The 72,089-nt window shown below is 39.6% G+C and overlaps 1 long non-coding RNA gene across 1 annotated transcript; it reads right to left on the bottom strand.

Annotated features, from left to right (window-relative positions):
• Positions 1-23,911: 23,911 nt before the first annotated feature.
• On the bottom strand, positions 23,912-64,633 carry LOC129735485 (uncharacterized). Its single transcript, XR_008731177.1, has 3 exons — positions 64,068-64,633; positions 33,052-38,314; positions 23,912-25,782 (listed from the first exon to the last, which is right to left on the bottom strand). It is a non-coding gene; the product is annotated as an uncharacterized LOC129735485 (long non-coding RNA).
• Between the last annotated feature and the right edge of the window lie 7,456 nt (positions 64,634-72,089).

Below are 72,089 nucleotides of genomic sequence, written 5' to 3'. Positions count from 1 at the left end.
GGTGCACATTTGATTGAATTACAACTTTGTTTCACCTACTAAACAAAAGTTCAAAGGCTTTGTATGATGTTCCTGCTGAAGGTGAGGTGAAATCTTCCTACAAGCCCTACCAGTCTGCTGTTGGGAGCATCATCAGGTTTGCTGCAGGTTGTTTAGCAAAATGCTAAACATAACTGCTGTTCAGCTGGCCAGTAGTTTTAGATTAACACTTGGTAAAGTTTGACATTCAATCTCACTTGAGAATTAAAAAAAATCTTGCTGGGCTCAATACGTGGACAGAACAGAGCTGTTCTCATTAGCAGGTGGAAAAGTAACAGAATTCAGTTTTTTACTTGGTTCATTCAGTTCCATCCAGTTCAGAAAACCAGTGTGAAATAGGAACCTGTCCCTAGATGGTCTTTTCACTTTGGGAATGAGGGAAGCTCACAGCAGCCAGACTGTAATTCATACTAACCAAAAAAAGGTCTTTAAAACTTAAGAGTTAGTACTTTAAACCTTAAACCCGAAGAGTAGGTGTTTTCTTCACAGGCTACACAGCCCCCCCTGAGGAGCTGGGCTACTACAGATACCCAGCGTGGCAGGAAGTCAGCTGCTGGGCTTCTGTTCTGCCTATTCCAGTGGCTCCCATTTTTAGCACTCCTTTCCCCCTTTTTATTGGCTTTCTACCAGTTTTAGGTTTATTATGTGTTAATGAGAATAGTGTGCTGTAATGACATACCATACCGATGCTCCATTTATACAATTTTTCTGGGATTTAATTTTTTTTTTTTAGAGTTCTGGCATTACTTGCAGGATTCTGGACTGGGTCCGTAAAAACTTATATGTTTACCAAGTAGAATATGATATGAAATAATCTGGTGGAAAGGAGAAGCTGAAAAAATAATTATATCATTGGAAAGTGGTGCAAGCCTGAAAGAGCAAACCCTTTATTCTGCAACAGTCTGGGATTCTGAAATGGCTCACTGTAAGCTAAAAGACCCTATGGAGATTTCAAAAGATATCACATGTCAGTATGCTGAATACATTGTTAGTTTAAGCTCTGCTGCTCTGCCCAATTATCTGAACTTTGTCAGCTGCACTTCATTTTTTTATTTTTAAATAAAAGAGAGCATTCCCAAGCAGGAGTTTTGTTTCAAAAGGCGAACAACAGCAGCTCATAATGAGTACGTTGCAAAGGAAAATTTCAGTCCCATTAAACCTTGAATAACCTCTCCAAGTAGAAGAAACTAACACTACTTAGGAATCTCTTCCAACATTTTATTTAAAAGAAGTTTCCTGATAGCCAGTTTTTCAAGGTCATATTCATAAAAGCATACTTTTATAGCATAACCATTGATGATAAGCTAAATGGACAATCTAATGGAATCTGGCCACACATCACAGGCTAAGGAGAGAAAAAGTGGAACATGGGAAGTGAGTTCATCAGCTAGCAAAATTATTGATTCGCGTCCACTGAACTGTATGAAAAATGTTTCATTTGCAGTTATTCCATATAGATCTGAAAAAAATTGTTAGCAATAAAATGTCACATTATGGTAGGTAGCATTGAATGATTGGATATGAGAGAATTAAGCTGTTAACCTTACTGGTAAGCTAATAACAGACAGATTTGGATTTGAGTTGTAGTAGTGTGTGAATGCTAATTAGGAATGTAAATTCTGAAATAGTAAATTTAAATTATTTATTCGAGAATTTAGCTTGGTTTTATGAATGTTTCACAGTGTTTCTGTGAGACAACAGAGACAACATAAGGATCAGCATATTTCTACATATGCATGTAAAAATTAGAGAAGAAAAAATAATGATAGCAGGGAGGAGTGGTATATACTTTCTAATAGTTGTTAAATTTAAACTGGTGCATCACGCTGCACTTAAATTTGGGCCTGAATTTTGCCTTGCACCATATTTTGGTGTTCTAGCTTAGCTGTATCACACAGATATTGGACCAGACTTTTGGATGAGATTTGAACGGCAGCTTTTTTTTTTCACTGCACTGCCACTATTTTTGTAGCCGTAACTGATCTAATTTTAAACCAGTTTTTCTAGTTTAATCTGCCAGGACCAACATGGCTACATTAGTGGGGATCTGAATAGATGATGACCCAAACTCTCAGACAGGCCTTTACCATCCAGGCTGAGCTCTGTTCTACCATGTTGCACCTGAGCTCGTTACCTCTGGCTTTCATGTGCTCATGAAAAACTGTCAGTGGGTCTTAATCTGCATGGGGTGCCCCACATCTCACTGAGCCCCACTCCTCTCTGTGCTCAAAACATAAAGGCAGCTTATACATTCTAGCATGTTGACCTGGAGAATGTTGCTCTGGGTCTCAGCCGAAAAGCTGAAAACTTGAAAAAAGTCATATAGCTCCTTGGTCAAGATAAGCAGAGAATGGAAAAGAAGAGTTTGAATGTATGATTGTCATTACTCTAATCAGACCTGTCATTATCTCAACGCTTTGTGCCTGACGTTGGGCACCAAAAAGGGCTGTTGTGGTGTAACCCCAGGGGCAACTAAGCACCACACATCCACTTGTGCACACCCCCTGCCCCCAGCAGGGTGGGAGAGAGAATCGGGAAAAAGGTGAAACTTGTGGGCTGAGATTAGAAAAATTTAATAATTGAAGTAAACTATAATAACAATTACAACAACAACAACAGTTGTAATGAAAAGGGGAGAGAGAGGAATAAGATTCAAAAGAAAAGAAACAAGTGATGCACAATACAATTGCTCACCATCTGCTGACAGATGCCCAGCCAGTCCGTCAGCAGTGATCGGCAGGCCCTGGCCAGCTCCCCCAGTTTATATACCGAGCGTGATGTTCTGTGGTATGGAATATCCCTTTGGCTGGTTTGGCTCAGCTGTCCTGGCTCTGCTCCCTCCCAGCTTCTTGTGCCCCTCCTCACTGGCAGAGCTTGGGAAATCTGGAAAGTCCTCGATTTAGAGTGAGCAAGAACTAAAACACCAGTGTGTTACCAAGCAGCATTGTCCTCATACAAAACCAAGACACAGAACTGGATCAACTACTAAGAAGAAAATTAACTCTATCCCAGCTGAAACCAGGACAATGATCGTTAACATAAAAGTGATATTTAACTTCATGGTAGAATTAAGCTGATGAAGACAGGCTGCATCCTGAGAAGAGTAGCACCTTGCAAATCAGATCACATACAATATTGTAGATGAAGCTGAGCATGAAAATACTCATGAGTATGAAAGCAGCTGCCATGATAGCAAATACTTCTTTTAGGCAAAAGCAAAACTTACAATGATTAGAGGAACATCTGGTTTGGCAGAAAGACATCTCCACTGTTGCAGTAATTTTCAGAGAAGGGATCATGTTTGAAACCTATTTAAAGAGATTTTTTTGTCTGATGCTTGTGTTTCTGATAATTTAGATTACAAATACAAAAAAATACATTTTGGTATACTTGATGAAACTTCGCAACAGCATAAGAAAACCTTTCTACAGCAGGATGTAGGAATTTAAAAAGAAATGAACTGTGGTGTCAGTGAAATGCACGTTCCTAGCTAGCACCCTGGATACATGTAATGTTTCTAACAAAAGTTAGAGGATGGGATGGGAACTAGGGGCACAGTTCTGCACAGCAATCAGCTCATTTTCAGTGAATAAAAAGCACTGGTTTAGTGATGGTATCACGAGATACTGTCAGATCCAATGATACTATCACTCAGATCCAGCTGCACCCAATTTAGTCATAGAATGCTTCAGCATTACATACAACTTTTTTGAAGGAGCAACTTTTTATGTCAATGGCTGTTTCCATCAGTTTTATAACTTTGCTGTCCAGCTTGAAAATCTCAGAATTTGTTTGATAGCATTGAAAGTAATTAATCTGTCTGTTGCAAGTCAGTAACAGGGCAGGTGTAGATAAAGACTGAAAAGGCATTACAAGGTCAGAGAAGCACTTGGGAAGCAGTCAGTCACAGGGTGAATGTCAGGACTGCAGCCAGTGTGCAAGGCCAGGGTAATGATTTTCAGAGCACCACTTTGAATGGGCGTGGAGACAAGACACAAGCGGAGAGTCTTGAACCAGATACAATGGGTTGCAGACTAGTGACGTTACGCAAAAAGAAAGTACAGGTTTTGCCTGCATGTGAAGGCACAAAGTCAGGCCCAGATGTCCTTTTCCCTTTCATTCCAGCTCTCCCACACTGATCTTTACATCCTCCTGCAGGTTTAAACTTTCCCTCAAGGATCTCTTTCTTGTCGCCAAGATACGCTTTAGTCAACAGGCTAGACTTTCCCAAAGTGGCCATAGCGCCCATTTAAAAGGAATGTGACACACACCACATGACTTCCAGAGAGCTCCTGTGCTTCTGGAGGGGCTTCATGTACAGCCCTGCCTTTCAAAGCATCTTGTATGAAACAAAACCGTAGCAGCTCACCTGGTATCTGAAACCATCATGTGCCTTGCCCTGTTACCACATAGATTTTCTCCACTGTTTTATCACTATGCAGATACAAGCAGGTGTGTAGTGTTTTAGTACTTGCCTGAAACAACAATGGTCCTGTTAACCCAGAGAGATCATTTTATGAGCACGTTCTCCAGCTGCCTTGTGGGCTGACCATGAGGGTGAGGAGAGCCGCTCACCTTTAGCTCACCGGGGCTGTCTGCGCTGGGCTGCGGGTGAGCTGCCTCTCCCTGCTTGCCACCTGCTCCCCCTTCCACCTGGGCTGTATCTGCACTAGTCTCCTGCTGAGGAGACTTGGCTTGGAGGTCATTAAAACACCTGGGGAGGCTGTGTAACTATGTTGGGGGAGCTTAAGGGTGAGGAGGAAAGCTATTTTTCAGGAATTACATGGATATGGTTGCATCTCCCTTAAGGCAGGGGAATGGGAGGCCTTAAAAGACTTTGAAAGTCAAAGTCTTTAAAGTTTTCTGTTGTTCTGTGATAACCAAAGATTGTCCCAATGAGAACTGTTTTTCTTCACCTGAATAAGAGCTAGATTGTATATGCTTTCATGGAATAATAATTCACTCTACATTGCCTTCAGTCATTGCACTACTAAGGACAGTACAAGATACTGTTCAGTCTTAAATAACATCCATGGTACTGTACCTCAATAGCTGCAGACTGTTACTCTGGGATACTGAGTATCCCCGTTTTAAATGGATTTTTGAAGTGTTGTCTGAGTGCCCAGAATGAAGCATTTCTCCATTTTACTTTACTTTTTTTCCACCCCTCTTAGATGATTTCATTCTAACCATTCTTTTGTCTAGCAGGCCATCAGTGGGCAAAACTATTTACTTTTTCCTGTGTACATCAATCAAACCACAAATGAGAAACAGTAGCATGTGTTTTGGTCACAGCATTCCCTTGGTTATATTTTTGCAGCACTTCAATTCATGTCCCAGCCTGCTATAGGCAAGGACCATATTGCTATTTCAATTGGGCAAAATCATCAGTAGTTATAAATTGACTTGGGGATATGCAGATATCCAGCAGTGGTAAGAATTTTCTCATCTTTGTGTGCTTTATTTGAAAGTGCAATTCGCAATGGATCTCTGATGAAAAGTGCTAGTAACCCTGCAAACTCTTAGAGTGCTGCCTGTGCAAAACTGGGTGAGGCTTTCTTTTAAGAAGTACTTCTGCTGATTTGGCAGAATTGGACCAGCGAATTGTAGTGATGAACTGGATAAAAATGACCTGGAAAATCCCTGCCTCATGTACAGTGCTGACTGCTGAGCAATCATTGCTGTTCTGTGCTTTTTCCTTTGTGCTGGCCTGTGCGTAGATATACTAGGACTGAGTTAATTCAGAGCTGGGATAGGCACAGGGGAAACCACAAAATTTTAAACTCCCTTTTTTTTTATCCTGAAGAGAAAATTATTTTCTAAGCCTTTCATTTTTGTTGTGGGGAGGGAGCAACAAGATTAGAAACTGAAGCTAGGTCAGACTTTCTCAAGTCCTTGTGCATCTCCACACAGCCACGTTTGGGCTCCGAAGTGACTCAGCCATGTGCATAAGAGTAATTAGATCCATTTGAAACTCAGGAACTAACAATTTTGAGGATTCTTTCAAACACTTTCCAGTTGAAAATTCCATGGGTTTGTCTCCCTCTGTGCTCTGTCTTGACTCCTGGCATCTCTTAACACCTAAACCTCAGAGCAAATATCTGTAAAAACTGCTGGGTTTTATATCAAGTCTTGGAAACCACCACAGTTTCCAAGTTTCTCCAGCCCGTCCCATCTTAGTTTGGCCAAATTCATCCAAATTTCAATGAACTTAAGGACCAGACTGCACATACAGCTTCCCATGATTTTAGCCAGGACTGTGGTGTTGTTAAAATAATCATTGAAGCTATGAAAATGATGGAAAGAAGAAAAGGAATGTTTGTTCAACTGGAGCAACTGCATGTAGGCAAGATGCTTGAGCTTCTTTTCCATAATAAAAACTGGAACTGCTGAGTAATCAGCCATGCCCTTCCACAAAATCTGGGCTATTTACTCATGGGTGGTTCCCAAGGTTTCAGCTCACCTGGTATCTGAAAGCAGTGGGTGTCTTACCCTGTTACCGTGTAGATTTTCTCCACTGCTTTATCACCCTGCAGATACAGGTGGGTGTGTAGTGTTTTAGTACTTGCCTGTCTCTATTTATAATACTCCCACACAGCTGCTAATCTTTATTGAAGAAGTTTTATCTTTTTCAAATAAGAAACCTGAGTTTCTTACAGAATGTACAACCAGACCCGTCTTAAGAAGTTACTGAATAACTAAGGGGAGAGCTGTGTTCCTTGAACCATTGTATCAAACCTAAACACAGTAATAAAAAGAAGAGAGCTCCTTTTCTTTTCTTGATGCAGTTAACAAAGACGTAAGAGAGTTGAAATAGCAGTGTCATTTAATTTTCTTGTCCTCTGGAAACTTACAGTATTTCAGTTCTCATAATTTTTCTTCTAGGGAAATATTCCAGATTTCTTCTACGTGTAAATTATTCGGCATTGCAATGATTGCAACTGCTATTAATACTCATTATCTACACTCATTTTGCAGTAGTGATGCTATTTTAAATCATTAGATGAATGGAACTATATAATACATACTTCGGCAACTTTCACTCATGGACTACAAGGTATATTTGGTTAGCTGATTTCACTATGGAAGATAAATGGCAGTAGATATACTCCCATTACCTATAGCTGTTACAGTGGACCCCATCATTTTTTTTATATTGTGTGCAACTGGAATCCAGTGGTGCCACATGGTAAGAGATACCATTCCTGCTATGGCTGATAGTCCAGACAATCACAGATATCACTGTTCTGTCATAAGTTTATGCTTAATGAGATAATTTTCCATCTTGGGAAAGAGGCAAAATATTTTTTTTAAACTTGCTACCCTGGATTTGCTTAGTTTTAAAGCAATTGCCTAAGAGGATAATCAGAACAGCTCCCAAAAGATGCTGGAGGCTTGAGGGCAGAGAGTGGATATTTAGGAATAAAAAATATTTTTATTTTTTATTAATTTCTTATTATTCAACATTTTGCAGTTTCTTTACTAACATGTATTTTTTTTAGGAAATCACTTTTAAGTTTTTAGGGCCTGACGCTTCCTGTAGATGTTCTTAAATACATGACCTGCTCTTAGGGAAGGGAAAAATAACACAGAAGGTTAAAAAAATGCCCTCAGTCTAAAACAAAGCTTCAAATTAGTCTGAAACGGTCACATCTATTTCAGGCTTCAAGTGCATAAGCAGTAATGCAATAGGTAGAGAAGCAGTGTGCATTACAGAGTGACAGCCTAATTCACCTTGGTTTTGGAAAGCCAGACTGAAAACACCACAGCCTTATCCTGGAGAAGATATCTGTGCTCTTCCTTATTAACATCTCTTTAGAAATCAGGTATGTGATAGGTAGTTACCCATGTAGCCCACTCTTCTCCCCACCTTCCCTGTCTGTGAGAGTTTGGGGGAGTTCTTGGTTTGCAGCCAAGTATCGTAGTCTGGCCAGGCAGTGTTATTGGAAGGAGAAAAAATGTGACACGGTTGCTCTGGTGTAACCATTAGTATAGCTGCTGATAAAACAGGGAGAGAAATAATGCTGGTGGGATGTAAAGCTTAAAAGCTTATGTTTTCATGTATTTGTAATAATACCAACTCTATTAAATTATCTGAAAGTATAAGGATTTATTAGACCTCTGTGTACAGTGCTGTTCCAGCTGGGTATTTTGGTAAGCTGCCTTTATGTAGATATCCGTACAACATAAGTTAATGCTCCACTAAGAAATAAAATGTTTGGGATTATCTTGGAACAACAAAGAGGCATCATGTGAATTACACTATGAATTACTGTCTATTGGTTTAATTAGTCTGGGCGGGTGGGGGGTGGGGAGTGCTAGGTTGCCGGAGAAGTATCAGGGAAACAGCCAGCGAGAGGATTTAAAAGCACTAGCTAAACTTAAGAGATGAGGGAAGCACAAAGGGTGGAGGCTTTCTCTGCTTTCTCCTATTCATTTTCTCTCTCCACTTGTAGACTCAGCAGGTTTTGGCACTTCTCCCTTAGTTATATTTCTACGATTCTCTGCTGATGGAGATCACTGACGTATTGTAAGAATAAAGTCTTTGCTGAGCACCTTCTCTTCACTCTGTAGCAATCCTTACCGGCAATTCTTTTGAAGAATCTATCAAGTGTAGTCTAAAAAAATTTTTCCTCCTACTTACCAGCTTCCCACTTTCTCCCCTTCTCTCGCTACTGCAGTAGTGACCTGACAGAGAGATGTCTCTGGGTTTTTATTTGCTTTTAATGCTTCCTTCTTGTTTTTGGTTTATTTTTCCCTTCAAAATCTTGATGGAAAGAACATGACCGCTTCCCCTTTGGGGAACAAAGATCACAATAAATCTGTTATTTTTCTCATGGAGTAAAAGAAGTCACTGAACTTACATGCTCCAATAACCTCTCTACTTTGTGTTTATCCTAGCAAGTACTGCTTCACATGGTAAAAAAAAAAAAAAAAAAAAAAAAAAGAAGGAAAATTAAAAAAGAATAAATATCCTAATCCTGTTCTGAATGAAACGGGGGGAAGTTGGGAAGTTTTGCTTTGGCTGGATGATTGAAGAACCAGGTCCTTACAAAAGCAGGACAAGGATCAGGTTGTGCAACACACTGTAGGAATTCATTACATCATCACTGATTTTAGTGTGGGAGAGGACAAGTTCAAAGTAGTATTAACAGGTGATTTTTCAAATTACCATTTTCTCTGATTTTCTCTTTGACTCAGCAGAGCCACTGCTGTGAACAAACAGGCAGGCAGAGAAGATGAAGGAGGAAAAAGTGCTTGAAGTAGATGACTGACAATGATTTTCATTTTTCTCTTCACAGGAAACACACACTTCGGATCCCTTTTCTGGTGAAAGGCCAATCTAAAGTTGGTACAGTGACTGCCCAAGCACAGAAATAAAGACTTCAGTTCTCATGAAGAAAGTTCAGTCCCCTCATCTTTCACACAGAGATCCCTGTATAAATACAGCCTTCCCCTTTATTGCTACCATTTTCTTTCTGCCACTAGCCTTTATGTAATGTTCCAAGTAAGTGTGGTAAAAATTTCGTAACTCAGCTGTCGCTCAGAATAAATACTGTCCTTCAAATCTGCATTTGTAAACATGTGGGGAGGGCTTCTCATACAAATAACTGATAAGAAATACTTGAGTCCTTACCTTTTGAAGGTGGTGGAGTAAGAACAGGGTGCATTCCGGGGAGCCAAGGTGTTTCGGGGAAGCTGTGTTTGGATGCCAAGCTCCATACCAAACTAGGCTTGCCCTAGCAGCTAATACTGGCTGCCGTAGGCACAGATCCAGCAAGGGCAATGCCTTTGTCCCCAGGCACTTGGCATTTGGTGTAGCCTTGGGAAAAGCAAGGCTGAGGCAGCTATGGACAGCAGCTTTAGAGTGGTGCTTTGCTTCACTCTCAATGGCTGCTGGAGATGGTGCAAAATGCCCCTTAGTCCCTATGGTCAATCTGTGCCTGGATCTGAAAGACATGGCAGACCCTGTGTGCTCTGATGGCCTAGTAACTAGTGAAATCTCCAAGTGATAATTTTTAATTGTGATTAAATTTTGTCCTGATCCCTCTAGCGCATGTATCCTATGACTCAAACTGTTTGAGAAGCTCAGACTTCCTCCTGCACCTTCTCGGGTGCCAGGTCCCCATCTCCATCATCTAAACATCAAGCAGCCTCCTAACAGCTTCAATGAGAAGACATCAAGAAAGTAAAGAGGCTTTTGGAAAATTCAGGGACCACAAAAAAACCCCCCTAATATATTATCTTAATAAAACAAAGTATTTTTATTAAATTTCTATTATTCAATTTCATATTCAACTATATGCATATCCAGCTGCATTGAACCAGTACAGCTCATTAGACTTCAGAGCTTTGGTGGTCTTAAAACTTCTTAATATTTGACTCTCAATTTTTATATGTAATGAAGTTGCCACAAAGTTAACAAAATGCCCATAAACCAGAGGTCCCTTCTGCAGAAATTAGCTTAGTTTATCACATTGTATACTAAATCCATTTATTTGATTTTAAGATTATTTAAGAGGGATTTATTAGTGTTTCTAAGTTGCTTCAAACAGGCAAGACAAGCTGAAAGTGCCATGTGTACTTGTACCAACTAATCAGCAGAACAGTCATAGTATAAGTCATCAAGTCTGAGATAAACTATGATTACCTGTGAGCTCCCATTTAAAATTAATATCTGATGCACTGTAACTTGGAGGATTAATTTATGCAAGTTGAGTACTGTGTCCTGATATTGGTTGTATACATAATGTGAAAGTATTTGTAATAAAGGAGGATGTTGAAAAATGCATTTCCATGTTTCTTAGTAAAAAGCTGGAGGGAGAAGTATGAAAAGCTATATCTTCTGAAGTATTCTAGAAGATGCTAACAGAAAAATGGAATTTTTCTTTTATAGAAAATTGAACCTTTAGAAATCTGGTTCTAATCTGAACTGAAATTGGTTTTATTTTAAAATTCCCCTCTGAACCCAAACTTGTGAAAGTTTTAATTATGAAAAAATAGAACATTTCGTTAACTATTTAAACCATTAGAAGATTCTAAATACGTACAACAGTGTGTGTTTGCATTTTGTGTTTATAAATATATATAATTTGTAATGAATATCCTGAATATTTGTGTAAAAATACTAACATAACCTCAACATTATAAATGTGCAATGACATTTATCAGCCCTAGAGTTATATATTAGACCTGAAACTATTTGTTTTTATGTTTCTTATAGGAGGAAATGGATGTTTTCGAAATGCTTCAACTTTGACAAGAGTGCATTTAAAGCAGTGATGAAAAACTCCTCTGGCCTTTCAGGGAGGCCTTAAAAATTTTATATTTCTCTTTTGAGAGGAGACAGGGTAAAAAACCTAAAGAACACATGTCAGAGCAAGAACCAAAGTTTGGCAGGAGAAGTGCTGAACTTGACACACTCAGTACCTCCCAGGAAACGGTTGGGAGCCCACTGAAGTCAATGGGAATTTTTGACTGGCTTCAATGGCATTGGATCAGACCCAAAAGGGCTCTATTCAGCAAAATATGTGGATTTTACTTGAGGCACGAGCTTAATGAGACTTTAGCAGGTACTTTATAAAGCCATACACACTTGCATTTTTTTTGAATGCACACTCATATTTTTTTTTAATTATTAAGATCCCTACCATGTGAATTGTTGCAATGTGGTAATAAAAATCTTGAAGCAGTCGGCTTTAGTTGTCTAAATACACAAAGAAATGAAAGTTTGAGAGGAGATGCTGGGCCACACTTCTCAAAGGAACCACAAAAAAGGCAACTATTTCAGAATGGGAAGTGAGAAAAAGCAGATGTTATAACCAGGGGATTTTCCAAGTTTTAAATATGAGGCAAAATTTACACTGTGGTAGGACTGAAAGATCAAAGTCAAAGGTGGTATAAAGCGGCATATCAGTGACTCAGATTAAAGGTTTGGTTCACAGGGTCCCTGCCCCAGAAGGGAAAAGTGGAAGAGCATTTACTAAAATCTTTGTTTCTTGATTCTAGTCACTCCTGTGCCAGCGCTCACTTTGCCTACAGTAAAGCTATTTGTAAGCAAGAAACAGATTATGTTTTTTTTTTTTAATTTTAACTACAGGATTAGAAGAACTGCTTAAGAAATTAAAATGCAGCCCTACAGATTTCAGCAGCTAGGAGCTATTGAAATAAGATGGAACTTTTCAACGAGAACATCTCCTTTTTTACATTAAAGAAAAGATAATCTTGGGGTGGGGGAAAGAAAAGTAGATGCAAAGGTGGTAATAAATCAAGATGGATTAGAATCTAAGTCTCATATCTGGATCTAGACTTCAGAATTCAATCCTTCATTGTATAGGTTGAAATCAGGTCTGAAGACACAGCATTTGATAAAGTTTGGATTTATTCTTAGCACTAGAATTGATATTATTCTGAAAGGGTATTTTTCATTAGCTCTTAGTAAGGGTGATCCTTTCAAGACTTTCAATAAATTGGGACCCTTAAATTGGTGTATTGTACTTCTGTTTTTATTTTAGCCATTTTACAGTGACTCAGTTATGTGGACCTGAGTTGCTGTCCTGATGCAGACATGTTTGATATGCAGTGAAAACATAATCACAAATATATACTAGGTTCCCTTAACACCACATGAGAGAGTCCTGTGAGTGTAGTCACCATGCTAGCATCCTGCTTATCTAGTAACCAAAACATTTGTGCAATTTTATCACAGCACTCACAATGAATCACTGGCCACCCCCAGGGATGTTTCCATCAGACGCATTGTCTTTTTCTGGACTGAGAGTCCAGCAGTGTGAAACCTGAGAAACAGCAAACCCTTAATAAGGGTAATCAGCAACCCCCTAATAAGGGTAATCAACAACCCCCTAATAAGGGTAATCAGCAAGCCCAGCCCTTGCAGGCCCAAGTTCTGAGGTCAGGTGACTCATGTAAAAGCTATCCAGGCCAGTCATGAGACAAAGTTTTTGTAGCCACATCAGCTTTCCAGCATTTACTGCAGCTCCCAAGTCTGGCTTGTGCTCATTGTGTTTGTTATTCATCAGATTTATTAATGCATTGTCCTGAGTTTTAAATTACAGCCCTTAGTGATGGTGTTCGTGCAGATGTCCCAGCGGCAGGCATCAGGGAAGTCTGAGGAGCAGCAATGAGCGTATACAGCCTCTGCTCTCTGCAGGGTACTGCTCGCTTAAAACAACTTTATTTTAAGATTAAAAACTTTCTATGAAGTTAGCTAGTTTCTCCCTTTTGTTTTCCATTTCACAAGCCCATACTGCCATTTTGGCACGGTCTTTTACCCTCAAGAAACAACCTGCCAGGCCGCTGTGGGGGCCGGGCCATTCTTCCAGGCTGGGTTTCTGCCTTGCTTTCTTTTACCTCAAACCATTTCCTAAACTTGAATGTTCTTGTTGAAAGGGTTGCTTTAAAGCATCTGCCAAGCTATTTACCTCAGGGATTCCAGATCAGGAATTTTAATCATGTTGATCATATCAGATTTCATTTAGGAAGAGCACTGGATGTTACTTCTTACTTCTGGATTGAACCATGCCTAAAGCATGACTGGCTTCATCTCTCTGTGTTTTCTCTCTGCTCTGTCTTTTGTCCTCTTCTCCTGCTTGTAGCTGCAAGGGAAGCATGACTGGTTGTGTGTTAGATGGTGACTTTACCACTCTCGGTCACAGTCCTCAGTGTTTACATTGTTGAGGAAACTGTGTGTACAGTACGAGGCTGGGAAAGCTCAGGCTTTCCCCTGCTGTAATCCCCCTGCTGTTCCTTTTCTGGGGGACCACAGTGACTTACACTGTTGCAGATGAATCACCACTGCCTGACCTTCAGAACCCTTTGAGTTATGTTTGTTTAGAGAGGCTGAATAAAACTAAGGATATCAATAGTTGCCCCGGGAAAAAATACTATAAGCAATAATAAATAACCGTTATCTGTTCCTCTCCTTAGGTCATACATATAAATCCGCACACTGTCAGTGGAAGTTCTGCACCAGATAAGGGTGAGTGGCATGTGGACTTTTGTGTTGAAAATAAATTAATTTGCAGATGTCTATTGGTGACACAAGGCAGTCTGGGCCTAATTAGGGCAGCTGCTTCTCTGTCCTTCACATACAAGAGAGCATGGCAGCCACGGTCTCAGGGCACAGTGACAGGCCACTGAACTAACCTCTCAGCTGTAGCTGGGCTTTCCAGAGCAACACTGAAGCACCAGGAGAGGGACACCAGGAGGTTTCCTATCCTGTGTGAGAGGAGAATGAGGATTTTCATCTCTGGGACCATGCAGTGGCAAATTTTGAAAGCACAGCAGTTACTAGTACTAGTTACTAGTGCTTTCTTTAATGAATCAGTGAATAATGGTCAAAGAAAAGCAGGAGATGAAGCAACAGATGTGTGGTGTCTTTCAGATAGTCATTATGTTGGATTTCCTGATCCCACAGAAATGTGACTTGGAAATTTTACCAAATCTCCTAATTGGTGCACTTTGGGGAAATAATGCTTCAGTTGAGCACAGCACAGAAAGAAGGAATGAGGAAGCTCTCAATGAGAACTCTTCTGAAGAAAGCTTTTACTGGGTTTTACCAATTTCATTGGCTCTGAGACGTGAGGTACAGGGAAATTTTCATCTACTGGAAGCAGACTTTTTGTGATCAAGACATTTTCTTGTCACATACTAAGTTTAAGGTATAAAAGATGCCACTGTTACAGACAATTGTATATTTACAAGGACTACCTGAGATTTGTTTTTAATTCACAGACTAAACCTGGGTCTGTTCTTCCTTGGTCCATCTGTACATTAAAACACTTCTATATCTGTGAGTGGTATCTTTTAGGGCTTAGGCTTTGTAAATGAAAATGATATTTGGACCTGGAATAGAGGACTGACGTCTGGATTTAGCTTAGATAACACTAAACCAGTCACAAAAATCACAGTCCCAAATAGTTAAAGTGTCCAAGACATTCATTATTTTAGCTGCAGTATTGGCTCTGAGTACACTGTTAGCCCTTACTGTTCTTGCCCAGCCTACCCCAGGGCTTTCCCCATGCTGACAATGGACCAGGACCTCATTTCAGGTTCTTCCTGAGATATGTCACAGATCACCATTTCAAATTGATTGGATTTCACAGAGTGATCCCTGGCCTGACTCGACTCATCCCCCTGATTTCAGTAGATGATCACTAGACCATTGATGGGACCTGTCTCTGTCACTACCCAGCCTTGCTTAGGTGCCACTGGCTGGTTCCTCCTTAGCAAGGACATAGCCAACATTGGGATCTTCTGAAGCTCCTGGCTTTTCCCCCTCTTCCTGCTCCCAGAAGGTCTCACTTTTTACTGACCCAAAGCCAGATGGTTTTGCGGAGTTTTCTGTGCTCACTGATATTTTCTGTCAGTCTCCAGAAAACTGAGTGGGCCTCACATTGAGATTTTGGTAAGAGCATCTTTATGATTATGAGCAGAAAGGCATAGATTTTGTTTAAATCTGCATGGCTCACTTAAATTTGTATCTTTTTAGCTAAAGAAAGCGTTGTGGCTTAACCCCACCGGTAACTGAGCACCACACAGCTGCTTGCTTACTCCTCTCTCACCCAGGGGGGTGGGGAAGAGAATCAGAAAGGAATGCAGAACTTGAAGTTGAGACAAGAACAGTTTAACAATTGAGATAAAACAAAACCAAAATAATAATAATAACAGTTATAATGAAAAGGAGGGAGAAGGGGAGAGGAATGAAATCTGAAGGGAGGGGAGAAAAGAAAACCAGCGACACATAATACAGCTGCTCACCACCTGTTGACCGATGCCCAGCCAGTCCCCGAGCAATGATCCACAGCCCTGGCCAACCCCCCCCCAGTTTCTGTACTGAGCATGACGTCCCATGGTATGGAATATCCCTTTGGCTAGTTCAGGTCAGGTGTTCCGGCTGTGTCCACTCCCAATTTCCCGTGCCCCTCCAGCCCTCCCACCGGCAAGGCCTGAGAAACCAAGAAGTCCCTGACCACAGTGTTCCCACACCAAAGCCAAAAGGCAGACCTGCACTAGCCACCAAGAAGAAAATTAACTCTGTCCCAGCCGAAGCCAGGACAAGAAGAAAACAGAAACTAATGCAGAGTGATCTCAGAAGCTGAAATGACATTTAAACATGTTTTCCAGCCACAAGATTATCCTTCCTCATTACGTTCATACTACGGTACCATTTCAAAATCTGAAGCCAGCTTCAAAATGTCTTGGTTTTAGGAGTTTTGCACACGCTTGGTGTGCAGCTTTGAAGGGCACTTCCCTGCTCTCAGCTAAGGTTATAATGCAACCAAGAAACAGCGCATGTTCAAGCACAGAGACCAAAGAACAATTGTACTTCAAAGGAAGTCTGAAAAACAATCACCCTGCAAGCTCTGTAGCAACACTTACATGAAAACTGAGAAAAGCCCTTTCAGATTTTTCTTTCAGCACACTTAACAACATGGTTAAATATGGGACTGCCAAAACTAAATTAAGGAGTCTTGATGGTACTTATCTCACAAGGAACAGCTTGAAATTCACAGCACCTGGAGGCTGTTGTTTTCATGCTGTTTTGTAAATGACACCATGGGAAAGTGCTAAGTTATCTTCTAGAAATGGAGCTGTGGCAAGGAACTATTTGTAATTAGCTTGAAAAAATGTTATCAGCAGTAGGTGACTGGGTTTTTTTGCAGAGTAGGGTAACTTGGAATATACCTGCACTGCAGTCACAACGCAAACTGCTATCCAACAGTTAAATACCCTAGCTAGTGCTGGGATCAGTCTAACTGTAACCCAACTGTAGGCTAACTGTAGTTGCTTTTTTGGATGGTCAGTTACCCAGCCCACTGTTGACATGGTCTGCTTATTACCTGCTCATAAACCCCTGAATTTAAATGCTACTTCTCTGTCACAATAATTTTGTGACTGCAGTCCTTACTGTCCTTGGCCCACATTTGGTTCCCAAATGTACAAGTGCAATTCTACAATACATTAGCTGAAATCAATTAAGTCTTTCTCAGTTTATAGCAACTAAAAGCCAAATTTGACCAATATACTCTGCTGACTCTCTAAATGGCTGTATCTTTACTGATCAAATGTAGTGCTGCTCTGCTAGTTTAAGCCAACAGAGAATTTAGCTATGCATTGGAAAATCAATTGAGTGAAGCCTTCAAACAATCTGAGCTAACCTCTCATCTTGACAAGCACATGGAAACATGTATCAGCACTATTATAACAATCATGAAAAAGTATGAAAGTGGATCTGAAGCTACGTCTGTTGTATATGTACACTATTACTTTGGGAACAGAGAAGAATCTTTGTATAAGAACACATTCTTCTATGCAAATTCATTCCAGGGACTATCATATGAAAAGGATCTATCACACTATGATGTGTCTCTCTGATGTGACAGCTTTGAGATTCTGGATTAATCAGACCTCTTTGACTCCTTTTTGCTGAACGATTAACACACAACAGAGGAATATTTAGAAGTCTGAGAACAGACATATAGGAATAGGAATATGTAGGCCTACTTGGGAAGGAGGAGTATGGATACTCCCATTTTAAAGATGGCAAATGTCTTGCCAGAGGCAGATGTCTTAGATTAAAGGGAAAGTTAGGGAGTCTGCTCAGATTTAAATTAAGAGTAGCTATAGTGAATTGCAAAGTCATTGAGTGCAATATCAGGCTCAGAATCTCCAATTACCTCGCACCATCACTCAAAGACTGGTGTCTTATTCAGTAAAGCCCATCACCATCCTTGTATTTTCAGCTAGCTGCTTCCATCCTTAACTCATATGCTAATTTTTAGTGTTCTTGTAATGAAGCTCACATCTTTTCTTCTTACTGAGAGTAAAAGAAGAAATATTTTTACTTTGGAGAGTGTATGACAACAATGCTTTGGTTGATTGTATTTCAGGAAGGGGTTGAGAAAGCCTTGAGAGGCTTTTGCTATAGTGCTCTCTGAGATTAGATTTACTGTATTCTCCTGACTACAGTGGTATAATTAGATAGATATTTATTATACAGAGACACAAGCAAAACCCAAATTCAACAGAATAAAGACTTCTGCTAGTCATTGCCTAGCTCATCATCTGTTTCTTAGCTACCTCCCTGGAGTTCTGCTTCTCCAAATAACTGTGTGCAACTAAACTGACTCTTAGGGTGCAGAGAATGAGGATGGTATAGGACAAAGATGGCTCGCTTGGGTGGCTTAGGTTCTGGGCAAAGGTCCTATAGTGGTAACTAGAGGTCCTTGTGTAATTTCTGTAGCCAAAGGCTGCCAACTACAACATGGGCATCCAGTGGTTTGTTCTTTCCTTCTTTCCTCCTGCCAGGGTTACAGTGTCAGCTGATGAAGTGGTAATTATGTACATAACTAGGTCTTCATATTCACCCTTCTATGGCCTATTTCTGTATCTGATTAAGTCAAAGAGAAAGTTTCCACTGTATTCAATGATGCAGAATAAAGATTTAGGTGGGGGTTTTGGCGTGTATTTTTTGCTGTATTTTTAAAAAAATATACATAACAGAGAGGTCAGTCTTCAGATGTGCCATGTCAGAGCAAGGTTCCCCTCTTTTTTCCTTTCTTGAAGTGTTACAATAAAGCTGACAAGTCAAGGATGAGTATTTCCTTCCAGCCTATCCAGCCATATCCAGTCACATCAGATTGTAAAGTATGTGAAACAGAAAATGGTTATAGAGATGAGTAAACTGATAACGTGATTAGAGCATACATTTCTCAAAGAACAGCTGGTGACTTTCATACAGAGTCCCCTCCATGCTGTGAAACAGCAAAACAACACATTCCAACAGTTAAGATAAAGCTAAGGACTTCCAGAATGGCAGCCTATATAATGTATTCAAAGGCTCTTGCTGCTTCAGAAAATCCTGTGTGATCAAAACCTTCCTCTCTCCCTTCTCTCCCTTCTGGTTGTAGTTTAACACTTTCTAAAAGCAAATTACATGGTAACAAGATTTGTGGAAAAGATTGAGAAGAATATACAAGTAAAGTCTGGGCCATTTGACAGATGGACCTGAGGGTCACTTATTTTTTAGAAAGAAAAAAACCCAGCAAAAAAAGGTTATTTAGATTCTCAGTTCCAAATAAAATCAATTTTGTGGAAGTTAGGCACTTAAATTCCAGTAAAACTGCAGGTCACAGAAAATATCTAGGGCAGATGGCGAATCTTGCTTTTCTCTCCCAGCTCTGCAACTCCTTGTTGCTCACTTATTTTCTTATTGCAGCATCCCACACCTCCAGCATCTGTACTGGTTTTGCATCTCAATTTATGCTTTTCTTACTTGATTCTATGAAGCCTGCTTCTCTTTCCATCTCTCTGGTGCCTGAGTTGCTCTGTCACTGCAGCAGGTACTACATCATGCCAGACACAATTCCAGGGAAAGTCCCATTCATCCCTCAGGGCTCTATGGTGATCTGAGCAGAGAAGACCTGAGCAGAGAAGTGTTTTGCTAATAACCCACTGAGTGGATACAGACTGAAGTATTCAGAGGCTTATAAACTAGTTTGAGTGGATGTTCATCAGAATAAAAAACCAGTACCGGGAAGATCCATCTGCCAAACCTGAAGCTCCTGCTCAAAAGCACAGAGGAGCCCTAGGAAATACTCTTACAGTGCTCTAACATGGGTTTTCCTCGATATTGACTTATTTCTGAGGAAACTGGTCATTTACTTCTGAAAAACAAGAACGTGAAATACTTCAGTCTAAACAGGTAATGTTTGGAAGACATGTAAAGAATTGTAGGAGAGCCTTACAGTAGAAAGGATAGAAAAAATGCTTCAGTCCTTGCTTTGCAGAGAGGAAAATCTTGATACTATGATGTTTTATGATTTCCGTAAGTTCTTCGTGTGTTTTTTTTGTGTTTTTTTTTTTCTTTGTTTGTTTGTTTTTTCTCTTTTTTTCTTTTAGTATTTGTTACACATTAAGAAAACAGAATGTGGGGACTACCTGCCACCCAGTTCACAGACACATGTGTGAACACGCACATTTTGTATAAAAGTAAATACATCTGTGGAGATCTACATATGTACACATATATATGTATATTCAAAGTAGTTTCTGTAGCAAGGTATAATTGTTTGGGATAGTGTTCTGTCTTACCAGAAGGAAACTCATTTGTCTTAGCTGTGTCTGCAGACAGCAGTCTTTTTAACGAAGTAAATGCATCTCTCACAACAGATTAAAGTCAAATATGATACTCAAGAGCCTCATTCTCTGCTAACAGTTGAGCTTTCCAACGTGAAGCAATTTCCGTAACACTGGCATGTACAGTAAACTCCTTCTTTGAAGTTAGCTCTAGTTGAACATTAGAGCAATAGGAATATTTTGTGTTTTAAATGTTCTTATCAATATGTTCACTGTCTGACAGGAAAATAATACTGGTAAAATCAGAATACTATGTCAGCCTGAAAAATGCTTACATCCTTGCTTTGAACGAATAGAAGAGAAACACGTGAAATACCCATTTCATTATGTTATTTTTTTCCAGCTTTCTTAGCTAGTTCCTACAGTTCTGTTGTTGCTGTTGCTTTCTTACAGAATATTAACAAACAGAGCAAGAAATTTAATAGTGTTAATAGGTTGTGGTGCTGTTCTACATAAATACATTTTCTGGTCTTTCTGCGATGAAGTATTCACCAGCGAATTCAAAGGAGGTCTCAATTTTGTGGTTATCCGTGTTTTGTAAGAACTGTCTTTGGATTAATGGTCAGCTCAAAAGCTTTTCAAAACTTTCAATGGACTGTTGGGACTCTCTTGTCTGATCTCTTACTCTCCCGAGCCAGAAAATATTCACCTGGTGCTATGTACAATGCTATAGGATGAAAAACACATTCTTCTACGCCAAATGTGATTTAAATTAATTTAAGCCCCATTTATATATTAATGCTGGCCAAAACATAATTGTTCTAAGTGTGTGTATGGGTCAGCAGCTCTTCACTTCTGCCAGTTCAGCTGGAATCCCATCAGAACTTCTGACAGATATTTCTGTCTTCTACAATGAGCCCTCAGAAACCTCCACAGGGACACGCAGGACTGTAGCATGTGCACCTCCCTTCCCATCATAAGGCCCCGAAGAAAGTGCTTACTGTCAATCACCTGTGAGTGAGTGACAGAAAAGTCTTTGTGGCACAGGATCTGAGCAGAAGCCATTTCTGATAACCCACAACCCCTTGTTGTGCTGCTTGTGTTTACTGGGGGCGGATGGACCCCAACCTTTTGAAGGAACACCAAAGTGAGGAATGGCAGTCCACCAAGTTATTCAAGATATTCAGGTGGGGTTCTGGAAAAAAAAAAAAAAAAGAAAAGCAATTCTTGACTCAGTTTGAAATGTTATTAATTACTTCTAAAATTAACATGTTTTTTTCTGGGAAAGAGGGTAGAGGAAAGTGTTTTTCTTTTACTTATCAGCATAAATGGCATGGTTCTAGCTACAATATGTAATTAATGTTGTCCAAAGCAAATCTTTCATTTAGAATGGAATAGTATCAGTGATATTATTAACTAAAAATATTATTAACTAAAAAACCTCTGTGCCACTCGATTGAAAAAATGCAGATGCCTTGAAACTGAGTGTACATATGATTTCATTCCAAAATTTACTTGAGAATTTGTTTTGTTTTGTTTTTCAAGATACTCATCCTCATTTTAAAATTACATCAGTTGGATTATTATTCCTATTTTAAGTTCCAATATGCAGAACTGTGATGAAAATTTTATTTTCCAAAGATCTTGGAGGTAACTGTTATTAATTTTCCCCCAGTGGAATATTGCTTTTAAAAAACAAACAAAAATATTTTTACGAGTTTTCAGTTATGCAAGCAGATTTCCAAATTGTTCTACCTCTGTTCCATTAGTTGAGTCAGTTAGTCTGTAAGTCAGTATTTTTTTGATTTTTAAATGAATAAATAACAAGTTGGTTTGCCCTCCGTTTATTCTCTCCCCCAATATCTTTGTGTACATACCATGTGAGCCAGTAGGAACAGAACAGCATTTCTATACTGACAATGAATGAAACTTACAAATTCCTTTTGTCTGAAGTAATACTCATAGATAGATACAAGGAAAATGTTTTGCCTGGACTTTCTGCTATATAATAGGATTCTTTTGGGCAAAGAAATACTTTTCATATTTTCTATAACTTTAAAATTTTATTTGTTCACCTCCTCTTTTAAAAACCACATATTTTGCTTACTAATATTTTATATTTAGTCACTGCCTTTGTTTCCAGTTGACAAAGGTGGTCTGAAAAAATGGAAGTAATTTCTTCAAGTAGAAGACTCTTTGCTCTAGTGATCTGAGTCATACACATTTGCTACAGGACAGGAAGAGCAATTGAAAACCAGCTCTTTAACCTACTGGTGGTAGAAATTGATGAGAACAAAGAAATTAGTTTGAATTTCATATTTTGAGAGCTTGCACAATCAAAACACAAAGGGCAGCTGGTTGTTGACAGGCAGGTAATAATCCATATTCTTCAAACCTCATGTTTTGCTTCCCATCACATCTGTGCTTGGAAGAAGAAAGTAGGAAAAAATTAAGAGTTTGTGGGAAATCATGGAGTAAAAAGAAGGGAGGATAGTTCTGTAGGAAATTAGGCTTTCATTACCCATGGACAATTCTCCAAGCAGCTGCAACCTCAGTTGAAGTGTTGTCTCTTTGCTAGTGCTTCCTCCCTCTACCTGAGAAATGTCTTGTGTGCTTTAGTGTTCTTTCTATTAGAACATGTTGTTTTGGGATCTTTTTTTTGAAGGAACTTCTCTCAAAAGGCCACCTGACTATCACTAAACCAACCGAGTCAAATAATTTAGTATGGGAGGAAGCAGTAAATTTTAGGGGCTGTGGATTCCATTTGGGTATATGTTATGGGAAATCTGTAAATATTAGGATATCATGAGGATACCAACCCACACGATTATAAGAGCTGCAACGAGACAGTTACAAGTAATGCAGAGCATAGTCTAATTTCTTACTTAGAAATGGAAATTTACAGTGTGAAATCTCTTTATTCATAACAGCTGCAATTTTTGTTTGTTTGTTTTTGTATACAGCTATTACTATTTCTTATAAATGTCATCTTGATTTTTGATCTTTTAATAATTTGCTCAAAGAAGGGGAAAATGTTCAATGGAAGATTGTTCTTTGTAACTGTATGAACAAAATCTTGGATTCTTGGATCTTATCATCATATCCTCCTGGATCTTGCCCCCTTACTGGAATCTACAATCTGTGTGTTTAACATTGTGTATCAGCCATAGGATCACTTACATTTTAAGGTGAAAAAATATATGGAGTATCAATAGAATATTAAACATTTCTTGAAAGCTGGGTGTAATAAGTGCTGGCTAAGTGTCCAAATAGCATATTTAGTCTTTTTCTCACTTTCATTTGTATTAGTTTCTTGGTAGAGTTTGGTAGGGCTTTTGTTGTTGTTGTTCCTAAATCAGTTTCAGAAATGTCAAGGAAAGAAAATAAAACTAAAAAATAAAACTTGTAATCAAGCTCTATTCAATTTCTTAGGGAAAAAAGATGGTTTTAATATGTGCAATGTTTGGCCTTTTATCAAAATATTTAGATTTTTAATTCTTGGCTTGCTTAGAAGTTAAAATGTCTATTGGTGAAATATTTCTTTAGTAGCAGTCACTGCTATGCAGTATACGCAGACAAATTTATGCAAAAAAGATTAATCTTAAGACTGCTTCTAAGAGTAGTTTAAACCCCTGTAGTCATGACAAGAAGTAAAATCAGCACCGCTTGATTTAGAGAACCCCTGCCTCCCTCTTCAGTTATTTGAATTTTCTTTGTGAGCAAGATTTTTTTGACCTATTGGATAGAAAGGAACACTAATTTTGATGAAAGATATGGGTTTCTGAAGTCAAATATTTTAACATTGTTTTGTCACTGTAAACGTGAGATTTTAGTTCACACTGAGAGACAATAGTTGAACTTTTTATAGTGATACCTGTAAAGAATAGAGAAACCTATAGCAAGCCAGAAGGTTTATAGACTATGATATGGACAGATGCAATTAAAATATATTTCAAAATTAATTGGTTATGCAGAATGAGCATATGGTTTCCTTTCCAGACAGCATGTGCAAGTTAAGACCTTTTTTTTGTCATAAAGTACAGCTTTTATTTGATCTCAGGGTGTTTTTTGTTTTTTTTTTTAATTTATTTATTTTGTTTTGTCATTGATATTGCTTTTTGTTGGCTTCAGTATGTGAAACACCTGGTCAGTCACGAGCATCTGTTCACGATGTCAGCTACTCTGCGATGGCACATTGGCTACCAGTGGCTGTTCTGGTCAGGTTGGGCTGAAGTGAGTGGGCCACCTCATCTTGTCATGGCTCCTACAGGAGGAAAGGGAAGGTGCTGTGATCCTTGAGGTGTGCAGGTGAAAGGTAAGTTCTGTAAATGACACAGAAGTTGGATGGTCTCTCCTCTGGTTCGTATGCAGCTGTCTCCCATTTGTTCTTCACTGATGCCTGCAGATTACCTTCAGTTTTGAACCACGGGATTTCCAATGCCACATGTCTTTCTGGCAGATACAAGCTTATGTAATCCCGAGAGAAAATATTTAGGTTCTTTTTTTACCAGAAATAATAAACTTGGCTTTTTCGTTTTCCCCTTCATATGTAATACTGATGTTGATTGGCATAGCAAAAGTAAATTAGATTGTTGCAAACTTAAAATAGAATTGCACTAAGCTGTGGCTAATAACAGTTCAGTGCTGAAGTTATTTTGTATCAATTACTATGAATTGTGGCATGAAGGGAAAGTATAGTGTAGAAAGGTGGAAAAACAGATTCATCCCATCTCTAATTAGATAATGACAATAGGGGAAAAAGTGAAAGAAGTGTATTAAAAACAGTTCTGTAAGGTTGCAGGATTTCCATGTCAGTATCTTGAGCATCCACATAGTGATCCAGAGGGATCCAGTTTTCTTACACTGAGGTGATCATGGGGTTGTTGCTACGGTATTATTATTTGAATTTGCTCACTTGTGCTTCTCTGAAGCTGTGGAATTGGCTTATCCCTGCTATCTGAAGAAATATTGGGCTGTCATGCAGCAATGAAAAGCAAAATGCTGTGACTGTAGACATTTTAATTGACATTTTTGTCTCCAATAAAAATTGTTTTCTCATTACACTAGTCTAAATCTTCAGTATCTCCATGGGTTACTTCCACTTTGATCACTGAACTGAAACCCAGATTTTTTCACAGATACCTTCTGTCCTACTGTGTACATCTTTTATTTTATTTTGGGTTTTTTTCTACATTTGGGAAAATTTCAGAAAGTGTTGAACTAAAAGGTACTGGTTCCGTGTGTTAGAATTCTACTAAAAATAGCTGTCTTCCAACTAGATTAAGATTTAAGCTCAACCTTGTATCACTCCATAGAATACATGGTGGCGTTCTCCCTGGGAGCAATTAGCCTTGTTTTAGCTGTTGGTCATAAGACACATCTCAGGGTTTTTTTTTTGCATTTTACTGCCAGTTAGGTTGAAAAAAGGTAGACTATTCTAGCAGTAGAAGCCACTGTTAGCTGAAGGGTATTAGGTGTGTGCTGAAAGGCAGTGGATCAAACTTCCAGCTTCCAGTGTGCCTTTCCATATTCAGATGTCACCGTTCAAATGCATGACTGGTGCCACCCTGACCCCTGCCATTTGGGTTACTGTAGCTTGCCATCGTGCCAGTAGTGGGGTGTCATCCTCTGTCGTAGCTTGTGCTGCAAAAGAAAGGGGGTGTCTTCCAGTGGGTTTCCTAGTGACTCCATACAGAGGGTGGGAGATGAGATTCGCAAGCCTCAGGCTTCCTTCTGGGACAGTGTGTTCTAGGAGCATAGGCTTTTCTGCTTCTTTTTTTTCCTTTCCATGTAATCTGCCCCTGTTACAGACACTTTCTCATAGTTCCTTTCTCAGATTCTCCATTCCTTGCCATTCACATTCGATTGATGTGAAATGGCAGCCAAGAAAAAGCAGTTCCCAGGCTTTATTCTGCTCTTTGTGTGATGACAACCATCAAGTACTTTCTGTAAGTGCTTTTAAATTCCTGACCATTTCTTATAAATATATGTCAAACAGACCCGTACTAGGATGTTCATACCATAACTTTCCTTGTGTCACTTTCATGGGATTTAGTGAAATGAAACATGAATAACATAACTTGTGCACATACTGAACTCTCAGGGACATTCCTTGAAAATCGATTTCAGATAAATCAATACCAGCTTTAGTGAGAGTTTATTATTTTGTTTTGGGAGTAACATCTTTTGTGTGTTGGTACAAAGTCTTTTGCTTATTTATCAAGATGCTGGAAAAACATTAAGTCTTTCTTATGATGACTGACTACTGCTTTGCACTTGCTTCATCTCATGCTGGGATATGCTAAATCTATTTTGTCATCTATTGCTTTTTGGTCCATGTTCTATTCATATAGGACTGGTCAATTCTCTCAAGAGTGCTTAGAATAGGATAGAATAGAATAGAATAGAATAGAATAGAATAGAATAGAATAGAATAGAATAGAATAGAAATGAATATTTTGAGTTGGAAGAGACCTACAATGATCACCTAGTCCAACTGCCTGACTATTTCAGGGCTGACCAAAAGATAAAGCATGTTATTAAGGGCATTGTCCAAAGGCCTCTTCAACACTGACATACTTGGGGCATTGACCACCTCTCTGGGAAGCTTCTTCCAGTGTTTGACCACCCTCTTGGTAAAGAATTGCTTCCTAATGTCCAGTCTAAACACCCACTGGTGCAGCTTTGAACCATTCCCACATGTCTTCTCACAGGACACCAGGGAGAAGAGGTCAGCACCTCTCTCTCCTCTTCCCCTCCTCAGGAAACTGTAGAGAACAATGAAGTTGCCCCTCAGCCTTCTTTTCTCCACAGTAGACAAAGACAAACTCCTCAGCCACTCCTCATAGGACACATTCCTTCCAGCCCTTTCACCAGCCTTGTTGTCCTCCTCTGGATGCATTCAAGTACCTCAACATCCTCCTTAAATTGTGGAGCACATTTTCTGTTGTTAGAGCTCTTTGATATCCATTTTTTCAGGTTTTTTTTTGTTTGTTTGTTTGGTTTTTTGTTTTGTTTTGTTTTGTTTTGTTTTTAATGGAGTTATAAGCTACCAGCTGCTTTTTGCTAAAAGGCTTGATAAACAGTAAAAGAAGAGCTTTCCCTCTACTTATCTGATATGTATCTGAATATCACTAATGTTGATCATTACAACCACATGGTAAGCATGTGCTCCTACTTTGTAGATTGTCAAAATGCACCTCTGATAGGGAAGTATTTCAGGAGTATATCTCTGCATAACTCAAAGCAGATTTATTTGCTAAGGGGGGAAAAAATAAGATCTGGCATTTGTGAGCCCATTTTAAGAAATATCTTGTTACTAAACAAGATTAAAGATGAAAGAATATGAAAGAATATGAAAGAATTCCATCAACCTTATTTTAGCAAAGACTAACCTTCAGAATTTGGTTTTATGTTTGGAAATACACTTTCGGAAAAATTATCTACCAGCAGTCCTACTCAGAGGCCAGTTCCAGAGGTATTGTCCCTTTTTTTTAATTGGTTCATAGATCTGGATCCTTTTCTTAATCATGTCTTTCTGAAGATGTTCCTTCTTATTTGCTAAAGACTAAATGCAAGTGAATTTCAGAAAAACACCTTATCTCCCAGTATCCTCTTTTCCTGCTATTCAGCTCAATGACATTGCAGTCTTGTTTGACAGTGAAAATACAAATCTAATATTGAGTTGCCTCATACAGGAAAACTTGTGAACACAAATTTACAGCTTTTCCTGTTGTGGTGGTCTAGCTTCACTTGCCATCAAATTCATTCTCTTATAGAGTGTGTATGGTAAATGTGGTGTCTTTCCTCACCCTAAGAGTTTGCTTCAGGTTTTAGTTGTCTTTAACCAAACCATTTGACCTGTTTTACGCAATCTTTTCTTGTGTGGTGCAAAATGTCTTTCATAATCAGTCTTAAAAATGACTATGGCATGAACTCCTTGTGAACCTCATGACTTGCTTCCAGCATTTCTTACAGATCAGCTGTGATATATTGGTGCAATAGGCAGTGAAGAAAAAAAGTTGTTGCTTGGTCAAACACTACCCCTTTTCCTCAATGACATTATTTTCTTATAGAGAGTTTGTCACAAAAGTCTTGGCCCGTGCTTTTTTATGACTATCTCTTGGAATTTAAGAATGGTGCCATATGATGTTTCCATCTGAACATCAGGAAACACTTTTTTTTTACTGTGAGGATGACTGAGCACTGGCACTGGTTGTCCAGAAAGGCTGTGGAGTCTCCGTCCTTGGAGATATTCCAAAGCCATCTGGACATGATCCTGGGCAACCTGGTTGAGCAGGGGGGCTGGACCAGATGACCTCCAGAGGTCCCTTCCAACCTCAACCATTCTGTGATCCTGTGACTTTTACTTTCTCACCTTTCTTTTGGTAGTATATAACAATTTTAAATAATTTATTTAGCTTGTTTATTTGGCTGGCATTGGACAAATTGGATTTTATTGTTTCTCTATTTTGAGTTGTGTAAGTAGGTGTTCGTTGGCTGAAGTGGTATTTTTGGGGTATCATAGCTGCTAAAATGTCTTGTGGTCTTGTCTGAGAGGACTACTAGGGCAGTTAATTTAATTCCTAGTGGCCTATGATAATGCAGTAATTTGCAGTAACAGCTTCACTTCCTTTTTTTGTTTCAGGGACTGAAGTTCATGTGTACATTTCCCCCACATTTTTCTTGATTCCTTTCCTGCATTGTTCTACATATGGCATCTTCCTGGCTTTAGCGAGCAAAAAGGTAGGGCTGTGCTCTGAGCTAGCTATAAAGTTCCAGCTGAAATCAGTAGGAAGAAACAAGTGCCTCCAGGACAGTTACCTCATCCAGGGATAGCTGTCTATTAACTTTCAGGGCAGAGTAAGCAAGCAGTTTAGAGGACGTGTAACTTCTGTCTGCCTGCAGTTAGGGGAGATGAATTCACCTGTAGGCTTCCGTATGGTCCTTCTCTGTTGCCTTTTTTTCAGAGTGGCTCTGATCTCTTAGGAGTTTTTCTGTTTTCCTTAAGTATGACTGTTACGATAAAGAATATAGGAGGCAAAAATGCTACATGTTCAGTTTGTGTGAAGTCCTGCTGTTTTGAGACAGAGGTGAGGTTGCTCTGTGAGTGCCCAACACAGAAAGATATGGGAACACGTATTCATATTTGTTCTCAAAGATTTGTTACTGAACTCTTTCCACCTCCTTTCCCTGCAACAAAGGCAGAGATGTCCCTTAGCCTTCTGTTTTACATTTCCTTCTTACAGAAAGATAGATGTCTTTCTAGCTGGCCGAAGATCTCATGCTTTGACTCAATTGCTATTCATTTCATAGTGTAGGGCAGCTCTGCAGAACTTGGTACCACATACTTGTCTTGTGTACCATGCATAAGATAGTAAGGCTAAATGTCTCTCTAACATTTGTACTCCCTGAACTATCTACTCTACTTCTTACTTGATATTCTACTCTTAATTTACTTGGCCTCATAGTGCTGTGATTATATTATCAGAGAATTTAAAATTTTGTTTGATTACATTATCAAAGAATTTGCTATTTGGTTCTGCTGTTTCCTTTTCTCTTCATGTACGCTTCTGAAGAGGTCTTTGTGCCTTTCACACACATTGATGCCCACTGTTCATTTGCATTCCATTTCTTATTGTGTTCTGCTGCCTTGTCTTTGCATCTGGTGCTAGTCTGAACTTCACAGTCCATTTATTTTTTGCTGTTTTGCACTGCACTGATGTCACATACATGCAAAGATCTCTGAGTCACTGCTTACTTTCTCAATATGGGGGCATTTTTTTTTTGTCTGCAGTCCTTTGCATAATGACTTGTCTTGTCAGGATATTTGCATGTGACCCTGTGTAAAGGGCATTTCATTATTATCTTTTTATTTTTTCCACAATAGCCATAGATCTTTGGATTTTGTTCATCTCTTCTGCTTTGTATTTGTATGCCTGCCTTTGTTGAATTTTCAGTAAATTTTCATGCCTTCCTTGCTCTACGTTCTGAAATACCTTTGTGACTGCTTTGCTTATATTCTCTATTTGGATGTGAGCTTGTTCACTAGCTGTGCAAGTCTTTAGTTCTCTGTAGAGTTAATGGGATCACTAAGCATTCTCATTTGAGTGACTGGATTTTTGTCCTGTCATTATTCTATCACAAATTAGTTCAGCCTGTAGAGTTTGGTAATTGCACAAATCAATCATCTTTGTGTAATTTGCCAGAGCTCTGACACGTTGTTCTGCACATTCTTGATTGATGGAAAAAGGAGTCTTTCATGTAACAGTATTTATTAATGAATTAAAATGCTCAGGAGCATTAAGATTTCTCCCTGCCTACTGCTGACGTAATGGAATGTCACTGAAGTGTAAGATACCCTTTGCCTGTAACAACTGTAAGTCTACTCCTCTGATTTTGTTTCCTGTTTTCTAGAGTCATGTTGCAATCTGTTGTTTTCTTTCTGTGTCTGTGCAGTTCTATAATTTCTCTCTTTAAATGCTCATCTACTCAGGTACTGGACTGGACATATTTTCCCTTAAGATTTTCATTGGGTGTAAGATTACATTAAATTTTGACCTTGTAATTGTATATAAGCACAAGCAAAGACAGTCAAAACAGGGCCACACTCATGTTTTGTTCCTTCTTTCACATGTAAGGTCTTCATCACACTCACAAACTTTGCATTTTGTATTTCGGCAGAGCTCTACAAAGTTGCTCTGAGAAAATTACTCTCACCTTTCTGTCCCCTCCATCTCTTCACTCTGTGTCTGGCCTCTAGACACTTGCTCCTTATCCCCCTGGGTCTGTTCTGAATCTCACAGTTTTGCATTGTGGTACCTTTGCCCAGTCAGCTCCATGCCCACACACTTCATCAAATCTGTCTCACCTATCCCTCAGGGCATCTTTTCACTGGTTTGCAGGTTTGCTGCTTTTAGCCACCTTTTCCCTACTCCTCCTGACACCTCTTGTTGCCACATCTACTTGCTTATCCTATCTTATTCTTCTTTTGTGTAGGAGTCAAGTAGATGCCTGCTCCTTACTTGGGATCTGGCACATGCGATGGGGAGCTGGTGTTTCTTTATCTCTGGAAAACCAGAGTGGAAGAACAGTTTTAACTGCTGAACCCTAGTTAACCTCTACTCTACATACGCAAAATTGGATGATTCCCCCAGCACCAGAAGGCTTGTAGCACGATCTATTTTGAATGCATATTTATGAAGCACATTTTCCTGATACAAAGGCCATTGCCTTGTCCTTTTGTAGTGTTTGTTCCAAACCATGTAACTTTCAAAGGAAAAGATCACCAGTTTTAATCTTGAAATAAAACCATGCTTTTCTTCCCCTAGCCTTTCACAAGGGAAATTCAAATTTCAAAGGGAAAATTTTCAAAAGTAAGAAAATCTATGGTAAATAGAAAATTGTTTGGAAAAAAAAATCAGGCTAAGCCAGTAGCAAAAGAGCAAATTTTATGTCCAAAACCTAGTGGGTCAAGGTCACAAATAAAACAGAGCAGAATCTTAAAGATGAGTGAATAAGGCAATAACAACTGGTGTTAATAAGTTTGTTGAAAGAAAACATTCTGAGTTTAGAAAAAAGTTGTGGTATAGGATCCATTACTTTAGCTGGGGTTGAAATGAGGAAAAGAGTTGTATGGGGGAATAGTTTAATTTAAATTGACTGAATCAGTATGCAAGAAAAAATAAAGTCCTGTCAATAAAAGTCATTATTTAAGAGGCAATCTTTCCCCATTAATGAAGGAAACTGTATGAGCTGGTTGTGCACATGAAGAAAGAAAAGAAATAGTGTCTGCACCTGCCATGACTAACCTTAAGATACTGAATCAAAGGAGTGAATAAAAACTTTCTGTGTCTCAAGAGCATTTTGTTCTGTACCTCCTCACTCAGAATAAATACATTTGTTCCAGATGAGATGAATGCAATTCATAGGTGCAAATCTTTCTTATGAGCTCAAAATGTATTTGGGTGTAGTTACACTACAGCAGTCTGGATCTGATTTGCTAGAAGCCAAAGTGCCTCAAGAGGAATGGCATTTTTATGATACCTGACAGTGCACTTTTGGGTGAAACAAAGCTTACTTCTAAATATAAAGTCGCTTTAACGACTTTTGTTTCCAATCCATGCACTAATGGGATAACCACTAAATGAACAGCTCAGTGTTTAACCTCTAGTGTAATGATGTCTTCAGTGCCTTCCTAGCACCATTTCTATTGACCTTGTCAGTTTATTTCTGTTTCATAGCCTGCCTGTGTCACTCGAGTCCTCTGTGTTTATTTGTGTGCCTTCATTATAATTGCAAACCAGGTCCAGACGCTGTTTCCCAAATGCAATAAGCTGTTTTGTCCTAGGATGTCAGTTTTGTTTGGTACCCATACTGCACAAACCTAAGAGAGGGTACAAATTTGGACCAGGTTCACTGTGTATGAGGAGTGAGAACATTTTCTGAGCATTGCCTGTGACTGATAAGTTGCAGATAAAAAGGTGTTACCTAAATCAGATACAGTCACAGACAGGTATAAAGCAGTAGGTTCTAGTTCCTGATATGTTGCCAGGGCTTACCCCCTGCTCAGGGTGGCTGGGATGAGAGGGAACAGACCTTTCAGAAGATACTTTCTAATAGTCAGCAAAAAACCACTGTGATTTTGATAGCAGCACTGGATGGTCAGGTTTTCGTGGCTACTATCTGTGTTGTCACTTCTGGCCTGAATCTGTGCTGACAACCACTGAGCACAAGCCTGTGGAATTTGCCAGACAGCACCTTGTCTTCCCATCCAATCTCACTGATTGATTTCTCTACTACCTGTGACACCAGTCTTGCATGTCCTGTTTGCTTTATGTGCTTCACAAAGTTCATCTGATAATTGCTTCTGGAGATCAACAACCTGCTTTGTTCTCTCAGCTTGTTACGTACCTGCCTTGGTTTTGCTCATAGGCCGTCTCTCTTTCAGACTCTCCTCATCCAGCAACAAAACTGATCTCCAGAAGTCTCATATCCTTCTGTCTCTCTTTTAAGCCTAGGGCTGCCCTCATGTCTCTTCTTCTTTTCCCCTCAAAACACCTGCAGGTTTTCAAAACAGAAAAAAAAGGGAAACCATTTGTAGCAAGCACAAAGCATGGATCAGGGATGCCTTTCCACTTCTACTTGGGCAGGAGGGAGAATGAAAGATGAAGAACAAACAATTATTTCTCAAAATATTCAACCAAGTGGAATTGTCCCTTTCAACCCTTTCCACAAACTGGTGGAATTAAAGATGCTAATGTCAGCTGTCAAAACCTAAGCAAATATAGGACTTGTACTTACTGGTACTGGAAGGTGGGCTGGAAAAGAAGAGCAGAATGTAGTTTACCTGAGGGATAATGCAAGTGGAAGAATGGAAGGATGGAAATGGGGAAGGTAGGAAACAGAAACATGAAGAGTAATTTTTCGCAAAGAGCTATTGAGCTAAAAAATCCCTTTGTGATTTGCTCCAACTGTTCTAAGGATCCCATATTTTTGAGTGGGGTAGAACTTGTGCAGAAACAGTTTGAGCAGGTTTCTTAGATCTTGCAGGAGATTTTGAAAGCTTAAAAAAGAGATAGCCTGAAACATTGGGCCAGGTACTGAACACAGACTAGATTTCCAGGTTTATGAGGTTTTTGGGTTTTTTTTAAATTCCAAGATTCTAAAGTCTTCAAAATAGTCTACTACTTTGGTTGAAGTCTTTTGAAAATCTGGGTATAAACCAATGTGAAAGAAGTTGGGAGGTGGGGAAGGTCCAGGTCTATGTAAAACCGTAGCTGCCTGTTGTAATTTTCACGGAAAATCTGTCACTTGAGAAGTTTCTGACTTCTTGTTCACCCCAGAATGGATTGTGGCCCACACTTGCAAAACAGTAGAGAAGTAACAATGCAGGAAGTCAGCAAACTTGCTGTAATAGACACAGATGTATCTTCTGGTCAACGTCCTCTTTAATTTACTGGTTGTTATGTAGGACAAATGTTCCTTTCCCAAAAGGTAATTTTAAAACCAAAAGGAGAGTTGCTTACTTACAATAGTCTGAAAAAGCACAGGAAGGGCTTATTGTTTTTAGAAAGAGCCAACAGTAAATAAAGATGTCACAGATATAAAAATAAACCTATGCAAGACTTCATACGAAGTAAGTAGCCAGAATGAATTCTTCCTTTGGGCATACATAGTCAGATTATGTCATGTGAGTCCCCTCTTCCCCACTTGAAATCAAAGCAAAAATTCAAGATACCGAAGAAGGAGAACTGGTTTCTGTGGGCCTGATTCAAGGCTACCCTATGACATTAGACCTGTTTATGTGCTTTCAGTCTGGAGGCTCAGGGTATTACATTTCTGCAAGTACAACTTTCCTCCTTGACACTTAGTAAAGAGAGCAAAGACAGTTGAGTAGCTTCCATAACAACAAAATCCCCAAATGTGTGGTTGAAAAGTCAGAGGACTCTTAACCTATAAATATCACCAGCTGTACACATCAATTACTTACATACATTTTCAGTTCCTGATTCCGTGTGGGAAATCCGTCTCTGTGTAGGTGGATTCAGCCCACTCTCATCAGGCCCTATCTGAAGCCAGGGTCTGCTGGTGTTGAAGGTGGGTAAGAATAGTGACACGTAGGTATGGGGCAGTACAGAGAAGAAGCTTTCTCTGTCACTTGAATTTGCTGTTCTTTCTGTTAGTGAAAACACTAAAATCCTCTTATGTAGCTGTTCTGGCAGAATGCAATCATACAGAGAAAATCTGATTGTAAGGGGTCTAAAGCAGTGAGTTTCAAGCTTTTTCAGTGAGCAGAAAAAAAATCCTGGGGTGGAGTGGACCCATGAATCATAAGTTGATTAGCTTTCCCTAATAATCTTTAGGCCCCTGCAGACCAGGGGTAATGCAAATCACAGGCGGGAAAAAAAGTCTTTTCTTCTCTGGAGTTTTGTCACCTGTTTCACAGAGCATCAATCCGCTGGACCTTCTCATCTAATCACTCACAAAATAATAATGAGCCTACTTGAAATAAAGCAGGGTCAACTTGCATCACAGCAATTCTTTCCTAAAGATAAATTTCCTCAGCGAATTGACTTGCCTTTGCTAGAGAAGGACACAGATATGGAAGTCAAGTAGATCTTTTACATCCTCATGAAATTCCTTTCCACCACAATACCTTACAGACAAAATTCCCCATGGGCTTCACAGTGGGTTTGTGAAAGTGTTATGCCATTCCTTTTGAAACGTTAAGGTCATGGGTGCAAAGGGAGTGAAGCACAAGCAGGGCCTGAAAAGAGAACTTCGCTGTGGATTGTTGCAGTTGAGTGAAAGTATGTAGTTGTAGAGGGACAAGGTTTAAGTTGAAACAGAAGTGGTCCCTATTTGGTCAAGCATGGATATAGGGGAAAGCCTGATGATAGGAATATGGCTTCCTATGTTTTGCATTAAAGAGTTTACATTTGTCAAATAATAAATAAATAAAAAAAAACAGTGCAGAAAATATATTAGGCTTTAAAGTAAACCACAGCACTGTAGTTGTCAGTTTAGCTTTCTCTGTGGTTAAAAGCTCTGTCTTGTAGTTTGGCAAGGTAATCCCTTAATCACCTGGGCAGTCTTCTAAGGCACCCCCTCGTAAAAGTAGTTGACGCTTTCAATGTGAAGTGGTCTTTGTAGTATATCTGGAGCTGCACTGGCACCTCAGTGGCCATGTTGTTCTCTGCTGATTCATCATAAACCACACAGGCATTTTCTGCTTGCCATTTAATGGATTTAATATAGGGAAGATAGTGTGGAACCATGTATTTTCTGAAGTAGCTGTATTCCATTATTTTGTTGTGTGTGGTGCACTGTTCTCAGATATACAAAGTTGAAAATATTGAAAGATAATTTCCAGGGGAGTTCCCTTGGTAATTTCCTGTTCCTCAAATAGCGTAGCCAGAAAGTCATCAGAATTTTCTGTAAAATTCCTGGGGCTGAAAGAATGCACAGAGATTTCTTTCACTGTGCTGTGCCTGAAAGAATAATTAACTGAAATGCAAAAGAAAAAAAAATATCTTGTTTAAATGAGACATCTTTTATCTACAACACTGCTTGGTGAGAGATTAAAGTGCAATGTAATGTCACATAAGGTTTATAGACTGACACGTTTTTACACTGTTTGTGCAGGGGCAGATTTGTAATAAAGTCTGCAGGTTCAGGAAGCTTTGTGGTCATGTTCTGGCACTGCCACAGCTGCGGGTGGCGAGAGGCAAGGCAGAGCAAGGAAGGGAAGGACTTGTGATGGTTGAAGCTGGGTAAGAAGGAAGGAATGTGACAGCCTGGGAAATACAGGGGCAAAGAAGAAGGCAGTGACTGTAGCTGTAATGGGAGAAGGAAAGAGATGGAGGAGGACTGAGAAAGGAGTGTAGTAATTTGTGTGGGGTGGCAGGAAATGAAGCAAGAACAGATGGGAGGATGCAAATGAGAAAGAGAAGGCAGCAGCAGCAGTCAGGCTCAGCTGCAGAGAGGTTGGAACTGCCACCTATATTTAATATAATCCTCTATTTCACTCTTGCTTTGAGAATAGGGGTATCTAGAATATGGGTTATGGAATGATTCGGGGTGTATCTTTCTATGTGGCAAATGACGTATCTTCTGCAGCAGCTGGCTTGAGCCCTCCAGCCCAGACAGAACAAGATGCGCAAATTGGTGAGAAGCAGAGGAACTGCTCCTCCTCTCTAGCTGTCTCACACCCTCTCGCTGGATCAGCTAGCCAAAGAACTGACACCCTGATGGCGGCTTCAGCATCTTGCCAAGAATACCTAGGAAGCAGAAGGGCACTGGAACCATAAATCTAAAAGTCTTGCAAAACAAAATCTGTGGTGATATACATAAAATCGATACTCCACACAGAGCTTTATAAATTGAAATTCACCATTTTCTCTCCTGCTAGAGAAAGCACACATCACTTAAAAATTTCCAGAGAAAGGATGTCATTATTTATTAAATTCTCTAAGATAAATGCTTAATGAAGCCTATTGATTTAATCGCCATCTCATTCCACTGAATTTTTCTCATAGTTTATGCATACATTGGAGCCACAGTAAACTCTGTGGACGATTTCCATTTTTAGAGTGTTGTTATAGCTTGATTCTCCTCATGCAAAACTTACAGACCACTGAAGTTTATTACAGTACAGTCAAAACTGGCTTAATGTGAGAAGAATTGAGCACATTATTCTCATTTTCTAAAAGGTTATAGTTCTTCAGGGCTAGTGCCAAAAGTTACATGAGGTATAGTGTCTTGAAATACATGTCATGCCCGTTCCTCAAACTGGTGCAACAGAACTACTGTGCTTTCTCTGAGTGATAATACAGAAAGAATCTTGCCCTGTTTTGAACTCTGAATGGAAGGACATAAATATTTTGAAAGGAGTTGTTGGCTTACAAATGTGACTCCAGCTGAGACTTTAAACATCAAAGAGACATGTTGATGGAGATCAGTAAGAATTTATAAAGCCATATGACTTGGAACATGTCAGCCAGAGATGAAAAAGAGACTGATGTCCTGTGATCCTTACTTTCCCATAGTAGGTTGCCTGTTCCTGGGGATGCTCAATGGCTGTTAAAGACAGAATAGTACCCTAAATGTTAATTTTCAGTTTTGTATAATATCAAATTATGCCCAGACAGATATGAGTAATTGAAAATATTTTTGCTATTATGTAAGGTTTAGGAATGACCATTTATCTTTTTTTCAGCCATCAACAGAATGTCCTAGGTGCCACATTTATTAGGTTTGGACAAGCCCTTATTGGGACAGCAAGGTCAGGCAAAATAAATCAGAATGAGACACGTGAAGGTAAACGAGCATACTTCATCAGAGGTGTTAGAGAAAGTTTAGTACATTCTTCCTCTTTCTGAGGAGGAGTGTGGGAAGGTAGGTGGTGTTCAAGGAGCAGTTTCATGAAAAGACATAATTCAGCCTTTCACTGGATGGTAGTAGCAGCAACTACTGGGAAAAGCATCTTCCAGAGTGTCTTTAACTTTTGTATGTGCTTGCAGAGGATTTGAAAGACTTTTTTGTTTTGAGTGGAAAATCTTGATTCCTCTCCAACACTCTCCATTTTCTCCGCTTTGTATAATTATGCTACCTTTTACTGGCAAAGAAGCAAGTGTAGAAAGTCACATCATACTCTGGTATCAACTGTTGGTATCTGTATGAAGGGAAAGGCAGCAGAAAATTAAACTCCTCTTTTCGATCACATACAGTTCATTTGCCTGTAATTAAACTTGACAGTGAGTGATTCTATAACTCATAGGCTTTTAAGGTAGATTATTCTTCACAATAATGGACAGCAGAGCTTGTACTCCTTTTTCTAGGAAAGGATTGCATCCTTTTGTTTTTTTGCTTTAAAAATGGCCAGACCTGGACCTTTACTGGGGCATGTCTTATGTTTGCAGTGCTGCCATTCCAGTGGTGCCAGAGTCAGCCTTCTCAAAACACAGAAATGCATCATGCTAGGAAGCCTATGGTGAGGGTCGATTTGATTTCTTCACTGAGAAAATCTGTGTAAAGCAACCAAGCTTGTGAACATGCCCACATGCCATCTGAGCTTCACAGTAGGATTTTATGAGCAATTTCTTTTTAACTCCCTCTTATTCTTTCAAAAGTGAAGATAACAGTCTATACAGTATTCTTCACAGGTCTCAATCTGAATTTTCAAAAAAGGGCATACAAGCAGGGTGTCTTTCAAAAATGAAAGGGATTTTTCAGTTAAAAACCCTCAAATCTCTACCTATAGTAATTTCAGGGAGAAAAAAAAGGAAACATTTATGATTATTCTTGTCATTAGTTTTTTCTTGGAAGCCTCAAAATTTGATTTAATCATCTATGGCGTTCTTGGTTCTTGGGCAATTCATATGCCTACACTTGTAAAAAAAGGGCATATATGTAAATTCCTGTTCAAGAAAACATAGGTTTTGTTCCACTAAAGTCCCAAATGTTTTGAAAAGGATGGGTTTCAGCTTCTTGATGGACTCTGTTCCAGGTGTCAGAAAGAGTTCCTGACTTAAGTCAGGTGGGTAGACAGTGCAAATGTGCGCTTCATGTTGACAGCCTCCATCGGTTCTGAAGGTAATGTGAAAACTGTCAGCCTCCTTTTCTTAACCTTTCTTTACCATTTGGAAACCTAGTGGATCACTTAGTGGATCACCACAAAGGAATCATTTGGATCACCTAGTGAAATGAGAATTAGGGAAAAAATTGCTATACCATACATTTTCCTGTGCAAGAAGGACGAAACCTTAGCTGTACTGAGTCACTGGCCTAGCATTCCTTGTAATCCAAAGAGTTAATTGTGAAAAATATTTGCCTTGAATTAGCTATACTTCAGAAAGAATTGCATAGTCTGGTTCTGATATCAACCATGGTTGCTGATGAGCAACATAAATTGGCCTCATATTCTTCATGATGGTATTTGCTGATTGTGATACGAATGAGCCTGAGAAGGATTTTTCAGTGTGCTTTAACTTCCGATCAGGGCTGAAAGGTAAACACTGAAAGAAAGTCTTAAACACAGCTCTGTTGCAAGAGATCTGCCTTCTGCCTCCATTTAAAATTTTATTTCTAGGGCTTCCCTTTTAAAGCTTCTTTCCCATATTTAGATTTTGCTCCACCATCCCGACAGCTATGTATTGGACAAGGATACAGAATCAGGAAGATACATTGAGCATAGCACGCCCACACAAGCACTCCAGAAGAATTGCTCTGGGTGATGTGTCTGTGAAACATGCATCTCATAGAAATGGCTGTTTCTATGTGTCTTGTTTATTATTGAGGGCAGCACCATAGCCACCGTGGTCAGGTGATGAATGTTCCCTTTGTAGTTACTGGTTTATCCTTCTCTCACCTTGCAGTAAGGCTTCATTGTTACAATCATGGAAACAAAACAAGTTTCTTATGAATGATGGTGTTATAATTTTCGAGGCTATTTTTTTTTCCTAGTATCTGATAAATTGTGTATGTAAAAGAGTTGCAGGACTGGAAGAGTTACCAGCAAAGCTTTAAAATAGTGCTATGTAAGCACTGATAAAAAAGGAAATCAGGAAATGAATCTGCTGCACTCTCTGACACCTGAGAAGCTTCACACGCTCTGCTTCCTTCTAATACTGTTTATGTTCCTTTAAAAATAATTCTCCTCCTTGCATTAATTGGTGCCTTTGGCAGTCATTTAATTTCCTTCAGTCTTCATTAACTTAAGTGAAAATGGCAGAAAGAGTATATGCTAGTGTCTCTTCCTCCTCCTCTGTTCCAACATTTTGGTCATCAATGTTCATCTGAGAACTGAAAGATGAAGAGATTACTAAGTTTTCATCTGGGAGTGTGTTCTCCACCTGACCACTTTTTACTCTAAATATTCTTCTTCCTGTAACTTGTATTTTTTTTTTATCATATTACACTTTTCCTCTTTCAGCTAATGTTTGCAGTTTGTTATTCATGCCTACCAGCACTGCTAGGACTCTGGGTTTTATTTTTACAGGTGGAAAGTATATCTTTTGGGAGTAATACTCTTGTTCAAAGTCCTTGCCCCTTCCTCTCTTTTTTCCTCATTCTGACCCTATTTTGTTTGACTGGAGAATTGATTTTTAACACTACATGTGAGCTCTCCCCACTTTCTGTCCTCTACCTTGACATTTACACAGATCTGAAACTGCATCTTGGCTAGTACTCAAGCTATTCCCTGTGATTTCCTTCCTGCCTCCGTTTCTTGCTTTTGTTTTGTACAAGGAAGCCTTCTGTTGATGTCTGCACAAACACTTCTCTTTCTGTAGTCTTTGCAAATACCCATTCTCATTTCTTTAGCTGAGATCTCCTGTTGTACGTGCCTATTGACAAGTTCCACCTTGCTTTCATCTAATACCTTTATGATTTTCTTATATTCCTGTACCCTTGGGTATAGAAGTTTTAGAATAAAATCCCACTGCACCATTTTTAGTCTGGGTTCTGCTCAGTTTTTGTCTAATTCCCCCTCTATAGCAGTCCATGAGAAGAATTTTCTAAAGAAAACTGCTGCTGACTGCAGGTTATAATGGTCTCCTAGTTATAACTTCAAAACTGGGATCATGCTGAATTCCAAACTCTGTTGTTTAAGGAAACAATTCTGCCTTACTTGTTCTTTCCTACGTATGCTGAACCACTTTGCCATGTTAATTTGGATTCCTGCTATAGCATAGACTTGTTGGTTCCCTTACTTTTTATTTGGGTTTTCTTCGATTACTTACAAGTGCAATGCAAAGGTCCACTGGTTCATTTTATTGCTGGATTGAAAAAAGGGAAAAGAGAACATAGTTGTGTTTCTCTAAATTAGAATAATATACTCGCCAGCTATTCCCAGTAGGAAATACTTTCCCAGTTCCTTATTTCCAATCCTTTTGTTAACTCCTTTATTTGACTGTGCATTTTTCTATAGATATAATATTTTTCCCTCCCGTTCCCTAGTTCTTCACTTTGACAGATGGCTTTTTCCTCCTTTAATATTTGTCCCCTTCCACATCAATGACCTGTGTCAACTATGTTTCCCTTACTTTTACATCTCCTCTATAAAAAATTAATTTCTTTCAAGCTAAGGTACTTCATCTTCTGGTCTGGCTCTATGCTCATGATGAAAACACCTGTGTAATGCCCCTTTTTTAAGAAAGCACCAGGTAGCCTCAAGCCTAGCCAAGGAATCTGTGTGATGAGGGTCTGTGGGGAGAAGCTGCTATCTTTTTTGTGTCATCAGCACTGCACAATAAAGAGCGGTTGTGGCACTTACTGGTTGAATTTTAATGGTATTAAAAAATTAAACGTATTATCTTAGGACGTATCTAAGGACCCAGCTAGCTAGCAGTGACTGGTGAAATGGGGTTTTTATATGCAATTCAATTCTACTCTTCTGCTCAGGTCTTCGTGCTGAAGGCAATTCAGCTTCACAAAAAAAAAAAAAAAAAAAAAAAAAGTAACCTAAAAAATCTTCATTCTCAGTCAACAGCGAATGAGTTCTGGTGCAAGGTAAGCTCTAGCTGAAAGATTTGCCATATGCATCTAAAGTTAGTTCCTGAGAGTAGCTACCTTTGCAGAACGATTCTCTGCTGGGTGTTATTTTCTAAATATGGTGTCTTTACACAACATTAAGTAAAATTAGGAAATGAGGCATTTTTATGTGGGAAGTACAAACTGAGCTGTTTACTTTTGTTTCAAATAATAGCATAGAACTGCCTCTACAGAGCATGTACATTCTCAAATACCAGTTTATAAACTGTGCTAAAGTGTCATCGTCACTTAATTTTTCACTGCTCATTAAATCCAAAACATGCTTACACATGCATGAGCATGCTTCCAATGCTTCTAAATAGATTTATGGGGCTTATTTGTGGACCAAGGCTAAACCACACTGTCACAGGCTGAAAATGTAAGTCTTCAGAGGTAGAGCAATGACTTATGAGTTCTCATGACTTCATGGGAATGCATGTACTGCAAAGAATTGAAGTTTTACTCTTGCAACAAAATAATCCTTTTGTGTTCAGTTGTTGTTTCCTTGTAATAACCCCATAGTAGGTATATCAAACATCTTGTAATAATACCCAAAGGTACTGTCATGTGTTGTGTTTTGTTTTGTTTTGTTTTGGGATTTGTGTCTGCATGCTTCATTGGTTCTTCAAAGTCGAAAGTGCCTGTTTAATTAGGGCTTGGTTCAATCCCTATTAAGTGACATTAAAAGACATCCACCTAGACCTCTTGTCCATTACAATGAAAAAGTCACTACAACTATTAGTAAAAGGTAACACCTTTAAATCCTCCTATATTTGAGCTACATAGATGTTTACACTTATTCTTAGTATTTTCAGTATCTCCCAAGTAATAATGTGATTCCTTACAATTTATTAACCAGTCAGGACAAGTTCACAAGTATGTAACATAAACACTTGACTCCAGAGTGTAATTGCAACTTCTTGGATTTTCATATTATGAAGTATGATACTAAAGTGTGATCACAAATATCATTACTGGTGGTATGTGGACCACAGTTGTAGTAAGAATGGAAGGACTGATGGAGGAGGGATCAGGAAGTCATTCTTGGATGTTTGCAGTTGGCTATCTGTTTAGTTGTGGTCTTCCTCTGCTCAGCATTTTTACTTAAATACAAGGAAAAGAAAAAAAGATGACTGCTTTATAAAGACATTGGGAAAATATAAGAGAAATTTTCTAGTTTGTGTGTGAAAGAGAAATTTTTAATAACCTTTTAATGTTAAGGTTCTTCAAGTGTTTTATTAAGAAGTGTTTTTTAATAATGAAGAAAGGCTTTCCTGAGACTATTCTGACATGAATATAAAGGCAAAATGTTTTCAAAAACTTTGCTTCCAGTCACCAATCTCTTTTTCAGCCTTTTCCTTGGATCTCTGCATCCTGAGCATGTGACCTTTGTAGCTGAACATGAATGTGCAGCTACATTGTCTTTGAACAATTTCTTTGACTTCAGGCTACAGTGCTTAGAAGCCAGGAGCTGCTGCGAATGGTTGCAACTAAAAGGGAAAGAGCCTGTCCACCAACTCGGTGTAGCTGGGAACTCTGATTTCAAATTTAAAGGTTCTGTATACATACAAATGTTCCCCAGTTGAAGGAGTGGGAAATGCATGAACTGATATAGCTAACTTTTTACAAGTTTGTTTGGTGTTTGCTGTGTTCATCTGAGCCTGGGTAGGAACCTTGACTTTTGGGCTAGCATTGAACTTATTTGCACCACAATAAGTTGTCTGAACTTTCACTGGAAAGAATCAGGCGTCACTTGCCTTATTAAGAATAAATCTATACGTTCTTTTACATTGTAGTAATTTGTTTGGATTTGAATAGCAATATTCTCTCTGGATTTTAAGAGAAATTATGTGCTTTGTGATACAACAGAGTTACATTGGAGATCTGTCCTTTCTCATACCAAGAATTTTCATGTGACTTTGTTTATGTTTAGTATTACACTGTATGGACATAAACACAATGTTCCAATTTAATCTAAACAATCAGGGCCTTCATTTATGAAGAACTGTGAGAAAGTCTGACAAGAGACGTTCAAGGGAAAGTGCATAAAACCAGCCCTGGAATCTCCCAGCATATCTAAACTTGTCAGTAATTAAATTCAGAAACTGTTGGAATCCTTTAGAAGTTGAGTAGTTGGGGGAGCATTTAATTTTTCTCCCTTAGTGGATTGATTACTATGGTATTTCTGTTACGTGTGAAGAAATCAGCCCCTATGTAAAACAGCCAAAATGCTCCAGGGCTTCTTTGGAAAGAAACCTTCAGTCTTGTTAATATGTGGTTTAGCAGAGAGAGAGAGAGGCTGTTGGAGGGCATAATGTTTAGGATTTGGCATTGTAAATGGGAAGCCAGGTATATGAATTTCTCCTTGCAGGGAGATGGCAAGGTAAACTTAGTTGCTGAGTACCTTTCATAGGTATGCTCACAAGAGGTTGAGCCTATCTTTCCCCTTTCAACCCAAGAGGGAGGATGAAGGAAAGAGTCAAATATCACCTAGTAAAGTAAGATGGAAGGTCTACCTTCCCCAAAAATTTGCTAGTACAGGTGAACTCCCATCTAAATGTAGCTGTGAAGAAAACTGTGTTCCTCATCTGGGTTATCAGCAGCTTTTCCTGAGCCCAGACATGTTTTATTGTCTTATTTCTGGTCTGCAGTAATGCCTCAAGGAAAGCAAGGTCTACTGAAATAAACCCTGTTTTTTCCTTTTGTGTAATCTATCATAATTGCATTCATACAGTTATTTCAGAAAGCTTTACCTGAAATCTTATTCTCATTTCCATAGACATCAAGTGAAATTCATTCTAATGTAAACTACCAGTAAGCCTGTCCTGAACTTTTTCTTTTTCTCCAATTTTCTTCCTAATAGTCATTCTTTTTTTTTTTTCTTAAATACAAAAGACATTTTTGAGTGAAGTGGAAACTATTCATATTCTATTTTTAATTTCAACTTCTAATTTTTATAATATATGTAGATCTGACTTCACAGAATGAATATTTTAAATTGACTGTAAAGGAAAAATCTGCTTGAACTCTGGTCATTGATTCAATGCTAACAACACGTTTTACCGAGGCAGAAAAAATGCTGGTTTTTTCAGACACCAAAGTCAATAGGTCATCAGTATAACAGCAGTAAAGCCTGTTACTCTAGACCATTAGAAATATCATCACATTCTGGACAAAGCGATATTCATTATGCATGGTAACAGACAATTAAGTAAATGAGCAAAATTGGTGGGGAAAGTAAGAAATGTGAAGTGTCTGATGAGGAGTAAAGTATATGCACATGTAACGTATCCTGCATAAAAGTTGTTGCTCTTTTTGCTATTTTGACTTACTTTATGGGAATTTTAGTTTTAAGAGGAGAGGTTTGGGGAGGCAGTATCAGAAGACCTCTACTGTTTTGATCATCAAACTACTGATTCATAACTGTAAAAATTTAGGAGCTAAAAAGAAAAGTCCTTGCGGTGGTAACTGTTGCCAACTCTCAGAGCTTTATTGCTAATTTTTCAGTGTTTAATGTTCTACTTTTAAAACCTTAGTTCCTGGAATCAGCTGACTAAATGAGCTGAGATTCCCATGTTAAAAATAAAAAGGAAAATGTAATCTTCATGACTATGGAAAGAATCAAATAAATTAACTCCACAGGTATACAAACCAGAATGAAATATCAAACATTTTGAAACCTGTAGTACTTGAAAATCTAACGCAATATATTATTTAGGGGAATATCTACTTCAACGAACAAAACAGTAAAAAAAATGTCAGTTGAAGGTGTGTGGGGGTTTTCCCCCTTTCCCTCTTTTCTTGACTTTCAATGTACTTTTACACTTGTGTTCAGAGCCAGAGCTTTGCAATTTTGCTATCCTACTAAAGCAGACAGTTTTAGTTATTTCTCACAGTGCTTCTTTCAGAGACAGGAATGGGGAACATTGTTCTAAAAGCACAGGCGAAGAAGAGAACAGCCTGTGTTTATCCTTCTTTTCCACTTATCCTGTATACTAACTTTGGACAGAAGTCTCCTGTGATAAAGGGCTTTATATATTTTAGCTGCCAATTCCAAAATGAAATGTTGCATTATGCAATCAATAGAATTTCACAGTAGAAATCTCTGTATAAATGAAGCTCTTCTGAATTATGACAGTGTGCTAGGATATACTTTTTCTTTTAAAGACAAAGGATGCTGTCACAGGCATCCTGGCTGTTCAGATTCCTCATGTTTTATTCGTGTGTTCTTCTGATCCAGGGTGGATGTTAGCAGAAGATACTGATCAAACTTCTGTGCTGCTGCGCTGTTGGGGTGCAGCATGGGCCATGGGGTGTGGGCAGGGCATGGAAGGTACAGGACTGCTCCTACCCTGGCTGTGCTATCCCTGGCTGTGTGCAGCCCCACCATGCCCCAACTACCTAAGCAGAGCAGGGCTGGGGCTGAGGACAAGGGACAGCTGGGGTCCAGTGATTGCCATGTGAAGTCACAGTGACAAGATTGGTTGTGGGGTGCACTGGGCAGTCAGTCCGTGGGTCAGGGTTGGGAGTCCTGATCGGTGGGGTTACATGGCTGGGTGTGGGCATGGCTATAACACAACTGCAACATAGCTCAGGCAGAGGCCAAGGGCGACAGCCACAGCTACAAGCAGCTCCCAAGGGAAGGAGGGGCAGCGTCTGCTGAGGCTTCTTCTAGTTTTCCTCACAGCAGTGTTCCAAGTCAGCAGCTGTGCCCTCTCTAATCTGGCCCCAAGCCCAGGCAGCCAAAGCCCCAGGAGCGGGGGGATGCACTTTGAGCCCTGACACTGCGTGTTTGCATGTTGCTATAAAAACAGGGTTCAGATCAAACAAAATACCGGCAGCAGGTCAGACGAATGTTGCCTCTAGCTCAGTTTGCTATAGCCAGTAATAGATGTCTACTGCAAAGAATATAAGAATGGGACATGGATATAGTGGTATTTCTAAGGGACTTGTCTGATCTCTTGACCCCATGGAAAATTTTAGTATTCCCAAGTTCATTGACTTTTTCAATTTACTGTATAATAAATCCAGATTTCTAACATCCTTGCCTCAGTCCTAGAGCGTTATATATCAGAATCTCTCTACTCTTCTGCTGCTCACCGAAGACTTTTTTCAGCTGGTGCCGGTCTTTGGAGAGACCTCTCAAGTGAATCTATTACCAGCTTCCAGGCTGGCTGACAGAGGTAGGGAAAGAGGACTCTTAATCCTTGAATAACCTAGAAAAGACATAAGCTACATGTGGTTCCTAGAAAAATAGTAATTCTTGAGGGATTTCCCTTGCACGAACTTGACTTGCATGAATTTTCTCTTCAGACCAGGTAAACTTTGGGTCCACAAATTTCTTTGTCACAGAATCACAGAATGGTCAGGGTTGGAAGGGACCTATGGAGATCATCTAGTCCAATCCCCTGCTAAAACAGGTTCATCTAGGGCAGGTCACAGAGTCACATCCAGACAACTTACCCTCAGTGTAAAGTTGTTCTTCCTCGTATTCAGGTGCAACTTGTTCTGTTGTTGTTTGTGCCTGTTGCCCCTTGTCCTGTCGCTGGGCACCACTGAAAAGAGCCTGGCCCCATCCTCTTGACACTCACCCTTAAGATATTTGTATACAGTGATGAGATCCCCTCTGAGTCTTCTCTTCTCCAGGCTAAACAGGCCCAGCTCTCTCAGCCTTTCCTCACAAGGGAGACACTCCAGTCCCCTCATCATCTCTGCAGCCCTCTGCTGGGCCCTCTCCAGTAGCTCCCTGTCTCTCTTGAACTGGGAGCCCAGAACTGGACACAGCACTCCAGATGGGGCCTCACCAGGGCAGAGCCGAGGGGCAGGATCACCTCCCTTGACCTGCTGGCCATGCTCCTTCTAATGCTCCCCAGGACCCTATTGGCCTTCTTGGCCACAAGGACACACTGCTGGCTCATGGGCAACTTGCTGTCCCCAGAACTCCCAGGTCTTTCTCCCCAGAGCTGCCTTCCAGCAGGTCAGCCCCAGCCTCTACTAGTGCATGGGGCTGTCCCTCTCCAGGCACTTACACTTGCCCTGGTTGAATTTCATTAGGTTTCTCTCTGTGTAACTCTCCAGCCTGTCAGGTCTCGCTGAATGGCAGTGCAGCCTGCTGGTGTGTCAGCCACTCCTCCCAGTTTTGTGTCATCAGCAAACATGCTGAGGGTACACTCTGTCCCTTCTCCCAGGTCAATGACGAAGAATTTAAACAAGACTGGACCCAGCACTGACCCCTGGGGAACAGCACTAGCTACAGGCCTCCAGCTAGAGTCTGTGCTGCTGATCACATCCCTCTGAGCTCTGCCATTCAGTCAGTTCTCATTCCACCTAACTCCCCTCTCACCTAACCCATGCTTCCCGAGCTTACCCATAAGCTCTCAACTCATTCTGCATCTACCCCAAGGCAGATCTCGATACATTCCAGTTTCTGCCTCATTTAAAGAGCAACTCCACCACCTTTCCTTGCTTGCCTGTCTTTCCTAGAAAGTATGTAGCCATCCATGACAGCAGTCCAGTCATGCGAGCTCTCCCACCATGTCTCTGTAATTGCCATGACATCACAGCCCTGCAGCCACACACAGATCTGTAATTCTTCCTGTTTATTCCCCATGCTGCATTCTTTGTTGTACAGGCATTTAAGAGAGGTAATCGAGCACCCAGGTTTCCCAATAGGGATGCAAGTGGATCCACCATGGTGATGTGCAGCCTTGAGGAGGCTGGCCTTCTGATACTCATCTTGGGAGGCAGATAAGGAACATATATTGCTGGTCTGGTTGGGCTGGCTTATTCCTTAGTTGGGTGTGATGGCACAAGCATTGCCACATTGGACCCTTCCTCCCAAGTCCTTCAGTCAAGGAATTCCACTAGTTAACACTAAGTGAAATGCTGCCTCTATGTTGAACTTGCTCTTTCAAGGCTTTTCAATGACATCTAGTTCTTAAGTCAAAAGAGAAGATGAATGGTTGATCTTTATGCACCTTCACCCTGCTTCCTATGGTTTTAGAGACTCTTATCAATTCCCCGGCATTCCCTATGAGCCAGATAAGACTTTTACTCCACTTAGTCATCACCTCTGCTGAAGTTGTTTCGCACTTCTAATTGTCTTTTTCATCCATTTATTCCAGTTCTGCTACGTCCTTTTTAAAATGGGGAGACAGAATTACACAGTTTAGTATGTTGGGAACCCTGATTCCTTATGGTGTCATGTGGATGTTGTCTGTTTGTTCTCAATTCCATTCCTAATAATCATTAACACTTCATCGGTTGCAGTCCCACGGTCTGTCTCCTGAGTGCTAGTGGTCAGCTCAGAGGCCATGATTTTTGAGATGAAGTTAGGATTGTTCTTCCCCTTGTGTATTTTTTACACTAATCTCTACTGAACTTCTGCCTTTTCGTTACACAGTGTGCAAAAGACCTTTGAAATTTTTCACCACCATTCTTTCTTGTTCCTACTCAATACCAGTTTGTGTTGCCAGCAGACATTCTCAGCTTGCTGCTCATGTCCCTTCCCCTTGGTCCCAGCACACATTTTTCTTGATCTTGATGATCTTGTTCTGTTCTATTTTCACCTTGCTTTCTGTTTCCTGGCTTTTAACCAAGTATTCACCGTCCAATGCCACAATGCCATGACTAATTATTTTCCTGAAAAGGTACTGGAGGGGAACTTTTAAAGAAAACACCTTTGGAAAGCCAGGTAGTTTATATCAGCTGGATATACTTGTCGACCCTGTGAAAAACTCCCACTTTTGCCAGGCAGGACCATGTAAAAACTTTTGGGTTGGGTTTTTTTTTTTCCCCAAACTATATAATCTTTATCCACATGTCCACTAATTCTGGTTTTATTATAGTTTCTATCAATTTTCCCAGTACAGATATGGCCAGAGTTAGAAGTCTGTAGTTCCCTTGTGAAATTTCTTTAAAAAACTGAAATCCCATTTGTTACCTCCCAGTCCTCAGATGCAAGTGTTAATGAAAGAGAGATTACAAACTACATGCTTTTCAGCTATTTGCTTGAGTTGCTTTATAATTTTGGAGTGGATATCATCTTAATCTTCGTCATTTCTTCTTGGCTATTTTGTTGGTTTGTTCCATTGTAGCTTCTGTTGTCCCCTATTTAAAACACATCCTCTGAGTTGCTTACAAAAAGTGGTGGTCTCTCCATTTGTTTCCACAACCAGCAATTCCTTTGGTTCTGTTTGAGATTTATTTGGGTAGAAATCTTGTCAATTGGTAAAAACTGTCTACTTTCTAGTTAGGTCAAGGAAAAAGTCTTTCAAACTTCTTGTAAAGATTATGGCTTGACACTAATTTACATAGTGGCTAACACTGCCATACAAGTTTCTGCTTAATAGTCTAAATTTTGTGTTTAGCCTTTTGTGCATTCTGTAATAAAGCTTGCCATTGCACTTCATACAATCAGATAAAATGGGAAGAACTGAATGATTTTACTTGCAGCAGCCATGCTGGAAGGCAATAAATTTTCATTAATAATAAGGTTATCATGCCTGATGCCTAATTACATCATAATAAGAGACATTGATATTTTGCAGTTATATCAATAACGGTTGCTCACACAAATGTACAGATTAGGATTCTGTACAATTGTTGTCCATGAAGGCAACATTTCTGCCCCTAAAAAGCACCGGGTAAAATATGAACAACTGGTGGGGAATAAAGGATAATAGATCTTGGCACTGAATCAGTGAGTGGCATTCAGTCTTCTTCTGTCTGAAACTTCAAAAAAAAAATTATTTCCCCCCTTGGCTACCTTAGGTCCTTCAGTGGTTCCAAAAAATATTTTAACAGTATCTACATCAGAATGGTAGTGAAACCAGCTTGTGCCTAAGCGTGCTGCTAAATCATCAGGTTATGCTGCTCAGGATCTTTGGTAGTCCAGGGCTACCAAACATACCTAGTTTGTGAAGCATCACATAGATGTTGATGTTGTCTGCACAAGCAGCAGCAACAGTCATTTCTGGCTTCATTTGTGCACAGCAGGAGGAATTTCTAGTTTGTTGATTTCTTTTTTATGGCATAACACACTGCTAGTGAGAGGCATACTGAGCTGGGGACTCGCAATTGCAGGCATTTGATTCCCATTTTTTGTTCAAATTATTTTTGTTTTTTGGTATCTTTTATAAAGGCCAAAGGTATTTAATCTTTTAATATTTTTGGAATGTAATGAGGCTGTGCTCAGCATTTTTGCTTTCTACCTTTTTTAATGGCCTGGACCTAATTTACAAAAAAGCAAACTCTTATCGAGAGGTATGGACAAGAAAAGCTTAAGGGATAAAATAATAGCTATCAGGCTGTTAGAATGGATAGATTTGGGTCTGATTCCTCCCACCACCTTGAGTTCATTAACAGCAAGTGTGTCTCATTAACAGTTGAAAAAATTGCTTGGTTAGTTAGCTCTGACGGAAGGCTGATGTCACTTTTTAAAACAGATGTAACAGCAGCTGCAGTGCTTGCTTCCTCACATTCCTTGTCATCATATCCATCCCCAACCTGGATGGCTGGCAGGGCTACTTATCTGCTGTTCTCATTAGAGCTAGCATGCAACTAGCGAAAAGGAATGGCAATTGATTTTCTGGTTTGCTTGCTTTGTATCCCCACCCCCACTCCCCCGCCATGGTGTTCTCTGCTAATTTATCCCTCAGACACTGACATTTTCTTGCTGATTCTAATCTTCATTGAGCTCTTGCATCATTCTTCAGATTATCAAACAATTGGTTGTGTTCAGTCTTAATTATGCAAATATAGGATCGCATGAAAATGGAATATGACTCTCTGGCACTTGTAGGGTTTTCCTGCAAAAGTGTTGCTGCAAGTTTTGGACTACTAGTTGACAGCCTGGGTTGTGAAATACATCCTATCCCCTTAGAAGTTCATTGAGTTTGTAAATTTTCTAAGTATTATTAGTATTGCATGTAAAGCCATATTTGCAAAATAGAAATAATTTGGAAGTAAGAAAATTTAACAAAGTCTCTATTCAGTCCAAACTTGATCTCTGCACATACACAATATAACATAAATTTGAATTAATAGTCACTTAGTATTTTCCCCTCTGATTTCTGCTTCTGTGCACGAGATGGTGAGGAAATGACCATATTTTTTCTCCTTATCACTAGCCTTCAGTGTTCAATGCCCTTTGTTTGCTGTACATTCAGAGCCAGGCCTGTTCTGAGTAAATAATTATTAATTTTTGTGTGGGGTCTGATGCTAATAACATTTCTGTGTACTTCACAAATATTATTTAAACTACTGTCCCACAGCCTTTGGGAGGTTGAGGTATTTGACTGCCATTTTACAGGTAGGATACTAAGCCACAGAACTCTTAAGATGATGTGTGTGTGTACTTATATCCAGGCAATCTGGGTGACTGCTTTGGATGCAGTTAGAGTTCATCAGAAAGCTCCATGTTGGTTGCAGAGGCAGCTAACTGGGGGTCTCAGGGAACTGCGATGTTCCTCAGTACCTGGCAGCCTGGGCTTTATGGACCATGACATGGGAAAAGATTGTGCAGGTGCTTGCTGAGTGCCCTCCACATCCCTACCCCCATAAGCGTCAAGGCCTAAATGCACAGAAGTAGGTAAGTCTAAATACCACCCTGAGTGCAAAAACTTAAATTGCTTTATGGCATGGCATTGATCTTCAAACTAAAGGTGTGCCCAAGGCCTTTCGGGACTGCACAGTGTGGGCTGCAGTGCAGGGCTATTTGGGTGATAGAATATGGGGTCAGAGGAAAAAAAAACCCACAAAGCCAACAAAAATACATGAAGCAAAAAACCTGGACAAGCAGATGGCCAGCCACAGCCAGGCACTTGGAGCTGCCCCCTGAGAGAGGTCTCCTCAGTGGACAGCTCGCTGGCTGGAAGGTTTGAAGCTATGAGCAGGGAGACAGTCCCTAGCTCTTTGATTTTTCTGGTGTTGAAGGAAGCAGGATATTGCACATTCCTGTGCCGTATCTGGCCTGCATCAAAGACAGCTGACCTCCACCCATGTGCATCCTCCTTCTGAAGGGGCAGTTTTCAGACTCTTGGTTTTGTTTTATCTGGCTTGACAGAGATGCTTAGGTTTGAAAGGCTAACATGTTTAGCCATGCTCCCACTGAGCTCAGATGTGCACAGGGAACACTCAGCACTCCTCCAAACTGGATTTTGATGGCTTCAACTAGCATCCAAAATAGTTTTCGGATGTAGTTGCTCTAATGGTGTTTTCTAGACTTCCTCCCTGCCTGCCCCAGCATTCACTCATAAAGAATCATCCTTACCTGGTAAGGCTGGATGCTTTAGAGGGACAGCACAGATCTTTTCCCACTCATGATAACAGAAGCAAATGGTTCCCTGTCGGTTTGAACAGTCACCAGAGATGAGAGAGCTGCACAATTTGCTGTTACTGAGTGGCTGTACTGGTTACTCAGTGCTCAGCAGAAGACTTTGCTACGGTGCTGCCCAGCTCTGCCTCATTTCATAGCCTGAGCCCTTTTGCTCCTTCCCTGCTCTGCCTCTGATTTTCATTTAGGAAGATGAGGGGTGCATCCACGCTAATGTTTGAGTTTGAATCAAGAAAGTACTTTTCAAGTCCCTCTCCCATGCATCTGCTCTTACCATGGTTTGTTTGCACTGCAGATACGTTTGGAGTATACAGACTAGATTCCTTCTGGAGGATATTAAAATAGCAGATGTGCTCCAAGTGCCTACTGCACCAGTGTGCATTCAGTCAACCAGACTAGGCCAGACATAATTCGAAGAATGATCTCCGTCCCATCCAGTAGTCCTTCCTTCCCTTTCTGTTGTGCCACAATGTCTGCCAACTCTTTGTCCTGATCTCCCTATTACAGCATATATTGTGGTTCCTGTCCTCTGACATTATCAGCTTCATGCCTTCCCTCAAAATTGTAAAGACCAGACTTTCAACATTATGCTCATATTGATGAGAAAACACAATCCATTGATTCAGTGTTAATGTATCAGTGGAGTTTTCATCCTGTGAAATTAGTGCTACTCTATCCAGACTAGGGTCAGCATAGCCAAGCTGAAAAAATAAAATAAGAACTCAGTAAAAAGGCTTTCTAGCAACAAAAACATGGACATCTGACTATAAATACATATATTGTTTTGACTTTGTTAAGTAGGATCTGCAATTTCTTGTGCAAGAATTTTCTAAATTGTGAGTGAAGCTTTTAGAGGGACATCTGATTGGCCCATCTGAGGCAGAAGGTATATAACATTTTTGCTTATGCAATTAATTAAAAAGCACCCCACTCTTCTTTACTTTGTTCTAATACACTTGGATTCCTTACTTTTCACTCCCTTTCTTCATTTGCATTCTTTTGCCTGTGAGGGTTGACTGTATTTTTTCCCATTCCTTCCTTTCTCTCTGTCCTTGCAAAGCAGCCTTCTGTTGTGCTGTCCTGGGATACCTCTTATGTTCAGTTTGTTTGATTATGGGATCCTTTTGAAGTTTTAATTTGGAACAGAGCATGCACATCATCCTTGAAGCTGTGTCAAACAGGTAATCTGGTTTCTCATTCCCTGATGATTAGGCAGTTTTACTTTCAAAACCACAGCAACTCTGGCAGTCCTAGGAATCCCTTTTATAGCAGACAAATACGCATTCTGAAAGACACAACCAGACACATTTTGATCTAATGTGTACTCTATATAAGTTATGTGTACCCTATATAATGTATTTTTAGTAAGAGCTATTTCTTAGCACGGAGCACCTTCAGTTTGCTTACTGGTGGGGTCTAAAAACTGTGGTTGCTTCATTGCAGAAAATATCAGTGTAGTTGCATCTGACTGAGAAACTGAGCCTTTTTCTCTGAAAAAGTATTTTTGCATGTTTATTTCTAGAGATGAGCTACTTCTGGGGTTTGTTTGGGAGGAAAGATACCACCTTCAAAACTTAAAAGAGTCAAAGAGAGAAACTGAGATTCCTATCAACTTATCTTTGGGCTGGTGGGTTATTTGGGTTTGTAGGGTTTGATCCATCCATAAAATAAGCCAGAATTTATTTTGTAGTCTCAGGTGAGCATATAGAAGCTTGCATCTCTGTGGTTAAGGGGACAATTTTCTTATCCTAATTTAGACTATCAAGGGGAATTAAAAGTATGTGGAGATGTTAATTTGAAAATGTCACACATTAATAAAGATCAGATTTCCATTTAATGGAATGTTGTATCCAGTGCTAGCAAAATTTTTAGAACTATCTGTATTCTAAACTAGGATTCTTTCATCTAGTCTTGTGAAACCTGAGGGTTTCAGATTGCTTTTGATCAAGGCTGTAGAGAAAATCCGGTGGGGCACACCTTTACAACGCCTTTTTTAACAAGAGTAAAAATTGAACTTGAGAGACCTCAAAATAGATTCTTAAGACTGGAATTTATAAAATTAACCATGACACTACATTTATGTAGGTTCTGTCCTACTCAATAATATAATGTACTCTCGTAGAATTTAAATAGTCCCAACAAAATCAATAAAACTACCTGATGTTTTTATTCCTTCCTATATTCCATTCCCTATGCTCAGGTGTATCTCAGCTATATCTGATTAAATTTTTAGCACCAAGCAATGTTGAAGGGAACTTTCTTCTGCTTAGATTAAAAAAGTGAAGAAGCAAATTCCAATCAGAATTTAAATGATGCCTTTCTTCCATCCATCTCTATGGTTATTAACAGATTTGAAATTCATGTATTTTTGTGGTGAAAGAGAAAACTTGAATAAAGAGATTAATGTTAATAATAATCAGATCCAGATTCCAATAGTCTGATTTAGTCATAGTATCTGTGTCTATTGATGGCAGTATCATGAATGACAATAACTCATAATTTTCTCATTTAATTTGCACAATTCTTTCAGTTCTTAGACTGTAATTATTTTTTTCTTTTTTCCTACTACTCACCCTTGTTGAATAAGAAAAGGTGTCATAATAGGGGATGAATCTGGTTACATCATAGACAATAAATTGATAAAATGCTTTAAAATGCTTATTTTCTTGGTTTACTCAGCCTAAAAATGCTGTAGCTTTGATTATTTGATTTCATTCTAAGCTACAGCATCATCTTCCTTGTTTATTACAATTTGAAGTTAAAGCAGTGCAAGATATTGATCTGTTTTGTGGGCAGGATTCTTCATTTCAATGCAGCTTTAGGGAATTACATATGGATTTGAAAGAGATGTCCAGCTGCTCATAGCATTTGGCAGAAGCTGTCTGAACTGTGAAAGTGGGAGATAAACGCAGTCATTTTGAGCTGTTCTAACCTCTTCTTGACTAGACATCTCCATCCATTATGAATCCCTTGGGCCAGATCCTCGCTGAGGTAAACTGGCACCATTTCCTTAGACTCACTGCTTCTGTGCTGACTTACACCAGCTGGCCCTTAGATTATTTTCTCATTAAGTGGACAAAAGTAACCAAAGCATGTCTGCAGGACTCAGGACTGAAATGCATTTCTGTAAGCACTGCCTTGCTTTAGTAGCAGCACTAATGCCATGGAGGCCCCCTGACACCCTCTGTAGACACACTCACAGGGGAGAGAGTGAATTAGGATAATAACTCCACAGCTGTGAACTGTTGTCCATTTGAATGAGAGGGAACTTGCTGTACCGAATGAAGCAGAGGGATGATGAGCTGTACTGGCTGATCCTGGACCTGCTGTACAGCAGCACCAATGCCCACACTGTTCTGCTACACACTTTCCTGCTATATACCCTGGCTCCCTCACAACTGGATCCAGACCTTTCACAGGACAGTTCCTCTCTTCCCACCTTCCCACTGCAGAAGCTGTGGAAAGGTTTCTGCAAGAAAGAATTGTGCTTTCCGAGGTGTTACACCGTACATGAAGTATTAGTGGGCCTCTCCTTCGTCTTCTCCAAAACCTGCAGAAGCCAGAAGCACTGAACAGAGGCAGTACTTATAGATAAGGTCTGAGAAGTTCAGCATGTATGGCTCGGACAACGTTCCCTCTGGAAGGGAGGAGGGAACATTTTTCACACCTGTGAAATGCTGTCTCATCTGAGGTGGGAGTAAGGCAAGAGAAACACAGGACTTTTTCATAAAGGATCTCAGATTTTTTGCTCTTCTAATGGACTGTGAAATAAATGGGTTGGTGCCTAATCTGTATTAAATACTAATAAGTTCTTAAGACACAGCCCTAATGCCACCAACGCAGGCTATCAACTGGATGCAACCTATCTGGAAGAGTTAGAAAGGCTACTGCTTCTGCAAGATTTAAAATAAGTTCACAAACCTTGCTCCTTCAGCATCCTGTACGTGCTGCATGTAGAGAGGAATGTACAGTCTATGTTATGTTAGAGCCTTGGCACCCTCTTCCACTAGAAAATCTTGCTGTTCCTGAGCCTGCAAATCTGGCAGAAGAATGGAATCAAATGGTACGAGGTTGCTAATATATGTTGCATTTAGCTTGCGTAGTGACTGTGTACTTGATATGCACATGGGTGCAAGATCCTATTTAACACTAACCTTAAATGAATTAATGTTCTCTTAAAACTACGAAAAAAGGAATGTTTCAAAAGTGGCACAAAGCCTATTAACTGGGAGTTTAAAAGATTTTCTTTGCCAGGGAAAAAACCCCCAAAGCCACAGCATTTAGAAATGCTGCCTGATTTTATTGGCTGATCTCTCGGAACGCTACCAGCATGAGATGCTTATTTGCCGAGTGGCCATTTTGAACTTGTCTTTGCTGACTGTGTTGGGCTTGGTTTCAAATTCCTCTTAATCCTACAATGAACCTTTAATAAAGCTGGATTGACTTTAAATCAGTACTTAGAAACATTAATTAAAATAAAACAGGAGGAACCCAAAGATCAAATGATCCATTGTGGTGGTGGTGGTGGTGTTTAAATCAAAGCTCTCTTCTCCACCCCTCTCCAGAAAAAAGCAAGCCTTTGAAGACTGCAGCTGTATGACTTCCAACATGGTTTTTAAGCTGGCCTTAGGTTTTAATTACTTTTGCTGTTTTTGGTTGACATTTTCTGTATTTTGGAAGAGCTGTTTGGGACACTTCTTTTTACACTTTTCCCTTCAGAAAAGCAGAGGCTAAAACAGGCAAGATTGCCATGAATAGAGTGACAGGGCACGGCAAGCCCACTCAGCCCAATCTGTTCTGTGTTCCAGAGAGCATAGTCTCCTGCAAAGGCTGGAAAAGGCCCTGGAAAGTTCTGTTTCCTGAGCCAAGTTGTAATAGCTAGCATATCCAGTGCTATAGCTCTGGCATTTTTATTTTATTTTACTTTTTTATTTCCAAGTGACCCTCCAGCATTCTCTTTGTTGCCTTTTCCACTACCAGCTAGCAGCATGCTTCTGCAGACAATGCAGCCTGTATAGTAACAGCACAGCACTCCCCGTTGTTCTGCTCCACTGTGCCTTGAGCCCCCAGAAAGACTCACCGATAGCAGAAGGAAACGCAACTTGAACAGAAATGTTAGCCTCTCTGAGGGCTGGTATTAATTACATGGTATGGTTACACTTCAGGAGCTAGTTTGAGGACACCTGATCCTTGCTGCCAAGCCTGCTATTTCATAAGTGAATGATCTCATCAGCTGTTCTCAAAGCAAATGATCTTTATTCCCTGTATTGTTTATGAATTCCTGCACTCCCTTAGTATGTGTCAGGTTTCTGCAGCAATTCTCCTGTACTACTTTTTTACAAAAAAATGCAATTAAGTATGTGAGAAACCTATTAGCTGTGTGAGAGGGAAACCTAATAATCGGTAGATGAAGCTTTGCCTCAAGTGTCTTTCATCTGCTGGAAATCAAACATATGATATTATTACTGAAAGGGAAGCGGAGGAAGAGGGTTTGTGTAGTTTCCTCCAGGCTCGGCTAGGTAGGAAGCCACAGGTATGACTTCCAAAGCTGTCTTCCAGGAAGGGAATGTAAAGCTGACATAAAACGTGTGACTTCAGACACAGGTAAGGGTGTCCTCTGAGGAGGAGGCTGAAAGATACTCAACTTACATCTGCTGTATTTGGGTTGCCTCTGAGCTGTGTAACCTGAAGCCCTGCAGGGGTTCAGTCACCATCCATCTCCCTCCTCCCCAGGGACCAGAGGTCCAGCCTTCAGGAAACCTAGAAGGGCAGACTATCAAGGCCTCTAGTGATTTCTCAGTGTTACCACAGTATCAGATACCACTGCAGCTAGAAGCAATCACATCAAAATGAGTACTGTTGTAAAGCAGGCATGGATGTGGTCTGTGTTGGACTGCTTACAAAGTAACACTGCTTTTAGCTGATCTTACAGTCTGAAGTAACTGCTAAGGAGGAAGTCAAATGAATCCACCTGGGATGGTCATATTACACAGGAGAGAAACTCTAGCGGGGGGTGGGGTGGGTGGGGGGTGGTGGGGGGTGGGTATGAGGTGAGAAATGTTGTAACATCAAGCCAGACACCATTGTCACCGGAGTGGGTAGGAGTTCTGTTCTTTTCTAGAAAAGTGTATATTCTGCTTTTGTCCTCTATTGTATGTCAGGTCTGATGCTTGCTGGGGTAGAGGAAGGGGAGAAGGGTTAGACAGACAAGAAAATACACAAGTGCCCATTTTTGTGGTGTAAGTGCAATACTTTTTCCATTGCATTGCTTTGCACTGGGCTGAGTAGGAGGGATGGAGTTGTCAAAAATAATTATGGAAAAAAGGAAGCAGAAAACTACAGAAAAAAGTAAAAATGTTGAGAGCAGCTGCAAGCTTAAAAATGTGAGTTCAAAGTGAATTACTTCTTATATAGTAATGTGTTAGCTTTTCTGGTGGGAAAACTGCTCTTCTGATACAGTCACACAGCATTAGTCACATATACTCTTGCTAGGCACCAATCTGTTAGGTCTCCTGTTACAGCAGTTAATTGCCTTTTGAGCTAATGTATACAAATATAGTTTCTTAGTTAATCTCTCTCTCTCTCTACCTCCTCTGGCCCCTTTGAAGTGTCATCAGCATTATAAAAACTTCCTGAAAATATTTCTGACTTTAAGTCTTACAAGTCAAAAAGAGGCGATAAGCGGATAGGAGTGTAGTCCAGAGGGAAAGAGTGACGGAAAAGGGGATTAAACCCTCCTCACCACCACTTTCTCAGCAGATCAGTGTAAAACAATTGACCTGAAATGAATTTTGCAGATTTATACCTGTAAAAGATGTGATTCATTGCCTCATTTCAGTTTGTTGTATGGCACGTTTTTAACTTATGTAGAAGATTTTTTAAAAAGTGCTGCCACAATCCCAGAGTCTGTGACAACAAAGTTGTATGTGACTCGAGGAAGAAAAAAACCAAAATAAAAATACATTCTTTTACTTAAAAAAAAAAGAACTTTTTTTCTTTTCTTTTTTTTTTTCTTTCTTTTTTTTTTTTTTTAATACTCTGTACTGGAAATAAATGAATACAGTGATTTCAGCAAATTAGACATAAATCCCCTCTTTATTATTATTATAGGAATGTAGGTGGTGAATGATGGGCAAAGAATGTGTGGGAACAAAAAGTTACTTCAAAAGCAAAAGAAAAAAAATTAAAGGGAAGAAGCAATGAGAACAAAAATGGCAAACTACAGCATATAGAGAGAGTTCTGTGAGACCTTGCACTTTTAGTTGGTGAGGGGCTTGTTTGAAATATATGCTTTTACATTTCTGCATGCTTCAATGTTGATATGACTGAAAGTTAAGACTTGGCTAAAACCAAGTAACTGATTTTTATTGGGGATACTAAAAAATAATCTGTTCAACACAGTATTTGACATCCTATTTTTAGTAATTTTTACTTCCAACTTGTATTTGTGAGTAAAATCCCAGCTGGAAATCGGAATGCCATTGCCCTTGCCAGTGCAGATACTCTGAGTTACCCAGTGTATTGTCAAATGTGTATTTTCCTTCCGGAAAAATCTTGCAGCCTGAGGATGTGCCAATATTGTAGTTATTGTGGTTAAAAAAGGCCTTTCCAAGATAACTTTAAAGCTAGCTAACTCAAGTACTGCTCTCAGCATATTCATGATGCCCAACACAGGTTATGAATCCCACCTGTGAATCTAAGTAAATGTTTGAGCTACTTCGTACCATTTGAGATTTATGGTGTGGCTGCTTCCCGGCTTGCAGCCTCTGATCTAAGTACTTTGAAGCTGTGTCTGACATGTTTTTCTGGACAGCAGGGACTGGGTGTAAACATTTTCTGAATGAGAACTCAGTCTCAGTTGCTCAAAACTGCCTCTAGGCTCAACAGCAGATGGTTCACCCACCCATGCTGGTTTATTCCTGGGTTTCTTTAAAACATGGGCAAGTTACAAGGCCTCAGTGAAAGGGCTGAATCTGGAGGAGTAACTTATTATTTGTAACTTTGCCTGTTCCCAGCAGATCCATTTATTAGGAACAAATTGCACTACTGAACAATTGCCTTCAGCTGATCCTTAGCACTTGGGGCACCAGTGTAGGTCATGGTGAAGATAGACTAGATACAAGGAAGAAGTTTTTTATGATGAGGGTGGTGAAACACTGCAACAGGTTGCCCAGAGAGGTGGAAACATTCAAGATCAGGTGCAATGGGGCTCTGAGCAACCTGGTCTAGTTGAAGATGACCCTGCTCATTGCAGGGAGGGGTTGGACTAGATGATCTTTGAAGGTCCCTTCCAACCCATGCTAAGGTTCTATAAGTATCTCAGTACTGTTGGAGTACTTCATAATGAGTTATAATGGCACTTATAAAAGCTATTACTTCTGCTTACTAAGGGTAGGGTATCTTAACAACTGGACTGAGTGACTGCTGGAAACTCACAGGAATAGCCCTATTGTAAGAGCCATTAACACTGAAAACGTGGCCAGATAAGCAGAGGAGGTTTAGTCTGATCGAAACCTGAGCAAGTGAGAGGCTGGAGCCTTGGGCATCTGCTGCTAGCTTTTTTGTTCACTCCTTCTTTATCCATGAACAAGTTATTTTCTTAGAAGTCTGTATAGACTGCTTCTAAAGAGGCTTCCTAATTTGAATCATTTAGAATACGAATTGAAGGACCTCAGAGCATTTTAGGATCTGAATTCTAACTTTTATAAAGCACTGTGAAGAACAAAATGCACCTTACAAATACTGCACAATAGATTCCTTTGAGGCTTAAATACTGTCTGTGTAAGTAAACAGAGATTTTTATCCACTCACAATTGTTTTCAATGTCATCATTGCATCAATCCAGTCTCTTATTTTCAATGAGAATTGAAACAATCTGTTTCTCATTTATTTGCACTGCTATTAGTGTCATTTTTTTACCGTCAAATGATATTCACTGGAGATTATTTATGGAAGAATTTATTATTTGATAAGCAAATAAATCTTTATGAACATTCAACCCCCAGCTTTCCACAAAGCTATGAAAAGGAAGTAGACAAAACCAAAATATGATTTATGCCCTCAGCACAGCTTAGTAAACTGTTTGTATTATTGGCTTGGTAGAAAGTTTTGCTTGTTTTCCTTTTGTTCCAAGTGCTACATGAAAAATTAATATTATTTTAGAAACTAGGCTAGTTTAATGTATGCTATAAAGCTTAGGTCAAAGCGATTTCGGTGTAACATGGGCCAGTTACTACTGTCATAACTTTCAGAACCTGCCAAAATCTGTCATCAAGTTGAGCAGCTTAATTCATTAGCAAGCTGAGCTAACACTTTTTCCATACCTCCCCCCACCCACTCACCTAGGGGCATGTTTAGTGTCTCAGTTCAGTGAGAAGAAAGCATAGCCAGAAAAAGACAATGAGATTAAAGCTGGCCTGGTTAGCAGAGTTCCCACAATGGTGTATCTTTTGGGTTAGCCCTGTGACACAAATAGTCAAATGTATCACAGCATTTTTCTGCCATGTGTTTGAAAACCTCTGTGACCAAAATATTTATTGCTGACCAGCTCTGTAAGAGCCAGACATGCTGCATGGAGAGCTCTGAAAACAGAGACTTGCTGGAGTGCAGTAGGCAGCAGGGAGTGTAGAACTCTGCTCAGACAGATAAGCACAAATATCTTGTTTTTATGTCAAGAGCCATCTCTAAAATTCTGAAATCAGTCTGATCTGTGCATTGCACAAAACCAGCAGAGTAGGTTTGAAAATTAAAAAAAAAAAAAAACCTAAAAAAAAAGAGAAAAAAAGCACAGTTTATTTTTTTTTATTTGGTACTTGTGGGCTTGCACTGTTTTAGCCCAATTCTTCACTATCTGAGCAGAGCCTGAATCAGCTCATGAATCAGGTCTGAGAATGTCACTATATTTGAGCCTAAATTTGCCTACAAGCCATCTCAAAGCGAAACTGCCAAATGTTGTCTGGCCACGTGTGGGTGAAACCCAGCAAATAGCTAATTTGTGGCAGCTACTTTGAACCCAAAAGGTAAAGCTTACCAGTGTTCATTTTTCCTTGAGACCTTGTAGCAAGCCTGACCTGTTTTCTGCATGTCTACTTTACTCTGCCTTATGCCTGGCCTGGCTGTGGATGTTTCTACTGTCTCCAGCTCTCGTAATTCTCAAAATTAGGTTATGTGAATTGCCCTGAGAAACTGCTCCTGCCACCTTTTTCTGTAACCTTCAAGAATCCTTGCATTGTCCTGTAAAACAAAAAGCAGCAATGCAAATAGTATTTTTTCTTGGTTTTGTTTTGTTTGTTGGTTCTGTCAAACATTTTTCAAATACATGGCATAGTAGTTTTCAAACTAAAAATGCAGCCTCAGAAACACCTGATGACACAGAGACCCAGCTGTCTTAAATACATGTACATTTTTGTACATCTTGAAGCATTTAGTGCAAGTGAATGAGCTGTCAGAAATACACATTAGAAATATCTAGCTTTCGTTAAAATCCTTGCCTTCTAATTCTGGTTCTATTTATTTAACAAAAATCTCTTTCTTCCCAGCTGCTGTGAATGCTGTTACTTACCAGGCTGTGAGACTCCGGAGTGCAAACAGCCATCAATTACGCAGCATTACTCAGTCCCTGGGTGAGCATGCTGCAGCTGATGAAAGCAAGCAGAGAAGAATTTGGGCCAGGGTACCTCCATTCATGGGCACTACCCTTTGTCTGCATGAAGCAAGTGAGACAGGACTATAATTCTGTGCTGGGTTAGTGTCCACAGAAGAGGAAGGTCAGGCCTCTTCCTGTGCCTTTTTTTTTCCACTTCTTGTGGGAAATCAAGAGCCCCCTCCTGCTGCCTACATTTATTTACTAACCTCTGATTTTTGAAGGTCTTTTCAGAATCTGGAAATGCTTCTCTACTGTAATCCACAGTCTATCACACTAACAAGTAAGTCTGAAGAAATGAGAGTTTTGCTTACCCAGGAAGCCTGTGGTTTTAAAAAAACTCCAATCCTCAAATCCCCAAACCTGTGGGATTTTACTTTGCGTATTATTATTTTTTTTCCCCCTTAGAAAACCGGCATCCTAGTAAACAGCTACATGAGATCACATGTAGGCAAGGGACATGTGAACCAGTTAACCCAAGGCAAATAGAGCTGTCCCAATTTTTGACAAGCAGCAAAGCTGTCATGTGACTTGAGTGCATCTTGGAGCTCTCCCAAAGCACCCTTGGATGAGTCAGGGCTATGTTTCTTACATGATCAAATGTCTTTCTTTCAGCATGCAGCTTGCTATTGCAGACTTTCAAATGCACGGTCTGCTGCTTTCTCAGGAGTTGCCATGGTACCTTTTTTTCTGGTCCAAGTGTATACCTGCAGCGTGGCCTCTGATCATGTAGCCACAGCCTCAGCTAAATGTCCCTGTGACTGCCATGGCAGGACTTTGCAGCTTTCAACCAAAAAGGTTGAAACCAGTACAGCAGCATCCAGAAAAAGCACAGTTGATGTATATTACATTCCTTTTGTTAGCAGTCTTTTGATCAACATTATTTTGTTGATTTTTTCTGAAAGCACTTGAAAGAGGAGGTCTGCTTTTGACTCTCCCTACCCAAGCAGCGAGCTGCAAAGTCCATCACAGCAGGCGGGTAAGAGGCAGAGGACTACCCCCTTTCATCAATGGGAAAGCTGCAGCAAAGACAATAAAAATATTTTACCAAAGTCATGTTGGAGAACCTGAACATTAACCATGAGATTTTTCTTTCTCTTAGTATGTTTTCTTGTGCTGAGCAGGAGCTCGGGAACTTTCCAGGTAACCTAGGGAATTTTCAAGGTAAGTGTCTGGAGTAGGTCTGGAAGTGGTAGCAGATCACATCAGACACCATTTTGTAGCAATAGCTTGCTTCTCTGAATTTGGAAAAATAATGATGTTTTTATGGGTTCTGCTCACAAAGAAAACCTCAGAAACTTGAATCACAGGACACAGAGCAGAGAGCTTGCAGCAGTAGCTCCAAGAGGTCCGAATGGTCCATTCATTTCAGCAAGATAACTCAGCTGGCTAGTAATGGTAATTTAAATGTCAAACTTGTTAGCGGTTTCATTCCTAATGAAAGACCTGGCTTTACAGATAGCTTTACTGGATAACTTTCCTGATAAAACCCTACTAATGGAATCACAGTTATACCAGCAAAAAAGTGCTAGGGCTAGCATAGTTTTCAGTGATTCAATGTGTGAAATGAGCTATACTGACAAAAGCACTTTTGGACAATATAACTGCTTCTATGGTATCCAGCAGATTTGTGGCAATGGATTAAAACTAGACAGTTGAAGCGGTTGTTGCCCCAACTTTAATTTAGGTCTATTTCACTGCCTAGCAGCATCTGTCAAGAAGGTATAGAGGGATACCTGGATCATCTAATTTTAATCTGTTCTTACAGGAGTGTCAGAATACCAAGCCAGGACTTTGGGCAGCATAAGAATGATTTTTACAAATCAGATGCACGCCTTTGGATTTAACCAGTATAATTAGCTAAAATTCTGACATAGCTTTATGTTTGAAGGCATCCACAGGTTTGCATAATATACTGGCATAAAGCCACGTAAATGGCATGTTTGCTTGATGTCAGAAGTGGTGCTGCTTTTTCCTGATGGGGAAGGAGCTAAATTAAGAAACCCAGCAGAGCGACTGAATACATTCAAGCTGGACTCAGTGGCTCTATCAACACAAGTGTAATCTGAATGTTTGTGTAGTACATTCCATACAGCATCTCAAGTAGGCAAATTACGTGGCCTCTGCCTATACGTATATGGAAACAATTGCATCTATATTACTATTTTAATCCCACACAGATATTCTCATTATTTACCTAACATTGGCTAAGTATGCCTGAAACTTTGAGTTAAACTTTGAGTAAAAGTGCAGAGGGTAAAATCAGAAGCAAAGCCATCTATCAAAGGTTGCTTGCATTTTCTGGTTTGTTGAAAGTTGTGTGAAACCTAGCATTTCTGAATTTGACTTTTCAGGGTGAATGTTTGGACTTGCACATCCATAGAGCTGAAAGAAATCCACCTTGACATGCTCTGAACTGAGTTTGCTTTCTAAGCTGCTTCCCAAAGAAAGCACGTTTTCTGTCTTCTGTTAGGGAAAGTCATTTGACATCCACCTATATTTTTTATGGCTGAAGTTAAAAGATTTTAACCCTGGATTTTAACCCAATGTGCCCTTTTTCATGTATTTTATATACTAGCTTGAGTCTGGTTTTCCTCCTCTGCATCACAACACTGTTTGAATCTAAATAACCTTTCCTTGCATACTACTAACTGTTCTACTCTGCAAGTCCAGAGGTAATGCACAAATGTATTATCCTTTGGCTGAAACTAAAGGGCCTCAGTATGGCTCTGCCTCTTTCCACGCTTCTGCCAGTGTGGCTCCAGGGGGACCATTTAGAAATAAGGGCCAACACCCTCCAATAATGAACCATAGTGCCACTCGGAATAAATGATTAATCCTGTACCACCAGGATGGCATCCTGCTTCTCTACAGAGGTGTAAACATTACTCCTGGGCACACAAGTCATCTCAGACAGAGCTTCCACTAACAAGAGAAGCGCTCACATAATACCCTTTGTTATTCACCTTCAGGGTGGCATCTGTAATCTTCCTTCTATTACTTTAAACAAGTAGTTTTCCCTAAGTTGGCTTCCAGTCTTACCTACCATCAGAGCAGCATGGGCACAAGAGGAAACAGTGTGGTTTATCTGCTAATGCATAGGGCTGGGATTTGGAGCAGTAGATCCCCATCCTGGCTTTGCCACAGGCTTGGTAGGTGAACAGACAGCACAGCAGTAAATTGAGCTCTTTGTGCTTCTTGTCATAGGAAGGGGAAACACTACAAATGGCATTATGTTTTCTAAAGCATGTCTTTGGAGAGAGTGTTAAGCTGCTAGCTTTTGTCAAAAATGATAATAGAAAACAAATGTCTTGCTCAAGCAGGCATTCCATTTAAATATAGTTTTGTTTAAAAAAAGCATGATTTTAAGGCCAACCACTGTATTTTGTACAGGTTTCACTGAACACTGACATTTTGTTTAATATTATTTTGTAGAGTAGCAGTCATGCATGGATTACAAAATACCTTTCTGAAGCTGAAAATACAGGGGATGTAGTGTGCAAATGTTTGACGTGCATGACTTCCATTAGGAATTTTGTTTAGTGGGGTGAAATCCTAACTGTGTGAAAATCAGCAGGGTTTTTGCTGTTTGTTCCAGCAGGCTATTAAATTTTCAACTGAGAATAGTTTACTAGATTGGGTGCAATCTTCTCAGCTTCTTTGTGGTTTTAGAATTATGTCCAGGCAGAGCTAGAGTAGATGGAGCATGGCTTTTAACTATGAATTTGAAAATGCTTCACTAATTCCCCTACCAGTTGCTGTGCATGTATTAGCGTTTATTCCCATTTTAGGATTAAAAAAAAATGAAGAACACCACCCCCCACCCCTCCACCCAGTTGTCCAACAATGCACAGAAAGCGTCACAAAATCAAAGGACAAAACTCTGACCAGTCGTAAACTCTGGCTGTCACTTTCTTGACTCAAGAGTTGAAAGGAAGGATTCATGCCTTTTAGTGCCAGAAAGGATGGAATCTGCCTGTAACCATCAGAAGATATGAATAGCACATTGAAACATGGTGTACGTTTCTTTCTAGTGCTGATTTCTTAGTTTGTATCATCCCTTTTCATTCTGTCTCAGCTCTATGTGTTGTTTCTTTGATGCCCATGCTACTCCTTTTAGAGCTCTTTTATGGATTTAGAGAGCACTGAAAAGTCAACAGCAACTTGTTTGGCAGTAGGCATAAGTGATGGATTTGAAAAGCAGAAAGGTTAGAGAACTATAATGGTGCACATATATAAATGAAACCTATGAGCAATAGAGGGTTGTTTGCCCTCTGCCCTTGGAAGTGGGATGGAGGTTGCTGCAAATCAAAACAATAGAAATTAAAGGTTAAACTGTACAGAAAATACATTGTTTCAAATCTACTTTTGGCAGAAAGACCAAAAAGTTTCTTTTGTCAATTAGCTATTTTTTTTTTCTTGAAGCTTTTCTGAAGTATCCATTTACACTTCAGCCTTCTAATGCATAATGCACAAGTCTCAGAAGGTCACAGCTGGGTGGGGAGACTGTGTTTTCCTTTGTTGCTTTGAGAGAGTTTGTAGCTCCTGCTATATCTGACTCTTGTAGGAAGAGCAGCTACTTAGAAAGCCTCCAGAGCCAAGGCTTTGAAGCTCAAAGCACTGCTGAGGGCTCCCAGTTTTCAGAATAGAATGATGCCTTGACAACTGCAGTCTCTGGATTTTTTTGCTGGTATGTTATATGAGGCTGGCTGAAACAGCTTTGTGAAAAGCAGAATCTTAAACAAAGCTTCTTCAGTTAGGATCTATTGTCTGCAAGGCTCATCAGTATTGAAACGCTTTTTGTTCACTGGTCTGTAACAGAATCTCTTGCTCATGGTACTGCCTGTGGCTTTAGGAAGTGGTGCCGGAACTGCAATTCCTGTAAAGAAAGATAGCTCAATCCCTGAGTGTAGCATTAGGAGCTTTATGATGGAAATGTGCTCCTTACAGTAAATTTACATTTTTTTCCCCTTAGCAAATCATAGGTTTCTGAGCCAAAAAGGGAGGAGGGAGAACTGCAGACCTATAACTCAGGGTGAATTAAAGCAGATCCATATGGTTAATCTGTCAGCTATTGCTTTCCCCTCCCATCTGGTAATAATCAATACCAGGCATAACGTAAATAACCCACAGCATATTTTGTGTGTATGCATATGTGCATGTGCGCGCGTGTGTGTCCGGTACTTCTGTTCCATTTTGAAACCACATCTGTACTTTATTAGTGAGTTGCTTGGTCACGATCATTACCAGCACTCCAAACTTGCAGCACCGCTGTGCTCCACAATGATAAATACTTAATGTGTTTGGCTGTGTGTATGCAGAATAAAAGGCTGTGCCAGAAATGCAGTTGAATCACTCAAGCCTATAGAGGCCATCGCATGCAGGGGAACCCACGTCTGCGCACACGCGTGCCCGCATGCACACACACACACACACACACACACACACAAACAGGATCACCCTCTGTCTCTCATTCAGTCACTGGATTTAATGCTTGTTATCATGGGGAACACTCTTATCCTATTTAATCCTGTCTAGATGGCTCTAGAATTTCAGACAAATACCCTGACTGAGAAAATGTAATCCAATAGTACTTTGTTTTAGGGAGCTGCTGAATGGGATGTAGCAGACCAGTTCTGTGTTAGCTATTAACTTTTTCCTGTTCATCATGCTGATTTTCTTTTCCTTCTTCAATAGCTATCCTTGTTCCCTTATATGCTTTTGCTGCAGTGGCAGAGCTCTCTGGTTTAGATGGACAATTAATTTAAGAACTTCTGAACATAGATGTACAGCAACAAGGATCATGGTGCATTTCACTTTAATTACTTCGTCAGCTTAAGAAACAACTGCTAGAAAGTGTAGAGAAGGTGTAATATTCCTTTTGAATCTCTGTCATGGAATTGTTCCAGTCGTTTGAGTTACTCCATTACTGCATCCATAAATAATACATTTTTGAAGGCAGCGTATTAGGAATAACTGAGCTGTGTGGTGATGAATTTATGGTGAGCTAAGCAACTTGTCTGAGAGGGAACTGAGAACTAAATTAAAATAACCTTTGCTTCTCTCCTCCCCTCCCACCTGCACACCATACTCCAGGGAAAGAACCAATTTTTTTGTTTGACAATAGTGCACACAGTATGTCAGGTATTTGCTTGACAGAGAATAAAGAAAAGTGTGTTGCTGTAAGGCAATTGAATATATGTTGCAAAACATGATAGATTTGAAGGTCAATGGATTCAGCATTCAATCTTGCAAACAATCTATCCAGCTTGATTTATCTGTCAATATTTAGAGCTAGTCAATATTTTCTTTTATGAAGGAACATTTGTACTTAAATTTGTTGTTTAACTAAATTAGTTTCACTTGCAGAACAAAAATATTTGGCAAAAAATTCTATGTTCTGATTTTGTGCTGAAATGTTAATTCACTTCATACCCTAGTATGAATAATTCACTATGGGCTAAGATTCATCCAACTTTATACTATTTTAATACTGAAGTCAGAAAAATGTAAATCAGTTCCCCCCCACCCAAAAAAAAAAAAAAAAAAAAAAAAAAAGGATCAAACTGTTTGGTCTCTTTTGTAATAGAGCAAAGAATGCAAAAAATTTCAAAATACAAAAACTTTGGAACCAAAAATTTCTCATTCAAGAAAATACTTTTAGCAACCACATGATAGAAATTCATCAGCAATTACCAATTATTAGTAAAGTTGTAAATTATCTTTATGCACTATCCCAGTAAAACCTATTGCACCCTGGCTACTCTCATCTTTCTAATCCAAATGGGATAAAGTGTGCTCTTGGGGATTACATTTATCAACTGACCAGAATACTAAGCTTTTTTCCCCACATTTTGTTTTTTTTAAACAAGAGCTGAATATATATTAAGTTGATTTCCCCCCTCCCCAAAAAAACCCAAACTGACACCCCCCCCCCCCCCCCCCAAATAAACCCAACCAAACCACCAAGCCACCAAACAAACAAAAAAAACCCAACAAAAAACCCCCAGTCAAAACCAAAACCATACACTATCCTATTTAGTTCTTTTCAGGCAGTGGCTGTACTTAAAGGAAGCATGAATGTGGCGAAGGGGATGAGCAAAAAGACAATGTACATTGTCTGATGTTAAAAGTGATTGTCAGGAATAGATGCCCTGGGTTTACGGTGAATGCTGTGGGTTGACTCACCGCAGTGAGTGCTCAGGTGTACTTGGTAATACACTTCGGCTGACACTATTTTCTTCAGTGCAAAGAGGATGGCTAGGATACAATAAAGCTGGAACTGGAGATGCATTCAGTAATAAATCCAGAAGAAAAGAAGTCGTTCAGATCTAAGCATGTATGTTAGTGTACACAGGGAAAATGCAGTACTGGAATTATTGATATGTAATCTGAAATGGCAAAGGAATAAATCTCCTATCCGCTTTTGCTTTGGTATCGTTAGTGAGTAGTGTGAAAATGGATCTCAATCTTTGTATAAAAGGCTCACTTAAAATAATGGTGCTCCTCTTCCCTTGCTTCTTTTAGCACACAGAGGGAAAATAACATTTCAGACCTCTTGCTATGCTAGTTCTTTTTCTGAAAGCATTTATCCTATTACCGGGAAAAAAAAATCTCAGTCAATAATTCATGGAAAACACACCCATAGTTCACATTCTGACCTTCCATTTTGGTAACAGATCTCCTTCCAACTCTCACAGGGCCAGAATGAAATGTTTTATCTGATGCACAAAATAGAAGCCTTCTGCCACAGCAAAAAGGAAATTCAGTATGTGTTTTGGCCTGTCATTTGAGTTGTACATCAGAGCTGTACATAAGGCTTTATATTAAACAAATAGTGTCATGTGGTGTTTAGGTTTTTTTGGAAAGTAAAATTCTAAGACATGATTAGGTAACTCCTTAGTATAACTTTTTGTCTGCTGAGATGTGTTTAAATTCCTG

The sequence above is a fragment of the Falco cherrug genome, chromosome 3, assembly GCF_023634085.1.
Source record: "Falco cherrug isolate bFalChe1 chromosome 3, bFalChe1.pri, whole genome shotgun sequence".
Lineage (NCBI taxonomy): Eukaryota > Metazoa > Chordata > Aves > Falconiformes > Falconidae > Falco > Falco cherrug.
The sequence above is the reverse complement of the archived record's forward strand: the minus strand, read 5'-3'. Positions and strand labels throughout refer to the sequence as shown.